A 60177-nucleotide genomic window follows, 5' to 3' on the forward strand; every position below is an offset into this window, starting at 1 on the left:
CATCTTCGACACTGTTGCTTGCTATGAGAATAACATCCACATAAAGCAACAAAATAACAAATGAATTACCAGGTCGAAATCTGAAGTAAACACAGTGGTCGAACTGACTTTTAATGAAACTTATGTGTGTCATGAACTTGTCGAATCTCCTATTCCACTGTCGAGGAGATTGTTTCAGCCCATACAAAGATCTCTTTAACTTGCACACATAATCTTCCTTCCCCTTTTCGACATACCCTTCAGGTTGCCTCATCAGGATCGTTTCATCTAAATCACCATACAAGAACGCAGTCTTCACATCCATCTGTTCCAGTTCAAGGTCGAACTATGCCACCATGGCAAGCAATATTTGAATGGACCTATGCTTCACAACAGGAGAAAAAACATCATTGAAGTCCACACCTTCTTTCTGAGTGAAACCCCTTGCAACTAACCTTGCCTTGTATCTTTTCGACGTCACTCCTTCAATTCCTTCCTTAACTTTGAAAATCCATTTACAGCTGACTAACCTTGCCCCAGCAGGTTTCTTGATCAGTTCCCAAGTATGATTATCATGAAGAGATTTCATCTCATCATCCATGGCCTTCAGCCATTCAGTCTTATTTCGACTCCTCATAACTTCCTTATAGTCTCTAGGTTCTTCGTCTAGAACCTCACTTGCAGAGATTAAGGCATAAGCTATAAGATCTGCATATCCAAGTCTCTGAGGTGGCTTGATGACTCTTCTCGACCTATCTCTCGACAATAGGTAGTCATCGTCAGTTTCCTCAACTTCAGCATCTTCTGCTTCTTCTTCGACTTCATCTGGGATATGTAATTCAGCATTAACATGCTCCACCTCAACAGGAATCTCTACCTGTTCCAACTCTTCGTCAGATGTTTCTGTACTTCGACCAACATCATCAGTTTTCTTAAAAGCCATTTCAGCTTCATTGAAAACTACATCTCGATTGGTGATACACCTCCTGTGACCTGGCTCTAGGCACCATAGCCTATAAGCTTTGACTCCTTCAGGGTATCCCATGAACATGCATTTCAGAGCTCTAGGTTCGACCTTGTCTTGCCTAATGTGAGCATAGGCTACGCAGCCAAATACTCTCAGTTTGTCGAGATCTGGTGGATGTCCCGACCAAACTTCTTCAGGTGTCTTCATATTTAACGCTGTCGAAGGACATCTGTTTATCAGATATGTTGCTGTCAAAACAGCCTCAGCCCAGAACACCTTCTTTAACCCCGCACTAGTCAACATGCATCTGACTCTCTCCAAAATAGTTCGATTAAATCTTTCAGCCAAACCATTTTGCTGTGGAGTACCTGCAGTAGTTTTGTGCCTTGCAATACCAGAGGGAGCACAAAAACTGTCGAATGCCTCATTGCAAAATTCAAGGCCATTGTCGGTAGGGGTGATCGTATCCGAACCAATCCAAAAGGAAAACCGCAAACCGAACCAATCCAAACTGAAAACCGCAAAAACCGCGTTTGGTTTGGATGATTTTTGAGCCAAACCGCACGGTTCGGTTCGGTTTGCGGTTTTCATTTCACAAAACCGAACCAAACCGAACGGAACCGCATATTTAACTAAACTTTTGAATTCCTATAATTAATTTATTATATTTCCAATTCAATTGCAATATTGTACACTCATTTTAGAGAAGCATTTGGTGTATATGTAGTACTGATAATATTTAGTCCTGAAGTTATAATGTTGTATTAATATTTAGAACTGAAGTTATTTGATACTTGTATATGTAGTATGTAGTTTATTAATTAGTATGTAGTTTATCAATATGAAAAACTGTATATAGTATGTAGTATGAATAACTGAAGTTATATTAGTAATTTAGTATGTAGTATATGTAAAATACATAGTATGGTACTGTAAAATACATGATTCACTTAGATGGTAGTAATTTTGGTGTAAAATACATGTATGGAAGAATGAATTATTTTGGTGTAATTAGTATGAAAAACTTCTTTTTAATGGTACATATATGTAATATATGTATGGAAGAATGAATTATTTTCCATTTTTTTATTTCAGTACATTTTTATTTTATGGTGTAAACCGCAGCCCACCGAACCGATTCTAACCGCATTGGTTTGGTTTGGTTTGGTTTGGATGACTTTTTAAAAATTAACCGAACCAAACCAAACCGCATGCATTTTTATCTCGCGGTTAGGATGACTTTTATGCTCAAAACCGAACCAAACCGCACCGCGAACACCCCTAATTGTCGGTTCTCAACCTCTTGACCTTCCTGCCAGTCTGATTTTCAACCAGAGTCTTCCAACTTTTGAAATTCTCAAAAGTTTCATCCTTAGTCTTCTGGATGAATACCCATAATTTTCTGGAATAATCATCTACTATGGATAGAAAATACCTTGCTCATGAATGTGATGCGCACCTTGCAGGCCCCCAAAGATCAGCATGGATGTAATCAAGGGATCCATGTGTTCTTTGTTTGCCTTTGTTGAACTTCACTCTGCAAGATTTTCCAAGTACACAGGGTTCACAAAACTTCAGCTTTTCGACTTTATCTCCACCAAGCAGATTTTGTTTCCCTAATTCGACCAGACCCCTTTCACTGACATGGCCCAATCTCATGGGCCAGATTTCTGTCTTCGACAAAGGTTTCGTGGATACAACATTTGTCGAACCACTTACAACTTCAGCCTCAAGGGTATACAAGCCTTGTTTCTTCACGCCTCTCAAGACTTCCTTCGACCCCTTCATGACTCTTAGGATACTTTTCTCTCCTTGGAAAACATATCCTTTCTTGTCGAATTCACCAAGAGAAAGTAGATTTCTCTTCAAATCAGGAACATACCTGACTTCAGTCAACAACCTTATTGATTCATCATGGAGCTTGAATCTCACAGATCCAACACCTGCAATCTTGCAAGCATTGTTGTTTCCCAGCAATGCTGATCCACCATCTTGATCACATAATTCCTCGAACAAGTCTTTGTTTGGAGTCATGTGCCAAGTGCAACCTGAATCCATAATCCACTCTCTTCTCGAGTCACTGCTTGAAACCACAAGAACATCAGATGATTCGAAATCATCTTGAACAATGGCTGCATTGCCATTATCCTTACCTCCATGATCTTTCAGGCGTTCAGGGCACACCTTTCTTGTGTGACCCTCCTTCTTACAATGATAGCATCAAATTCCAGATGCTTCGCCACTGTAAGACTTCGACTGGCTTTTGCCCTTCTTGTCGAACTTACCATTCTTTCGCAAGAATTTTCCTTTAACGGCCAAACCTTCACCAACAGTCGAAGGTTTATGCTCCTTTCGTTCGTTCAGGACCTTTGAATATAGGGCTGATTGAACTTCTTCAAAGGTCAGGGACTCCCTTCCATACAAGAGAGTTTCTTTGAAGTGAGCATTGTGAATAATGTTTTGTATGATTGCAAATGTGTTTAACTATCTTGTTAATATGTCAAATAATCTCATGCATTTAAAACTAGTTCATGACAACATAATCAATGTTTTAGTTTGATGCATAGTAATTGATCATATCATCATACATTTAGTTTATGTAGCTTTAACAAGTGAAAATATGAATAACACTCAGCATGATTCGAACCATAGAAGACTGGATCGATTCATCTCTCTTCTGTTTCTGAGAAATTGTCAAATAAACAGTATGAATCGATACATATGTTCTATGAGTCGAACCAAAAAGCCATGAGCCGATCCATACGTGTTTTGTATCGACTCATACAACTTCTGCTTCTCTGTTTTTCAATTCAAACTCAGCATGTATCGGACCATAGCCTTTATGCATCAAACCAAAATAACATGAGCCAATTCATACGATACATGGATCGAACCATAATTGTTATGCAATTGTGTTTTGCATCTTTACTCAGTATGAATCGGACCATAGCCTTTATGCATCGAACCATAAGTGTATGGTTCGGACCATACGACGTTTGCATCGACTCATATAAGTTGAGAAGCTACTGGTTTGTGATTTATCACAGTATGTATCGACTCATGAAGTCATGAGCCAACTCATAAAGGCTCATGAATTGACACATAGGCATTAAGTGTCGAATCATAACTGTAATTTTATGTCTAACTAATTTTGTTTCATATATAAGCAACTTTTGACAGATTGGATAGGACGTGTCATTCTACCAACAATTGAGAAAAGCAAATTGAGTATTGTGAGCACCAGAAATCTGAAAGATACTTCATCTTCTTCATCTTCTCAATCTCCTTTGTTCAAGAACATTGCACAACCATCATTGCAAATTGAATCAAAGGTTTTATTGAGATAACGTTCAGTGGTACGATCGTGGATCTAGCTGAGTCGAAGATTCGAAGGGGATTTCGAGGAAAAACCAGAGGTTTGTCCAGCAAGAACGGGGGAGTTCTTGTGGGTTTGTTAGTCACGATTGCACAAGTCAGATTCAGCCGCAGCGTAGGGTTTGGAGATCGGAGCGATTTCGCAAACGAGTCGTGGAAACGGTGAATTGATTGTGGATCTTGCAAGAAGTTTCTTGATCAGCTCAAATCAAGAGAAGGTTTATACAAGTGAAGAAAATCTGTGTGATTCGTTCTTTATCGTTGTATGGAAACCTTGTGAACAATTTTCAGCATATTGATATAGAAATTTCTCAATTCCAATTCGGAAATTGAGAGGGAGACGTACCCACCTGCGAGGACGATAGTGGGGAACTTCCTTACCAAACTGCTCCGCGTATCGTATTCTTTCTTTACTCCTCTTTACGTTTTCGACACGTTTGTGATTCAATTGGTGAAACTAAAGTTACATTCATTGATACAAGGCTGTAAAATCTTTTGACATAAACTTCATAGCCCTCTATCAGTGAATCAAGTATCACCAACTGTTTGACAAAATTACTTGTTCATTTTCTTTCATTGGAAATAGTTGTTTGGTGATAAGTGCATTAAAACTGAATCGTTCATTGTGTTATCTCATCACTTTCATTCACATAAAATCCAGCAACATCTCGCGTGTCCGGTTTTCCAGTAGCCGGTTTAGATGAGACGTTTTTGGATTTAGGACCGTATATAGCTTTCCGCCAATTTTGTGAAAAATTCTCTAAAAACTTTTAAATCCGTGAATTTAAATAAGGTGATCTATTCACCCCCATCTAGCTCACTTGCCACATCGTCTAACAAGTGGTATCAGAGCACCGGTTCGCTGGTGCTTTGTAGCTACTTCAAACGATATGGCATCTAAACCAAAGGGTGCATATACTAGAGCGCCTGTTTTTAACGGTGAAAACTATGGCTATTGGAAAGACTGCATGCGAGTTCATATAACTTCGGTTGATAGGCATGTATGGACTGCCATTCAAAATGGACCATTTCAAATTACCATGGTGAATGCTGCAGGAGCCATTGTGCCTAAACCTGAAAATACTTGGAATGAAGATGATGAGAAAAAGTACGCAAGCGATTGGAAAGGTCGAAATATGTTAATTTCAGCTCTTGGTGTTGATGAATACTATCGTGTTTCTCATTGCACGACTGCTAAATAAATGTGGGATGCTTTAGAGGTTGCCCACGAAGGTACCTCCGAAGTAAAACAGTCCCGTATCAACACACTCAATCAAGAGTTTGAGCTCTTTCGCATGAAACAAGGAGAATCTATCTCTGAAATGCAAAAGAGATTTATTCACCTTACCGGTCGTTTAAATGCTCTTGGAAGACCTGTTTCCAATGAAAATGCTACTAATAAAATTTTGAGATGTCTTAGCAGAGAATGGCAGCCTAAAGTTACAGCCATCAAAGAGGCCAACGATCTCACCATGCTAACCATCACATCGCTGTTTGGTAAGCTCGAAGAACATGAGCAGCAACTGCAAAGTCTAGAAAACTATGAAAACAAGAGTAAAAAGGAAAAGAATAGAGACAAGGAGATGGAGAAGAAGCCATTAGCTCTCAAAGCTTCTAGTTCCAAGTCCTCAAAGATAGAGAAATTTGATGATGACTCAACTAGTGATGAAGAAATGGGGTTGTTCGTTCGGAGATATAATAAATACATACGAAGAAATGGAATCAAACACTCCGACAAAAATCTAGCGAAGTTTCGTAGACAATCCACCGAATTAAAGCAAGAGGAAAGTAAGAAATATAGAGGCAAAGGATCCTGTTTTAATTCTGGAAAATCTGGACACTACAAAACTGAATGTCCCAAAATTAAGAAAGAAAAAGGGCCGGTATCAAAGAAATCCAACAAACAAAGGCGAGCTTACATAGCATGGGAAAGTGATAGTGAATCGTCAACTGATGAAGACTCAAGTGACGATGATGAAAGCGCAAATCTATGTCTCATGGCTCATGACTACAACCAGCCTCACCACAAGAAGAAAAGCGATCAAAAGAAAGTAAGACAAGCCTACTATAATAACTTTAACTCTCTTACTTTTTCTGAACTGAAAATAGCTTTTGAAAAACTGCATAAAGAAGCCGTTGAAGCTTTTAAACGACTATCCTCCGACAAACAAATTTTTTCACACTTGGAGGGTAAAGTTTACAAAGCCGAATGAGATCTAAAAGATCTAAAAGCTAGCATTGCAGAAAATACAAAGAATATTGATGGATGTATAGAAACTAGATATTGTGGAGTATGTTACATTTGGCAGCAAGAGGTAAAAACTCTTAATGCTAAATTGGAAAAGGCTTTACAACCCAAGGTTACTTTTGCTATTGATCCAAAGAATTTTAAAAAGACATTGAATCCTCCTTATGCAAAATATTCATTTGTTGAAAAGATTGCAAAGGATTCAATTAGCAAAAGTAAACAATTCCATCATCATGGTTTATGTCATTATTGTTGTCGAAAAGGTCACACCATTGAGAAATGCAAGTTTAGGAGACTCCTAGTTCCTAAAGGCATTTACCAATGGAAACCCAAAGACAACCATGTTACTACTTACCCTATTGGACCCAATGAAAATTGGGTACCAACCTCTCTCTTTTGATATTGCAGATTGAATGCCTTACACCCGTGGATAGACGATGGTTTATTGACATCGGATGCTCAAGGCATATGACCGGTGACATATCACTCTTCATTGATTTCAAGGAAAAGAAGAAGGGATATGTTACTTATGGAGACAATAACAAAGGAGCAATTCTCGGGAAAGGTAGTGTAGGTAATCCCTCTACCACTACTATTTCAGATGTCCACCTTGTAGAGGGGCTTAAACATAACTTGTTAAGTATTAGTCAATTGTGCGACAAAGGTTACAAAGTGACTTTTTCAAAATCCTGCTGCACATTTGAACATACTGAGCAAAAGATTATGTTTAAGGGAATTAGAGTTAATAACATTTATATGCTTTATCTTTTTGAGATTCCATTAACAAGCGACAAATGTCTTGTCACCTTGAATGATGATTCTTGGCTTTGGCATCGACGTTTAGCGCATGTTAATTTTGACTTGCTAAATAAAGTTGTGTCTAAGGATTTAGTAGTCGGTCTTCCAAAAATAAAGTTTTCAAAAGACCACCTATGCGACGCATGCCAAATGGGAAAGCAAACTAGAGTGTCGTTCAAATCTAAAAACGTAATCTCAACTTCACGACCTCTTGAGCTTCTCCATATGGATCTCTTTGGTCCATCAAGAACTAAGAGCCTAGGTGGAAACTACTATGGATTTGTAATAGTTGACGACTATTCTAGATTCACATGGACTATCTTTCTTCATAGCAAGGATGAAACCTTTTCCGCTTTTAAAAGTTTTGCAAAACTGTCCCAAAACAAGATGGACTCAAAAATAACTACAATACGAAGTGATCATGGAGGTGAGTTTCAAAATCATCTCTTTGATAAGTTTTGTGACAAGCATGGAATTGAGCATAACTTTTCAGCTCCTAGAACTCCACAACAAAACAGAGTCGTAGAACGCAAAAATCGTGTTCTTGAGGAATTGGCAAGAACAATGCTCAATGAAGGTGGATTACCAAAATACTTTTGGGCTGATGCGATTAGCACAGCTTGCTATGTTTTAAATAGAATATTAATCCGCCCTATTTTAAACAAGACTCCTTATGAAATTTTGAAAGGGAGAAAACCAAACTTGTCACATCTTCACGTGTTCGGTTGTAAATGTTTTGTTCTAAATAATGGTAAGGAAAATCTAGGGAAGTTTGATGCAAAAGCGCATGAAGGTATTTTTCTTGGTTACTCTCAATCAAGTAAAGCATATAAAGTGTACAGTAAGCGTTTACTTACTGTTGAAGAGTCAGTTCATGTTTCCTTTGATGAGTCTTACGAAAAATGTCGGAAAAGGTATTTCTTTTGATGGTGCAGGTGTGTCTTCAGAAGACATCATTAAAGAAACTGCCAAGGAGGCCTTGATTGATGAATTTTGGCTAATGGCCATGCAAGAAGAGCTAAATCAATTTAAAAGAAATGACGTTTGGGAACTTGTTCCCCGTCCGCGAGACCATCATATCATTGGCACTAAATGGGTTTTTAGAAACAAACTCGACGAAAGTGGAGTGATTACTCGGAACAAAGCTAGGCTTGTGGCACAAGGCTATAACCAAGAGGAAGGAATTGACTATGAGGAAACTTATGCTCCCGTTGCCCGCCTTGAGGCTATTCGTCTATTGCTCGCTTACACTTGTTCCAAAAATTTCAAGCTATACCAAATGGACGTAAAGAGTGCTTTTCTAATTGGTGTTATAAATGAAGAAGTGTATGTCTCACAACCTCCCGGTTTTGAAAATGATGAATATCCAAATCATGTCTTCAAACTAAAAAGGGCACTATATGGTCTCAAACAAGCCCCTCGGGTTTGGTATGAAAGACTTAGTAAATTTCTACTTGATCATGGATATTCAAGAGGCAAAGTGGACACTACTCTTTTCATCAAACACAAAGGAAAACACATTCTTTTAGTTCAAGTTTATGTGGACGACATTATCTTTGGTTCAACTAATGTACACTTGGTCGAAGAATTTTCTAATGTTATGCAGGGGGAGTTTGAAATGAGCCTCATGGGAGAACTAAATTACTTTCTTGGTCTTCAAATAAAGCAGCTTGATGAAAGTACAGCTGTATGTCAAACAAAATACTGCAAAGAACTGCTCAAGCGCTTTGGAATGAGTGACTCAAAGTCAATAAACACTCCCATGCCTACCAACGGAAACTTAGATAAAGACGAACATGGTAAGAGTGTTGATATCAAAAGGTATAGAGGTATGATTGGTTCTCTCTTGTATCTTACTGCATCTAGGCCTGACATTATGTTTAGTGTTTGTATGTGCGCACAATATCAATCGGATCCTAAGGAATCACATTTGAAAGCCGTTAAACGCATACTTAGATACCTTCATGGAACCTCTAAGTATGGACTTTGGTATTCTAAAGGAAGCGATTGTAGTCTAGTAGGTTATTCCGATTCTGATTTTACAGGATGTAAATCAGATCGAAAAAGCACTAGTGGTACATGTCATCTGTTTTCAAACTCTTTAGTAAGTTGGCATAGCAAAAAGCAAGTTTCTGTTGCATTGTCAACTACTGAGGCTGAATACGTTGCAGCCGGTGGTTGTTGTGCTCAGATTCTATGGCTGAAACAACAACTACTAGATTTTGATATTGAGCTAAAGCGTATTCCTATAAAATGCGACAACACTAGTGCTATCAACCTAACTAAGAATCCTGTTTTGCACTCACGAACTAAACATATAGAAATTAGGCATCACTTTCTTCGCGATCATGTTGAAAAAGGAGACGTTGTATTCGAGCATGTTGACACTAAAAATCAACTTGCCGACATTTTCACAAAACCTCTACCAACTGAATCGTTTTTCAACATTCGTCGTGAGTTAGGAATTTTAGATCTTTCTCATTTGATATCTTAAATTTGTCTGCACTACAATCACATTTTACCAAATCTCACCACTTTATTTGAGATATTTTCTTTAGTTTCTCTTTGTGCACAATCAACTCTCCCATCAAAGGTAATATTGTTCCTATCCTACTTGCCTTTAACTCTTGACTTGTGTGTATGATTAGTTGTTTGACATCAAATATGTCTCATATTAATTGCTTGAACATCTTATTAGAATTGTACTTTAGTCTACATCATTTTCATGCACAATCATTCACTTATTTTGCATATTCAACCTTTTGAGCCAAGTCACATGTCCATGAATCAATTCATAACTGATATGGTCCAATACACGATATTTTGCATCGATTCATAATTCTCTTTTTCATTTTTTACTGATATGAATCGAACAAAAAATCGTATGAATCGATCCATACGATAAAAATTCCCAATTTTAAAAATTTTCCTTCAGTATGGTTCGACCCATAACTCGTATGAGCCGGCTCATATGAACTTGAATCGATTCATGTCATTTTAAGTTGGCCCATTCACTCATACATCAACACATGGCAGCTGTATTTGGCCCATAAGTACAAAATATAGACATAATTTTAGGGTTTTCCTTCTTTCCTCTTTCACTCTCGCAAACGACTGCCTCTCTATTCTACTGTTCATCATCTTCCATTCATTTCAATTCATCTCAATTCATCATGCCTCCCAAAGTGATACTTCCTCAAACAAGATCAAAAGGCAAGAGAAAAATAGGTTCTACATCTCAAGCTGCCACTGAGCTGCCACCATCCAGCATCTCAATTGTTCATCCATCCTGTGTTGACTCATTTGAAGAGAACTTCAGTCACAGATTGGTAATGAAGCCCCATACCTTCGTCAAACGGGATGTCAGAACACTACACATCACAGATGTGTGCGATCTGCTGGATGCACAACCCTTAGACTTGGTACTGAAATCATTCATGCTTGGCACGATGATTCTCAAGATCCCAAATACAAGAGAGATACCTTTCTCCAATCAATTCTTCGATTGGACAGACCCTTGGCACCGGAGGAACTCATTAAAATGGGTATGATCAAACGTGTGCCTAGGTTTCTTCAATGGATAATCTCACACATTTTGCGGCCACGACTTGGAGGACACTCCCGCTTGGATTGGAATGATTTACATCTGTTGTACATACTTCTGAGTAAGATCAAGCTCAACTGGCCTAATTACTGTGTCAAAAGAATGGTTAAAATGTGTGACAGCAAGAAAAATACCGCTCTTGGTTATTCGGCTCAAATCATGAGAATTCTTAAACATTGGGGTGTTCCCATCCCACCTGTTCAGTTTATCTATACCACTCCGGCACAAGAATTCTACATCAAAGATACAAGGAACAATCAACGCATCTATAATTTTGATGATCCGTTTGGACAGACTTATGAGGAAGAAAATGCCCCTACTGATGCTGATATGCCTGATATTGATGTGCCATACCAACAAGGTGATGACAATCCTTGGCCTACTCAATCTCAGTCTGCTGCAAACACAAATTGGGGAAATTGGAAGCCTTACCATTGGTCACCCTCAAATTATCAACCTGACCAATCTGCCTTCTCAAATTCCAATGCAGTTGGTGGATCATCCACTGCCCATGCCTACCTCACTGAGATGTTTGCCAATATGGAAGTAGCAAACAAAGCACGCCATGATGAAGCTCGCACTTGGCACAATCAACAATCTGAGTGGCACAACGAACACCGGGAGTGGCATGCAGACCACAGAAGGATGTATAATAACCAACATGGCTGGCACAATGAATTGATTCAATGGCATCAGACTTTCTCCAATGAGATGTCTAGCTTTATGGAGGACTGCCGTTCAAATCCAAGTATCATGGAGCAGTTTCAAAGCACAGAAGTCCAAAACAGATTTCCACCACCTCCATCTCCACCACCTCAACCAAGTTTTCACAATCCGGATGCAGCACCTGACTCCTGTGGCGAACACACATCACCGTAGTCTCATAAACATTTCATTTTCATGTCATGTCATTTCCGTGCATCTTTTCTTATTTTTGCTTTAGACTATCGTATTTCCTTCATGTTATGGCTGTGTACTCTTTTATAGCATTATGCTTCTCTACTCTTATTCCATGTCACTCTTAGTGAGTGTATTTTGTGATTTCCCTTTGCTGTTTCTCTTAGTGATTAATAGCCCGTTATCTATTTCATCTATGCTTTGCTTAAATCTCTTGTCATCTATGCTATGCTGTCTTTCTTTTCTTTTTAATGTTGTCAAAGGGGGAGAAAAGGCAGAAATGTTAGAAAAGAAACAGGCACCAACTCAGGGGGAGAAAAGGCAGATATACAAGTCAATCATATATGCAAGTCAATCATCATACATTTCGCAAACATTTGCCATCATCAAAAAGGGGGAGTTTGTGAATAATGTTTTGTATGATTGCAAATGTGTTTAACTATCTTGTTAATATGTCAAATAATCTCATGCATTTAAAACTAGTTCATGATCACATAATCAATGTTTTAGTTTGATGCATAGGAATTGATCATATCATCATACATTTAGTTTATGTAGCTTTAACAAGTGAAAATCTGAATAACACTCAGCATGATTCGAACCATAGAAGACTGGATCGATTCATCTCTCTTCTGTTTCTGAGAAATTGTCAAATAAACAGTATGAATCGATACATATGTTCTATGAGTCGAACCAAAAAGCCATGAGCCGATCCATACGTGTTTTGTATCGACTCATACAACTTCTGCTTCTCTGTTTTTCAATTCAAACTCAGCATGTATCGGAACATAGCCTTTATGCATCAAACCAAAATAACATGAGCCAATTCATACGATACATGGATCGAACCATAATTGTTATGCAATTGTGTTTTGCATCTTTACTCAGTATGAATCGGACCATAGCCTTTATGCATCGAACCATAAGTGTATGGTTCGGACCATACGACGTTTGCATCGACTCATATAAGTTGAGAAGCTACTGGTTTGTGATTTATCACAGTATGTATCGACTCATGAAGTCACGAGCCAACTCATAAAGGTTCATGAATTGACACATAGGCATTAAGTGTTGAATCATAATTGTAATTTTATGTCTAACTAATTTTGTTTCATATATAAGCAACTTTTGACATATTGGATAGGACGTGTCATTCTACCAACATTTGAGAAAAGCAAATTGAGTATTGTGAGCACCAGAAATCTGAAAGATACTTCATCTTCTTCATCTTCTCAATCTCCTTTGTTCAAGAACATTGCACAACCATCATTGCAAATTGAATCAAAGGTTTCATTGAGATAACGTTCAGTGGTACGATCGTGGATCTAGCTGAGTCGAAGATTCGAAGGGGACTTCGAGGAAAAACCAGAGGTTTGTCCAGCAAGAACGGGGGAGTTCTTGTGGGTTTGTTAGTCACGATTGCACAAGTCAGATTCAGCCGCAGCGTAGGGTTTGGAGATCGGAGCGATTTCGCAAACGAGTCGTGGAAACGGTGAATTGATTGTGGATCTTGCAAGAAGTTTCTTGATCAGCTCAAATCAAGAGAAGATTTATACAAGTGAAGAAAATCTGTGTGATTCGTTCTTTATCGTTGTATGGAAACCTTGTCAACAATTTTCAGCATATTGATATAGAAATTTCTCAATTCCGATTCGGAAATTGAGAGGGAGACGTACCCACCTGCGAGGACGATAGTGGGGAACTTCCTTACCAAACTGCTCCGCGTATCGTATTCTTTCTTTACTCATCTTTACGTTTTCGACACGTTTGTGATTCAATTGGTGAAACTGAAGTTACATTCATTGATACAAGACTGTAAAATCTTTTGACATAAACTTCATAGCCCTCTATCAGTGAATCAAGTATCACCAACTGTTTGACAAAATTACTTGTTCATTTTCTTTCATTGGAAATAGTTGTTTGGTGATAAGTGCATTAAAACTGAATCGTTCATTGTGTTATCTCATCACTTTCATTCACATAAAATCCAGCAACATCTCGCGTGTCCGGTTTTCCAGTAGCCGGTTTAGATTAGACGTTTTTGGATTCAGGACCGTATATAGCTTTCCGCCAATTTTGTGAAAAATTCTCTGAAAACTTTTAAATCCGTGAATTTAAATAAGGTGATCTATTCACCCCCCCTCTAGCTCACTTGCCACAGCGTCTAACAAGCATGTGATCGAGGCAAAGCGCACAATAGTAACAGCGCTTGATCTTCATCATCAATCTTTACATCGATATTTTCTAGATCAAGAATCAGCTTGTTGAACATATCCAACTGCTCAGCCAACACTTTGTCTTCAACCATCTTGAATGAATACAAAGCCTGCTTCAGGTAGAGTCGATTTACCAGCGATTTGGTCATATACAAACTTTCAAGTTTCGCCCATAACCCTGATGCCGTCGTCTCCTTTGATACCTGTCGTAGAACCTTATCACCAAGGCTCAACAGAATTGTGCTGTGTGCTTTCTTGATCATAGTTGTCTTCTCCGCTGCCGTTAATGCAGCATTCATGGCTGCCTCTCCCTTCAACGCTTCCAAGCAACCCTGCTGAACCAGTAGGGCTTTCATCTTCAAGCGTCACAGACCGAAATCATTCACTCCAGTGAACTTTTCAATCTCATACTTTGTTGAAGGCATCTTCTCCACGCTCACCGCACCAATTTGTTGTGTAAAACGATACCAATAACAAAGTATAATAGGGAATTAGAGAGGAGAAGAACACAAGAATTGGTTATAACTGCTATTCTTTCACTTTCTCTTAAAACAAGATTACAAGTTTACAAGAATAACAAATAACCTCTCTCACCCTAAATTAGGATTTGCAGCTTAGCAATGATGAGAGACTAGTATGCTATTTATAATAAAACCTAACATACTAACTAATGGGCCTTTTCAGCAAGGCTCATTACACAAGCCAACTTAATACACAAGCTAACTTAACAAATTAGGGTTTAAACACTAAAACCTAATTTAACATGCTAACCACCCTAGCATCTTCGACATTTGCATGCTAGACCCATCTTCGACTACAGCATGCACACTTCGACACCAGCATGTGAACAACCTTCGACTTCATGCTTAACTCTGTCGAACTGTCGAACCAACAAGCTACCCTTCGGCTATACTAGAGTTCGATCCAATATCTCACAGAAACCATATATAAGATGTATTTAGACATGCATTTTTCTACACTTTTATTTATTTATCATGTGGCGACCATATATAAGATGTACTTAGATATGCATTTTTAACCATCTTTCTCTTCAATGTCCCTTTTACCAAGAACTTCAAGTGTCTCCCATCTCCATAACGCATTCATGACTTGATGTCAAACTCATATTTTTTTGAAAATCAGATTTCAAGTAAGCAAATGCCATAAGACATGTCAATTATGTTGAGGTGTCACCGAGAACTTTCAACAATAACAATATGTATTTGTTCGCTTGGCATGTATTGTAATATAATAGAAAACATGATATGCAAGTTTATGGAATTCAAGTGTGTCTCAATGCAATATGGTACTTAATAAATTCATTTATAGGTCTTGACTCTTACTTATTTAAACATCCCACGATTGAACGCCAACCAATTTAAGAGCTAGCTCATGGTTGTGATTTCCACACATCACTTTAACCAACCGTCCAATGTCATCCTTCAACGATTCACTCTACGTTTAAACAAACAACCACACTTTTTAGTGGTAGTTGCCGTTGAAATTTCACGTAATTTATGTTTTCCATTTTTTTCACAACCTATATCTTTTTTTCGTCTTTTTTTTACTTCTAACATATTTACATTGAATTCGATAATGATTATAATTATTCTAGTATATATATAACCAATCTATTTATTCCATACCAAAAAAGTTTCTCTTGTATAAAATATCTTATATGTTATAAATATATCAATCAAATCCTCATATATCAATTTTTTTTCTTTCAAATAAGTTATAAAAAATTACAAAAATAAGATGAAATTTTTAAAAAATGAAAGATTTGTTTTGGATATTCAAACTAGATATTTTAAAAACTAAACATTCAACCTTTCAAGTTTTGAAATTTTTGAGTTGAACATTCAACTCAAATCTTTAGTATCATGACGAATTTGTTGTAAATCAACTAATTTTCTTCGACTTCCCTTGATCCTGGATAATATTTGAGTAATCTTTAGAGGTACCTACATTATATTCATCATCATCTTTTTCTTCACCCACTCTAATACACCGAGTAAAGAAAGTATATAATAATGTGAATAGAAGTCTCCTATATTTTAAAAAAAAAAAAAACTTAATATCAACAAAACATACTTTAGTAGTACATAACTTTTAGTTTGTGATGATCTCATTAGGGACTTTAAGGAATTTGTGTTTGTGATTTTTCTTGTAACATTATCTATTTGTTCTGGCCAAACTATGTGATCGAGTTCATTGTTTGAGAATAATGAGTTGTCCGAGTTTCTCTTGTTTTGTTAAGATAAAATTTATTATTGTGGTTAATATGACCATCTTTTAGAGAATTCATAATCTTCATTTGTTTCTCATTTCTCATCCTTCTCGAAACATCATCTCTCGTATATCGAATCCATTAAAAATATAATCACTATATTTATCCAAAAACTAATAATTGAGCATACCTTCTTGCAAATATTAATTACAATAACCAATTTGATTTCATAGAATTTTTATCATTCTCTTTATTCTTTTAACTTTGTTGTCTCATTTTTTTGTAAGATTATTTTTTTTTTGGTTATTTCGTTTCTGTAGTTTTAAATTTTTTCCATTAGTTACATTAGGTATTAGGTATGAATCATGATATTATAACTGTAAACCGTGCCACAACTACTTCACCTATGTTCTATTCACATTAACACATGGCTTCGTTATGGCGCGCTGGGACCAAGTTAACTCTACTAGCATCCGCCCTCGGCGGCGGTGGCGCAGCGGCGCTCATTGCCACCTCCGACGATCCTGCAACGGCGTTCAGTCTCTCCACAACCATCCCTCGTCGACTCTTTGCCGACGCCGTCGCTGCCGCCAACATTGTGTTCGGTACTGTAGATCTCACAGAATCTTCGTAGTTTCCAAATTTCATATAAATTTTAACAATTGAATCATTAGAATGAGTGTTTAAAGCTGATTAGGGGTTTAAGTTAATTGAACTTGTTGAAAATTGATTTTGATTGTGTACAATTAGTTAAGAGTGTTGAATTTGTGCTTGGTTATCACGCTGATTTTGGATTATGAATTATGATGTTTTTATGTGAAAATGAATGTTGGATTGATTGTGCTAGTTTTGATTCTGTATTGTGGTTAGATTATGAATATTCACTATGGGGAGTTCCGGAAGGGAGTACTGAGAGGGAGAAAGTGAAGCATGAAGTTCATCTCCGTTCAGCAGAAAAACTTCGAGACCTGTGTTTTAAGAATGGAGGGATTTATATAAAGCTCGGGCAACATCTCGGGCAATTGGTATATTTTGGTTCAAATCGTGTTGTTTTTTTAAGAGTAAAAATGTACAGAATAATGAGTTTATTAACCTCCATTGTCCAATTGCTTATCGTCAATGACAGGAATACTTAGTTCCTAAAGAATATGTTCAGACCATGAGGGAGTCCATGCTAAATAGATGTCCGGTTTCTTCGTATGAACAAATATGTAGTGTATTCAAGAAAGAGTTTGGAGAGACACCAGATAAAGTATTTATTATCTGCATTGTTGTTCCCTCTTGATAAATTCCTCATTTTTGCGTAACTAGTTGTCATTCATGGTTGTGGTGGGTGAATTTTTCCTTCTAATGTGTAGGTATTTGCCGAGTTCGATCCAGTTCCAATAGCAAGTGCTTCCCTTGCGCAAGTTCACATAGCCCGCACACATGATGGCCAGAAAGTTGCTGTGAAGGTTCCATTTGTTGCTAGATTTTATTCGCTATTTATTATTAAAAGCAATTGAATATGTTTTCATTTCATCTAGTTGATTTGAATATGAGTTTGTGTTCCATACGCAAAAAAATATTGTTTATTTATGTGGTACCTGTCAATGTATAGGTCCAACATTCTCACATGACTGAAACTGCGGCTGCTGATCAAGCCACTGTAGAATTGATTGTGAATACTCTGCATAATTTTTTCCCCAGTTTTGATTACAGGTATTGCTATTGACTGTTAGAAATTTATCAGACCATGACTATGGGAAATTTTGAAGCCATCTATGTCAGCAACATACCAACCAGTGGCAACAGCTGATAAATGTGTATTCATTTGATTATTATAAAATGGAATGGTCTATGATATTCTGTCTACTTCTGTCTGCAGGTGGTTGATTGACGAGATTAAAGAGAGTTTACCTCAGGCAAGTTTCTATTTAACTTCAAAGCAATCAATACATGCCTAAAATTATGTCCATGCTCATTTGAAGTTCTTGCCGACTAGACACGAATGATGGTTTATATGTCTTGATTAATCTTATTGTCATTTGCTTGGCTTTCAAAGCTGATTTCATTTTCAGTGTATACTTTAGTATGATTTTCTGCTTATTTAAATTTTTGAGCAAAAAAGTTGGCATGCAGTGAAAATTGTTTGAGCAAAAGTTGTCAGGAACCTGAATTGCATGTTAAATTAAGTTACATTTTATTCTGAGTCAATGGTTTAAAAGAAACCTAAACTTGGAAAAGTATAAATTTTAAAGGGTGCCTTTTCAACCCACTAAATGATCAAAAGGCTTAAAAGTTGTTTCCCAAGTTGTACCGAGAAACTTTGATCGAACTATTGTGCATTTATGCGATTATCCTCAAACACATTTCAATTTCATTCTATTAAAAAGCAAAAAAATATATTTAATAGACTGTAATGTAAGCACAAAATGTGCAAAGATTAGATCATAAATATTACATAGTCTCTACGATGCATAATTTCATATCTCATATAAATTAACATTTCTCTTATGGTAAGGTTTTCGTGTCAAGATGGTAGTTTATCTTCATTTTCAGTTTCTGTTTGCTTCCATGAACTTTCAATTTGTCTTTGGGACTAGAGGCGGGGATTGGATTAGAATTGTTTGGCTCCATCACATTTTGATTTAAAACCTTGATTTGTTTTTATGTGAGTGTTATTCTAAAGTTTTACGTAATTATTTTATAGGCAAAATCATTTCATTGGTTCTTTATCTTAATTTCAAGTTTCAAGAGAGTTCTTTATCTTTTTTTAATGTTAAAGTTAGTCTTTAATGTTTTACCTAAGAATAAGAAATTGATACTGAATAATTTGAGAGATCAACTCTTAGCTTGATCTTATTTATATTGAATTATAGAACTCCTAATTAAGGGAGAGAAATCAATACACAATCAATTCTAATGAGTAAATATCCAGTTGGATCATATAGATTGTAGGCATCCTTACATATGTAAGTTATTCTAGGTCTTCAAAGGGCTTTTGTGTAAATGTCTGCCAATTGATCATTAGAACCAACAAATGAAGTAGCAATCTCACTAGACAGAATCTTTTCTCAAATAAAATGAGAATTAATCTCAATATGTTTAGTTCGTTCGTGAATGACTGTATTAGAGGCAATATGAAAGGCTACTTGATTATCGCAAATGAGACTCATAGGGCCCACAAATGCACAACTCTTGGAGAAAATATTTGAGCTATATGAGCTCTTGGGTAGTAAGTACCATAGCTCGATATTCAACTTCAACACTAGATCTGCCAAAGACATTTTGCTGTTTACTTTTCTATTAAATTAAATTTCCACCAATAGGAGTGCAATACCTAAATGTGAATATTAGAGGGGCATTCAACCCAATCAACATATGTGTAAGTAATGCTATCCGAGTTAACTTTCGCTGTGTAAACAAGACCTTTTTCGGGAGCTCAGTTAGTGTACCTCAAGACTGGAACCACAACATCCCAATAACTACCATAATGAGAGTTATGAAATTGGCTCACTAAACTAACTTTATATGAGATATCTGACCCCGTCATGGTCAAATAGTTAAACTTCCCAACTAACCTCCTCCACTTTCTTGGATCTAAAAAAGACCCAGGCGTGTCAATTGGCTTACAATCCAACATGTCAGTTTGTTCTATCCAAAGCATATTTTCTTTGAGAGCTAGCAACTCTTTCCTTAGAATGAGCTACCTCAATACCAAGAAAATACTGATATCTTCTTAGATATTTAACCCAAAAATGGTGGACTAGATGTTCTTGAAGTCCCGCAATTTCATCATGATCATCACCTATAATTACAATATCATCAACATACACAACCAAATAAATGCATTTGTGAGAGAAATATTTATAAAACACAGAGTGATTAGGTTTACTCTGAATCATGCCGTATTATTGAACCACACCAATGAATCTCCCAAACCAAGTTCGAGGGAATTATTTGAGACCGTATAATGCTTTGTGAAGATGACAAAACATACCCACGACTCTCCCCTAGCAACAAAACTAGGTTGTTGCTCCAAATAAACTTCTTCAGCAACAAAACTAGCTGGTTGCTCCAAATAAACTTCTTCTTCCAAGTCCCCATGAAGAAATGCATTTGTTATGTCTAACTGATACAAATAGCCAATGGCACATGGCATCCATTAAGTAAGAAGACGAACATAAGCCATTTTGGCCACATGTGAGTAGTTATCATTATAATCAAGACCAAAAATCTGAGTATACCCTTTAGCCATAAGGTGATCTTTCAAACGACCGATTCTTCAGTCTTGACCAACTTTTTACCGTGTAAACCCAACGACATCCCACAATAGATTTTTCGAGAGAAGATGGTGTACAAGTGTCCATGTCTGGTAAGATTCTATGGTTGTAATCTCATCAATCATAGCCTATCGCTAACCTGAATGAGAAAGAGCTTCTTGCGGAGACTTAGGAATAGTAAAGACATAATGTAAAGGTGACAAGCAGTGATAACTGAGGAAATTATAAATGGGATAAGAATTTCAAGTGGAACGTATACCACTTCGTAGTGCAACAGGAGAGTCATATAACATGATTGATGGATTCGAAGTAGAAAAGGAAACTGAGATAAGAGACTAGTTGCCCGGACCTTCTTTATGGGGTGGATCGGTAGGAGGGAGTCATGCACGACATTGATAAGTTTGTAGGGGAGAAGGACTGAAAGGACTAAGAGGTAGATCCATGTACATCTATAATACTCATAAATAAAAGTAAAAACATTTATGTCCTTGCATCTAAATTAACTCAACTAAGCCCTCATACATCAGAATGAACAATATCAAAAAAGAAACATGATTTTGACTAAGTTTTGCTAGGGAAAAAGAAACAAGATTCACAATTTAGAGATTGCAACGGAGACAAGTGAGGAACCATGGATTTGAACTTTTTAAGACTTGGATGACTTAACTAACTATAAAGAAGACTTGGAAACTCTTTAGTAGAAATAGAAGCAAATGTAGAGGAAGTTTGAAAGTAGTAAAGTCCATGTGACTCACAGCCCATACCTCGTACCAGTCATCAGCTTCATACTCCTGTCATGTATTACAAAGTAATCAGGAGTAAAAGTTACAGAACAATTTAGAATTTGGCTCAAATGACTAATAGGAAAAGGGCATAGTCAATAGATAAAGATGAGAGAGTGGCGGCTTAACCAATGCCACTGGCTTTAGCTTTTGATTCGTCTGTAAGGGTAATATGGGGTGTTAGGATGTGATGTTTTTGATAAAAGAGATGGATTATTAGTAACACATGAACAGAAGCTCAGGAGTCCAACACCCAAGGGCCAATCAACGAAGACTTTAAGAGACAAATTTTAAAATTACCAGTATGAGCAATTGTTGCTGATGACGAGACCTGTGAAGCCTTAAATTGCAAGTATGTCGTGTACTCATCATTAAATACCACAATCAACGAAGACTTTAAGAGACAAACTTTAGAATTACTAGTATGAGCAATTGTTGCTGACGACGAAGCCTGTGAAGCCTTAAATTGCAAGTATGTTGTGTACTCATCATTAGATACCACATTTAGATTAGTGTTTCTTGGCTAAAATTCTTTTCCATTATCATTAGACTGAGTTACATTTATTGATTTTTTCGAGAAGCCCATAAGAAAGTAACACTTATCTTCGGTAGGACTGAACCTCTTACAATAAGTGCATCAAGGACGTCCTTTACCCCAACCCTCTCTTACAATAAGGCATGATGCCCTCCGTCATTTGAAGGTTGGCCAAATTATGAATAACATTATATAGGTGTTGAATATCATTAGTAAAGAAATACTACCTCCGTTCCTTTTTATAAGAGAAAATTCACTTTTTAGATTCACTGAATAATCAATGTATCTAGTCTATAAAGAGACTAAATACATTAGTTATTCAATGAACTTAAAAAATGACTTGTCTCTTATAAAAAGGAACGGAGGTAGTATATTTTATATTTTCTTCTATTTGATGAGAATTACATATGCTGTATTTATAGACTGCATAAGGCAGAATTTGAAAGAGAAATCTGACCTAAGAATCAAGGGAATTAATTTCCCATGAATGCTGATTCTAATTACAGAAAAGAACAGGAAATAATAACTAATTAATTACATTAATCCTAATCCTTAATGAGTTGTACAAACAGAATCATTTGATTCTGTATTACTTATTCCACACTCCCCCTCAATCTGGGTGGTAGATGTCTATCATACCCAGATTGGATCTGATATTCTCGTAGATGTTCCTTGGAAGGGCTTTTGTTAGAATGTCTGCAGTTTGCTGGCATGATGGAATATGGTTAACACTTATAACTTCATGATCAATTTTCTCTTTGATGAAGTGTCGGTCTATCTCCACATGCTTTGTTCTATCATGCTGTACCGGGTTCTTAGCAATGCTAATAGTAGCCTTGTTATCACATAATATCTTCATGGGGTGATTGGTAGGAATTTTGATCTCATCTAGCATTCGCTTAAGCCAAATTCCTTCACAAATACCTTGTGACATAGCTCTGAATTTTGCTTCTGCACTACTCCTGGCCACAACAGATTGTTTTGCTTCTCCAAGTTACCATATTACCCCATACAAATGTGCAGTAGCCTGTAGTCGATTTCCTGTCAGATAAACATCCCGCCCAATCAGAATCGCTGTAGACTTCAATACCTCTGTTTGAGTTCTTTTGAAAATAAAGTCCTCGGCCTGGCGTACCTTTCAGGTATTGGAGAATTCTGTTCACATTTCTCATGTCATTTTCAGTTGGATTTGACATATAACGACTAGCCATGCTTACAGCAAAACCAATGTCTGGTCTGGTGTGTGTTAGAAATTAGTTTTCCTACTAGACTTTGATATCTATCTTTATTAGCTGGTACATCCTCGTCTTCACTCCTTTTTACTTGTTCTATGGGAGTATTGGCAGCTTTGCATCCAAGCATACCTGTTTCTTGAAGTAAATCCAAAGTGTACTTCCTTTGAGAAACTGAAATACCATTCTTTGTTCGTGCAATTTACATCCCTATACTTGAGTTGTCCCAAGTCTTTGACTTCAAATTCTTTTGCTAGAATTTTCTTTAACTGGTTGACTTGTGCATCCTAATCTCCCGTAATTACGATATCATCAACATAGACAATAAACAAAGCTATCTTCCTATCCAAAGAGTGCTTGACAAACATAGTATGATCTGTTTGACATTGAACAAAACCATCTTGCTTGACAACACTTTTGTTAGTCTATCAAACCATGCCCATGGTGATTGTTTGAGGCCATATAGAGATTTGCGAAGTCGACACACCATGTTTGAGGTTCCAGGTGATTCAAGTCCCGGAGGAATTTGCATATATACCTCTTCTTCTAACTCTCCATTTAGAAATGCATTCTTTATGTCTAGTTGGTGTAGGGGCCAATCTAGATTTGCTGCCAGAGATAGTAGAACCCGGACAGAATTGAGCTTCGCAACAGGTGCAAAAGTCTCCTCATAATCCACCCCATATGATTGTGTGAATTCCTTAGCAACCAACCGAGCTTTGTACCCATTTATACTCCCATCAGCATTGTGTTTAATTGAAAATATCCACTTGCATCCTACTGCTTTCTTCCCTTCTGGTATAGCAGTGATCTCCCATGTGCCATTTCTTACAAGTGCTTGAACTTCTTCAGTTACAGCTGCTGCCCATTCAGGTTTCTGCAATGCTTCTTGAATATTATTTGGAATTTCTATGTTGTCAACAGCTGCTACAAAGGACCTGTAACTTTGTGATAGTTTTCCATAGGAGATATATTTTTCAATAGGGTGTTTAGTGCAAGTTCTAACCCCTTTTCTCATAGCAATAGGAATATCAATATCAATATCTGCTGTATCAACATGTTCAGAGTTAGGAAGAATATTACCTGTGGGAACTTCATTTTCTAGAGTCTGGTTTGACTCATGGCCGTGCGTTGGAGATATGCTTGACTCTACCTCCTTCCTCCTTCTTTTATAACAAAAACCCTTCCAATTACCTGTTTTTGGATCACAATCCTGTTGAGATGTGGTTGAGATTATAATTGGTCATGTTTCCGTCATAGCTTCATTTGTCCTTTCACTCGGCTGAATGTTAGAGGTTTGTTCTGGTAATTTTCCAGCTGGTTCAGGCATAGGTTCAGCTGATTGAGTGTTGTCGGTTTGGTCTGGTAAGATTTTGTCATGTTCGGTTAGTTCAAGAGGCAAAAGTTGGTATTCTGAATTTACGATATGCTCCCCCTGAATACCATTTTTGGTGTAATAGGGTTGATTTTCAAAGAAGGTTACATCCATAGTGTGGTAAAATTTTTTGGTATGGGGGAGAGTAACACCTATATCCCTTTTAGTGAGGGGAGTAACCAAGAAAAATGCATTTGATGGATTTTGGGTCTAATTTGCTTCGGTGAGGGTTGAGGTTATGGACAAAAGTTGAGCATCCAAATATTTTTAATGGAATAGAGGAAAATAGTTTGCTGGTTGGAAATAGGTTTTGAAGTGTGGAGAGTGGGGTCTTAAAGTTAAGGATACGGGAGGGCATTTGATTTATAAGGTGAGTTGCGGAAAGGACAGCTTCTCCCCAAAAGTGTTGTGGGACATTTGTGGCTAACATGATTGATCTAGTCACTTCCAAAAGGTGTATATTCTTCCTTTCCGCTACTCCATTTTGTTGGGGAGTGTCCACACACGAGCTTTGGTGAATAATTCCAACCTTTTGAAGATAGGAATTTAGAGCAAGGTTGCAATACTCACGACCATTGTCAGTTCTAAGTAATCTGAATATTGCTTTGGAATTGTGTTTGTACCATCTTATGATAAATTTCAAATATTCTCCCTACTTCTGATTTTTCCTTCATTAGAAACACCCAGGTAACACGTGTGTGATCATCAATAAAGGTGACAAACCATCTTGAGCCTGTAATGTTGCGGACTCGTGATGATCCCCATACATCACTATGAATTAATGAAAAAGGTTTGGAGGGTTTATAGGATTGGGGTGGGTAATGGTTTCGGGTATGTTTAGACAATTGGCAAATTTCACACTGAAAATATTCTTTGTTTTTATTGAATAAAGAGGGAAATATTTTTTCCAAGTATATGAAATTTGGGTGGCCTAATCTATAGTGCCACATCATTACAGGATTATCATCACTTGAAACTACAGCTGCAACATGATAATTATTCTTGAGTTTTGCTTCTGATTTTTCCACTTGAAGGAGGTAGAGTCCAGCACACTCTTCAGCATTGCCAATCGTCTTCCCCGACTCCAAATTCTGAAATTCACACAAGTTAGGGAAGAATTTAGTAACACATTTCAAATCTCTTGTAATCTTGCTAATAGACAGCAAGTTACAATCTAGTTTAGGCACATACAAAACAGAGTCAAGTGTAATATTTGGTGAAATGACAATTGACCCTTTACCCATGACCTTAGAATGTGTACCATCAGCTATTCGAACATTATAGTTATAGGGACATGGAGAATAACTACTAAACAAAGTAAAATCACCAGTCATGTGATCTGAAGCCCCTGAGTCAACAATCCATGATTTTGTTTTTTCCTTACTAGTGCTTAGAGCATGTAAGTAATTACCTCTTTGAGCCACTACAGCAGTACCACCTTTTTCTGCAGTTAACATGGTTTGCTGAAGGAGTTTTTGAAGAGCCTGCATTTGTTCTTTGCTAAAAGGAGATAAGTTAGAGTATACCTCAGCTTCTTGATTGTTAAATGTTGTGTTACCTCTGCCCTCCTTGCCTTTGAACAATTTGGTCTCCGAAGGCTTTCCATGTATGATCCAACATGTTTCCTTTGTGTGGCCTGGTCTCTTGCAGCAATCACACCAGGGGCGGGTTTTCTTTTGTGGTGGCCGAGGCTGATTCCCTCTTGCTGCCATTGCAGAGCTCTCGCTGTACGAAACTGAGTTGGGTGTTCCCAACATGATTTTCTTCCTGCTTTCTTCCCTTCTCACTTCTGAAAAGGCTTCTCGAATTTTGAGAAGTGGTTTGGTTCCAAGGATCCTTCCACGAACTTCATCTAGGTCCTTGTTTAGCCCTAATAGGAATTTGTAAATCCTATCTTTTTCCACCAGCTCCTTATACTTCTTTTGATCTTCTGTACAACACCATGTAACCTTTTCATATACGTCGAGTTGCTGCCAGTGTTTGTTAAGTATATTAAAATACTCAGTAACAGAAGATTCTCCCTGTCGAAGGTCATGAAGAATGCTTTTAATCTCAAATATGACAGATGTATTGTCAACATTTGAGTATGTTTCTTTCACTGCATCCCATATCTCTTTTGCAGTGTCATAGAACATGAAATTTTCACCAATTTCATTTGTCATGGTATTGAGCAGCCATGACATTACTTGGCTGTTCTCAAGTTTCCATTTCTGAAAGTTTTTGTCTCCTTTTTTGGGACATTTAGAATCTCCTGTAGTGTAGCCTTCCCTTCCTTTTCCTTCAAGGAAGATCTTGACTGACCTTACCCATTGGGTATAGTTTTGACCATTTAATTTATGGCCTGTGATGAGGTGAGTGAGCCCTTCGTGTGAACTGGTCGGAAATGATCCAGTCTCCACTTTGAGTGATTCACCAGATTTGGGATCCTCCATCGTTTGGCGGCACTAGGTTAGGGATGGTTCAGATCGTGCTCTGATACCATAAAGAAATATATTTTATATTTTCTTCTATTTGATGAGAATTACATATGCTGTATTTATAGACTGCATAAGGCAGAATTTGAAAGAGAAATCTGACCTAAGAATCAAGGGAATTAATTTCCCATGAATGCTGATTCTAATTACAGAAAAGAACAGGAAATAATAACTAATTAATTACATTAATCCTAATCCTTAAGCTGTACAAACAGAATAAACATTTGTCAAATATCATAACATGTTGTATACAAACGATCGTGGACCAACGAATAAGACTCAGTGGATTGCCTCAGAAAAGAGACTAATTAACAATTTACTCGCTCTCATTCATCATGCAACTCTTTAGCGCACGAATAAGACTCAATGGATTGCCTCATAAGAGAGACTAATTAACAACTCTTTAGCATGTCTACTGCTTTCTTAGCGAGATGATTTGAGAGCTCTTGTCCAAGAAACCACATGTTTACAGCATCCGAACAATGTAAATAATTCTCTCTCAATAATGTGAGATTAAATCCGCCCCTTCAAACCCAACACAATGAAGGTGTTGGAGACTCCAATGAAGGCAAGTCAAATGCCGCAATTAAGGCGACTAGGGGCAGACCGCAATTAACGCGGAAATCTCAACACACCCCCTCACGCTTGGGCCTCAATGAGCCCGAAGCGTGGACGATGCGGGAAGCCCACCAATGGATCTAGGATAGGCTTTGATACCATCTCAGAATTTAAGTTAGGCCTAACTCATCCCTACAAAACCGACTTGTATGGGTGAGGATTGTCCCCACTTATAAACATAACACATGCCATATCTCTAGGCAATGTTGAACTAAATTCACCCCTTCAAACCCAACACAACGAAGGTATTGGGGGCTGCAGTGAAGGCAAGTCAAAATGCCGCAATTAAGGTGACTAGGGGTGAACCACAATTAAGGCGAAAATTCCAACATCCCCACAGTTGAGTTTTTCGAAAGTTATAACGGGATGGCCAGAGAAGACGAAGGAAACAAGACTCTTACTGGTAGATCCAGATTTGTTTCCATCTTTTTGTGATAAATCCAATGTTGAACTCATCTTGCAGTACTCTTAACACAATTTCTCTTATATTGATTTTCTAGTGATATATTTTTTAGAAAAACTTTTATTTTTATTGTACCTGTACTTTGATTTTCTTAAATGTTGTATCAATATTGGTATTCGTACTGATATCGTACCCGTGCCTGTACCTATGAATTATAAAAGCTTATTGTTGGTTATCTATACCAGCATTTTTGGGTTCTAATTTGTGGGGCAATAAATATAGTGCATTGTGCCCGTCATACACTTGCATGTTGCATCTCTCGTTTTCGAAGGTCCAAAATAGTTTCTCTTGGAACTAGCATTTAGAACAAGCTTGATGATATTGAACCAAAAAAAAGTAGTAACTTGAATTTAGAAATTAGGAGTTAATATAAAGGATCAATAGAGATAGAGTAATTTTGCCTATTATATATCTGAATGTTCGTGAATCATTTATGATATTTACAATTTGGACTTCCATAAGAATTTTTCATTGAGCATACAGCAGCACCTTCTTTAGTATCGTTACAAGATACTGTATGCAAACAATATTATTATCCGTTTTTTGTCAGGAGTTTTGCTCGATATATGTTGGATTCAGTAGTTTAGTGTTTTTTACTCATCATTCTTGGGTTCTGTTTTATTTTCTCTTCATGCTTCCCCCCTTTTCCAGATGTTTAATGATTTGGTTTGTTAATATTATGAATGCCAGGAATTGGACTTTTTAACGGAGGCAAAAAACAGTGAGAGGTGTTTGGAGAACTTCCGTAAGTTGTCTCCGCATATCGCAAATTATGTATATGCACCAAAAGTATATTGGAATCTGAGTTCGTCAAAGCTGCTTACAATGGAATACATTGATGGTGCTTATGTAAATGATGTGAAGGCCATCAAGAAACTGGGGATCCGTCCACATGAACTTTCAATATTGGTTAGTTCATGCTTATTGCTTCATTATAGATGCTTGTAAATGATGAATGGTGGTGTTGATAGTGTATAGCCTTTTATAACACGTTGCTAGTGTTATGATAGCTCTGATCACATATATCAAAGAAGAGAAGTTGTGCAAGTTAATCAGTGTTTTGATTCCCCCATGCAATTGGTACCCCATATAGTTTATCAAGGAAATAATGGGTAGCTTAGTAACATAAAGCCCCTCGACCCTCACTGTGTGTAGTCCATAGAAGGTCAGAATCAGACCCACTATGTGAGTCAATATTAGACAGTCTAGCCTTATATTTTCAAGAGTTGATTCTACGAATCAAACCTCTAATATGACCTCTTGGTTATGTAATTCTGTAATGTGACCTCTTGGTTATATACAAATACAGGTAACATCCCTTCAACAAAAATAATTTACTAAATGTGATAGTTATTTTGCAGGTTAGTCAAACTTTTGCTGAAATGATGTTCAAGCATGGGTTTGTACACTGTGATCCACATGCTGCAAATTTGTTGGTTCGCCCATTGCCTTCCAGCAAAGCTAGCATCCTGGGTAAGGATTCCGCCGCTTGCTAACTTGAACTCTTTATATAACTCTCACAATCTAGATATAGCCTTCACTTGTGTCTTTTTATTTCTCTTGCACTTTTAGTTTGCTAATTCTGATTTTAAGTAAGATAGGAGGGGGGGTTTCATTGATTTGGGGGTTTAAGAAAGTTGTTTTGGTCTTTTGGACTTTGAAGGGAAAATAGTGGCAGCGGTTACCATTAATAAATTCCATATGTAGCATTTGGAGAATAAGTGTAATGAATGGATACAATCAACTAGTATCGAAAAGAGAAAGAAGGAAAAGATATGGAAATGCACTGAAATATTAGTGATCTTGTTCCTTAAATATGGATTCTGCAGTACTTTGTATGGATTGTGCATAATCTCTCCTTAAATATTAGTGATCTTATTCCATTAAAGAAGTTTTGTGGTCTCCTCCTTCCTTGAATTGGATAAAAGTTAACAGTGATGGGGCATCGGGTGGGATATTCAGAGACAGCAAGGATGATCATTTGGGCAGTTTAGCGTGCAACCTCGGTCATGAAAACGCTCTTTATGCAGAACTTATGGGGGAAATTTTTGCTATGGAGCATGCCATAAGAAAAAACTGGAATAAGCTGTGGCTTGTAACAGACTCCAAGCTTGAAGTGCTCGCTTTCTGTAAACCCATCTGTGGTGTCTTGGAATCTAAGGAATATATGGGACAACTGTATTCAAGCGCTGCGACACTTTAACTTTTTGGCAACATACCTTTAGAGGGAAGGAAATCATTGTGAAGGTAAGCTCGCTAACTTAGGTTTAGTTGTTACTGACTATACATGGTGGAACAGTATACACCCCTTGGTAGCTTTGGATTTCAATAGAAACAAAGTACAAACTAGGTATTCCTAGTTTTAGAGTTTGTTAGGTTTGAGGTATTGGCTTTAGTCCCATCAGTTTTGTACCTATTTTTCTTTAATACCATGGGCTTATGCCCCCCTTTTTGCTTACAAGAAAAGGTTTTGGACTTGTTTGCTCACATGCAGTCTTGTTTTTAGAAAAACTGCAGCATTGATATTCTATGTTTTACATTTCCTTATTTGTTAATTTCCCATATTTATTTATTTTCAAATGAACAGGCTGGAGAAAACCACAGTTGATTCTTTTAGACCACGGACTCTATAAAGAGCTTGACTTCAATACAAGAACTAATTATGCTGCATTATGGAAGGCGTTGATATTTGCTGATGCTAATGCAATCAAGGAATACAGTACAAAGTTGGGTGCTGGGGAGGATTTATATGCACTTTTTGCTGGAGTTCTAACAATGAGACCTTGGAATAGAGTTGTTGACCCATCGATGGATCACTTAGTTATACAGGGTAGTCAGAGTGAACTATCCGAACTTCAGGTACGATTATGGTTTAAGGGAAATCCTTTTTCCTATACATTATCTTCAGTAATAGATTCATGTTCAATTACTATTTGCAACACAGTTCTCTTTTTTCTAAATATAAAGGTCAATATGTTTAAACAAGATATAATGATGCTCTACATTACTGAATTTACTATCCTGGCATGTGGAGCCCCGATGAAACAGAAGTTTGAAATCATTCTCCTATTTGTTTTGCAGATGTATGCTTCTGAATATTTCCATGAAATCTCAGAGCTTCTAAGGAGATTACCACGTGTGATTCTTCTAATGATGAAGACAAATGATTGTTTAAGGGCAGTCAACAATACCCTGGTACATACAAATACCATGTTTTCCATCTACTACCATTGCTAAACTTGTTATTGAATAATTAATTCTCTTCAATCAAAAGTAGCTTGTGTTGCGTATAACTGTAAGAATTAAAATAGCCAGTCTATTACGTGTTAGTAAAATAGTATTTATCATGTCCAAGTTGCTGTTTCTGTTTTTAACGACATTTTTTGGGTGTCATCAGATACAGGGATCACATCTTGAAACATCTCTGAAGACATCTTGTATCATTGGAAGGGTTTCTTCTGAGGCTGTCTCTGCGGCAAAAATGTCACAAAGCAAGTCAGTTCTAACTTGGTTTAGCGTTAAATTGGATAAGATTTTGCTGGAAATACAGATTTGGAAAATACAGATGGCCCTGTGGCTTTTGCAACTGAGAAAGGCGTTGCCTTGGTCTCACAGAGCATCATAAAGAAAGACCTAATCTTCGGAACTTCCTTTTTGCTACATTTTATCTTACTTTTTACGAAATAATCTTATATTCTTTGTCTCGGAGGTCAGAAGTTCCTTCCCAAGTTGTAGCATAGCTTGAGCATAGACTAGCGAATTGATTTTTAGTGCGTGGTTTTTCGTGTTTGGAGCAGTAAAATCGTGTTTGAACAAAAGATACAGGATTTGGAGGCTTTCCAAACCGAAATGAAACATGCACTTTATAGGTTAAATGATACACATGTATTCAAGTGGCACTGAATGTTGTAAATCCCAATTAAATGGGAAAAGTGCAAAACATGTTTAGATAAGATAAATATATGCATTGGTTGCAAGTGTAACAGTTTGATATTTCAGATTCATTCAAATAAAGCTAATGGTCTATTATACATATGCTTGTATATTTTTTTCTTCGTATTTGGTTCTGGTATTTGGTCTCCTGGGTTGAGACTTCCAAAGATATTTAACTTTCTGTACAGGAGCTTTCGCGTTTTTCTATTTTTTGATCATTTTCCATTTCAAAGAGGAAAACTATTATTACTGATAAAAAAAATTTCACAGAAAAATAAGTTACCAAACGAAATCTTTTAACCTAGTGTGAATTTTGTACATTTTTAATACTTGAATGATTATATTAGTCATTGTTTTTCACTTCATTCCTTAGATACTGTTCAAGGAAAATAAAATAAGATGAAGTGCGTTTTTTTACTAATGGCAAACAAAATTACATCAGAATGGCGTGAAAATAAAACTTTGTACCCATTCTTTCTTTCTTTCTTTCTTTCTTTCAGCTACTAAAGAATAAACAATTCCAAGCCTCAAAGGGAATATTTACAATCAATCTCTCTTTCCTTCTTAGGCAAAAGCCAAAACCATACCCCATATCACATCATTACTGATGCTATATGTCCACCTTCACATAAACATCCCCAGATTCACAATCATATATAGGCAGCTGACAAGGATTTTGAGTGGTATTCTCAAAAAGCATCCCTCCAAAACCATATTGTTGTACAACAAGCAATGAAGAACATGAACCGAAATTATTTGCTGCAACCATGTCCCCTATAACACCAAGTTCAGGACAATCAGTCCACTTCAGTAAATCCGACAACACCAATGAATTTCTACCTGTCCCTTGTCCAAGAATGTACAAATCATATCCAAGTTTGTCCAACTCTTCCAACACTAGAGGAATATCTTCGCTAGAATGAACTTCTTTTTCCGAATAAGTTATAGAATCTTTATTGTTCACTGCTTTAAGTCTAAAAGAACTCACATACTCATCATCAAACTCTCTTTGCTTTTCACTATCCATCACTGCAGAAAATAGTTCTTTTGATTCTGCTTGTGGCGATGAATCAACTTGAGCAGCTTCTCCTAACATAATCACTCTCACAACAGATAACTGAATTCCTTCATGCTTTGACATCCTCCATGCTAATGCCAACGCTTCGCGATCATCCGGACCGCCAAAGAAAAGCATAAGTAGACGTAAATTAACTTTGAACAATGAACCGAGACCGCGATCAACGAATATTGCAACAGAACACGGCGCATCTCTCATCACATTTTGGTTTATATCTTTAAACACTTCGTTCATTGTTTCTAGAATACCTTCTATGTTTGATTGTTTGTGAAAAGGAAGGAGAATCAATGTTGCTTGTTTTTCTCGTGCTACATTGAGTATGTCTTCATGAATGGTTGAGTAGGTTGAAACTGCAGCAAATGTATCAACTTTAATATTTTCATTTTGTTCTGCATAGTCTTTGAAAGTGAGAGTTATGTTTTCCAAGTCTTGTTCTGATTCTGTGAGGGCTTGTACTCCGCTCTGTGTGTTGATGTGTGCTGCTAAAAGGGACGCCGTGTTTCCCGTTATTTCGACTAAATGAAGAGCAAATATGCGTAACGGAGATTGTTTTATGGCATTGGAAGCTTCGAGAATGTTGATCATTCCCGTGGCTTGACGAGGGTTGTGGACGCAAGCTAAAATTTTAACTTCTGCTTCAACCTTTAGATTCTGTATTGTTCTTAGCTTGTTTTGCTTGTATAGCTTTCTTGGTTTGTATATAGCATTGATTATAACAGGTACCAATAGCGTCATTAGAAGAACAGACATGATAATAATCGAGTACGACTCCACACTCAATATCTGAAATTCAGCGAGAAAAAACAAACTATTTATCGATCATAATTCGAGGGTAACAAAGAATATATAAATGAATCTTTCAAGAAATATATACCTCTTTGTCCCAAGCAATAATGAGCATTATTAGAGGTAAGACTCCTTTGGAGTTCATAAGCAATCCAATCGCCACACCATCATGAACAGGCATACCAAATAACTGAGTTGCTATCACAGTGCTCAAAACCTTAGGGATACAAGACAGGACCAAAACTATCACCACAACGGCGAAACCTTGAGTTTCGATGACGCTAAATATTCGAAGTCTCACACCACAGCTTGCAAAGAAGAGTGGAGCAAGATAAACAGAAGCGAAATCTTCCGTCTTCTCGATCAACAGATTGGTAAATTTACCGCGCGGCAACATCATTCCATATACTAATGCCCCGACAGCCGGGTGTGTCCCAAGAAAGTCAGTAACAAATGCGAAAAAATAAGCTCCCATCACAACATAAAACAGCTGACAATTGTCCCATTCGTTCTGATTTGTTTTCTGGACGACATACTGAACGAGATGAGGCTGAATCACCATGAAACAAAGAATCACAAACGATCCCGTACTTATTACCGAGTAGATCGCAACCTTTTCGTTAAGTGCAAACGGAAGCAACAAAGCAAACAGAACCCAATTATAGAAATCAATAATCATTGCCACTGTTAAAGCAACTTTACCAAGACCTGTATAGAGAAGTTTCAAATCTGCAAGGATTTGAGTCACAATAGGAAAACCTGTGACACTATAGATCAATGTCCAAAACATATAAGCTTTTTGTGTGTTGTAATGTAACAAATACTCAGGAGGTCCTATGTACATGCTTTGAAGTATAGTATACATTGCACCTCCCATTACCATTGGAACTACAGTAGCTGCAATCGCAATTGTCGTAGCTTTCTTTCTCGCATTCGTGATCGTTTCCAAGTTCATGTCCAAACCAGCAAGAAAAACATAGTAAACAAGTCCAATGTAGGCTATTGTTTCATTTGTTACCACTAACTTTATAGGAGCCAAAAGTTTGAAAAATTCTGTTTTCCCAAATACTTCTGGACTCAACATGAAACCTACCTGTTAACATAAAAAAAAAATTAGAATAATAACCTAAATGATAATCGATACATGCATGCATGCGCATGCCGCATGCATGCATGAACGATTGAAATTTGACATGTAATAATTAACGTAGTTAGTTACCAAAATCTCGACAACAATACGAGGTTGATTGAAGGGTCGAAAGAGGTAGTATAAACAACGATTAGTGAACAACATGAAAGCAAGTTGAGCTGCGAAAGTCGGAAGATAAAACGTTAAAACGCTGTCACTTTGCCATATATCGTTGCCATTAGACACACTTGTATTGTAACATCCATAAACTTTTGAGCGTGAGATCCCGTTATCTTCCATTTCCATTATTCACTTTCTCTTTGATTGCTACAAAGGAAAAAAAAAAAAACCTTTGTAACAAACAAAGAGGAAAGTAGAATAATGTGAAGATGGAGAACAACAATCTTATGTGTTTATGATGTCATGTTTCTTGGAATGAATCGTTTGTCTTATATTACAACAAATTGCAAACAATAATAACTACTAATTTCTTCTGTGTCTGTCATTGGTTGTAATAATAACGAACTTGCTTTGGCATTTTATTTTACAAATAGTATTCATTAGTCATGCTTCTCTGATTTATTAGATATAATTAGTTAATTACTGTTACTAGATTGGGGATTGCAGCTAATATGGCTGGCAATATATTACCAACTTTGGCTGTATTTGCCCATGCTTTTCTTAGTTTTGATTAAAAGCTATATTAAAATTAAAGGTAAAAATGATAAAATAATATTAAAGTTATTCTTAAATTACAACTGTTATTTTGCATTAAAAATTAACTATTATTAAGCTAAATTTTGTTTGATAAATTTCTATATATATTTTTAAAAAATATTTTTTCATTAAAATTCACTATGAAGTAATTATATATTTTATTAAAGCAATTGTTTAAGAAAAACTAAATAAAAACAAACTTCTTTTTGAGATAGGTAGTTCAACGCTAGTTAAGTTATGAATGAGAATCCAATTTCTAACTTCAATATTTATGTAGGGGATATTTTAATACACTCATATGTCTTTTTAGAGACTTCTGATGAAAATATTAAGATACTCCTAACTTCGGATGTGCACATCCGAACATATTTTTTATTGAAAAAAAATGTGATTTCGCATGTGCACTTTCGAAGACACATTTTTTTCAAGAAAATATGCTTTCGCATGTGCACTTTCGAAGACATTTTTTTTTCATTAAAATGTGACTTTGGATGTGCATATCCGAAAACATGTCTGGGATAGCAGAAACAAAATCCTCAAAACCAAAGCAACAAAACATAGATTCATCATAAATAATCGAAATTACATAGATAGTTCAACAAAAATTTAACGTTACATATTGTTATAAACGAGTAGTTGAGGACGTCGCAACATTTTGATAACATCTTCTTTCGATCTTTGAAGCTTCGCATCCAACTCGATCGAACCCTTTGAAGAATAATGTTGAAAAGTTGTCCACATAACCTCTAAATCGTCGTCGTTATAAAGCTCAAATGGAGTGAACTTTACTTTTCCTTCAGTGTCAAGTGAAGGTGAACGATATTCAAAATTGACCACCTTCCGATTTTCTAGTTATTGCAAGAGAGAGTTTAGTATCGGAATCAGCTCGGCAAACGGGGTGCGTGCGAGAACCTAAATTGAAGCGGCATCGTGTAACCACTACTGAAGTAGACAAAAGCAAGGTGAGCAAAGGTTTGAGTCATTTTTTATTATGACTTCTGATGTTGATGAAAAGCTTTAGAGACCATATTTATAGACTTTTTGGAGTAATATGGACCCAAGAAATCTTATATTGCTATTAAGGTATATTTCGGATATGCACTTCTAAAATAAGCACTGGCTTTTTTTTTAATTATTGAAGGTTCCTTCGGATGTGCATATCCAAATTATGCAGAACCACAAGAACATTCTGTTTTGGCAGAATCAGCAGCAAATCAACATAGAAAAAATAAAACCGATAAGGATAAACATTTATTACAAGAAATATAGACATATTATATATGTATTGAATCGTATTTATTTTACATTCTTCACGAAAATACATTCAAAAAATGATATTTGAAACACTTTGTGGGCTTTTTCGTTTCAAATCGGAAAGTATATTTCTCGACGCAACTTTGATTATTGATAATTCTGAAATAGATTCTCTCTCTCTCCCGGCTTAAGCCGACACACAATTGGATGCCTTGTAACATGGTGTCCAATGCATGATTATGAATATCGCAAATGACACTAAAACGCCACAAACCATCAACCTTACAAGATACGCTCAATTTAAATGGACACGCACATTTTCCCGATCCCGTGTCGTCATGTTTTAGCGTCCGAACTTTTGGAACATATTTCCCACCTCTCTCGCATGTCATTACAACAAATCTTTGTCTTATACTAATGTCATTTTCGGACCTTGCTATCACAACGCCAAACTCAAGTTTGCTAGCTTCAATTTGAATTCATTCAAGAAAATATCGACGAGAGGTGAAAGTCATTTCATTTGTGAATTGTTGTCAAACATCTATCGCGACGATAATCGTTTTAACATCTTCATTCACCTCATTCGGCTTAGATCTTCATTGACCTTCTCCGTAACCTTTACACCATCTTTGGGAATGTTGTCGGAGTGCACCATACCTAACACGTGCAAAAAACATGAATTCTGTTAGAACATATTTCTCAGTTCTGTACCATAATTTTTCAGAAATGCACATCCGAAATAAGTTTGGTGGATTTCGGAAGTGCATATCCGAATTGACACAATTTTCTTCTTCCACAAATCAACACCAGTGCAAGGAAATGAGAGATGAAATGAGGAGACTTTACCTCAAATTGAAGTTTTTTATGCTCTCTTTGCTATGATCAATTACTTGAAACTTGGTTTGAAGACGAAAAATGGATTGAAAATGGTTGAAGTTTTTGACAGGGTTTTGGTTATGGAGTGAAAGAAAATGAATGAAATAGTGATAGTGGTAACAATGTATAGCAAGGGTATTTTCAGATATGCATATTCAAAAATACTTCTCACATTTTAAACCCAACGTTTAAATAAAAAAACTTTTGAAAAAGGTGATTTCGGATGTGCATATCCGAAACATCTTGAAAATGTGAAAAAATGTGCATTCGGATATGCACTTTCGAAGGGTATTTTGGGGTTTTCAAATGTGTTTTTCACCATATACGGTGGCTTAAGAGATTCCCATTTATGTATCAATGTAAATAAATTGTTGATATTTATGAATAAATAATTAAAAAAATTTAGAAAATTTATTTATTTTAGTTTTTTAATCCGACCTATCTATCGTAGATGCATTAGGTTTAGGAATGACAATATACATCGAAACTATGCGAATCCATTTGATATCTCGACTTTGAAGAGAAAATTATACTTTGATTGGGTGTAAATTTGGGTTTAGATTTTTCCAAACTATCACCACAAATACCACAAGAAGGAGAACAGTGGATACCTTTATCAAGTAAGGGCTGCCTGAGCGACACACAATTCCTACAAAGTCGCCAGAGAAAATTCTTAACCCTCAGAGGTGCTCTGATTTTCCACAGAAGATCCCACTTTTCAATGATCCTAAGATGTGAAGTGTAAATAGCCTCTCTAGTACAATAACGATAAGCACTGCGTACAAAAAATCTCCCGATTTTTCAAACTTACACGCACACTTATCATCGTGAACAGCTTCGAACATAGGAGTCTTGAAAACTAGGGGTGGCAAAATAGACCCGGCCCGTTAGGCATGTCTGTTTTGCTCGCACTTTTCCACCAGGCGGACCAAGTGGTTAAGCTCACAACATCTAATATGTCCGCCCCGCCCCCGCCCTATTTTTTTGTGGGCATGGGCATTTACAATTTTTTTTTTACATTTTTAGGCCTAAACAGTGCAAAGTTCGCGGGCATTCTTGACCCCACCCTCATTTTTTGTGGGGAGGGTGAAGATTTTATGCCCACACCCTTAACTATGTTTGCCCCGTCCGCCCCGTTTTTTTGTGGGGTTTTGTGGGACGGGCCTAAACGGGGCGGGCATGCCCGTTTTTTGTGGGGTTTTGTGGGACGGGCCTAAACGGGGTTTTGTGGGACGGACCTTAGACGTCATGATATTAATAAAATTAGTGTTCCTCTCTTTAGTATCTTTGTTCAATATCTCTGAGACTTTGAGATAGTCAATAATCGAGTTAGGTGGCCAAGGATTATTCAACTAAGATTGATCAAATAACGAATTTTAACCTTAGAATGGAATATTCTCTCCCGAACCAATACTCCATTTATACCCATTCTGAACCACAAACTTAGAACTCCAAATGCTCCTCCATGCATAACTAGGATTATGACCAATGACTGATTCAAGAAAATCACACTTAGGAAAATACCTAACCTTGAAGATGAATGTGCGAGAAACACAAGAAAGGGGGATTCCAATTGTGTTGCACCAATTATAATCTTTTCGCAACTCAAAACACAATGTTAACAAGTGAATAAAAATAAATGACACAATTATTTTTATCCTGGTTAATTTTTAACTAAGTTACTCTAGTCCACCTGTAACACCCTAATTTTACCCGAATATATTTTAAATAAAAATCAGAGTAAATTAAAAATTTCACCCAATTAGGATGTCACATTCATACAAACACAAACCTGCTCATTTTATAGTAACATGTAACACATACATCTTTTAAAATAATGACTATGTTTATTGTAGCAGGAAACATCAGCAAATTATTGTTTTAATCATTCCAAACACAATTATAACAAATGTAGTTATGAAAACAATAATCCCTAAGTATCAAATATGAAAACCATCCAATAACTGAGGTATACATATAGTTTCCTCCTAACATAAACAAAAAAAGTGTCAACCCCCAGTGTTACATATCAGAGCAGACACTGACACCGACGAAAGCAATAAAGAAGAGTATTCTCTTCAAATTCATCCACACCTTCGCCGCAGATCTCCTGCGCGTTATCTACGTGGAGGCAACGTTCAAACAGAAGGAATGAGATATCTCAATAATCTAAAGGACCGCATAATAATAAGTAGATAATAGATTATTACAGCTTAGTCACCCAATTCACACACAAACCACAACACCAATAACACCCAAATTACACATCAACTATGTAAGATTACCTTCATATCATAATCACGAATTATGCAACAACAACAATAATAACCATTTTTGTGAGCACTCAGGTTCACCATATCTATCCATCACCATAGGCACGGAGCACACTATAACAACCTGTTCTAAAAATTAAAATTTAGAGTCGCCACCTATTCTACCAGGGCGAATAGGAAACCCTACGAAGTTTAGAGAATTCTGGGTAAGTTATTATAATCAGGTTAAGGGAAGGTGTTAGGCACCCTTAACCCTTTCCTAAGGTTTGCATTTAAGGTTTGTAAGAGTATTATGGCAAGGTTTGTGGTTTATGGCTAATGACAGAAAGTGAATAGGGTCAAAAGTGAGATTTAAACCTAATTGAGGTTTTGGGGAATGGGACTCGCCTTTGTTATCCAAGTGCCTACGTACCTCCTTAGGGAGGATCAGAGTCTACGTAGTTCGGGGCAAGGCTGTACGCCTTAGAATTAATATGAGGATGTGTGAAGGTATTTTGAATTACCTTATCGCAGTTTTGAAATTCGTAGTTTGTAAGGTATTTTGAATTACCTTATCGCAGTTTTGAAATTCGTAGTTTGTAAGGTATTTTGAATTACCTTATCGCAGTTTTGAAATCGAAGTTTTGAAATTCGCAGTTTTGAAGAAATTAATGAATTATGGTGTACAACCCTGATTATTATATGTTCCATTAATCGCGATGATCAATAGGTTTGATCACCATAATTAACAAATTAAATAAAGAATTGCTAATTATTCTAATCGATTGATTCGATTATCACCGTTAGCAAATTGATGTGTGAAATTACTCATCGTTAATCATCGTAATCAATAGGTTTGATTAAAACTAATTAGTTTTAAGTCCGTGAAGTAAGGGAGTTGAACCTAACAAGATAAACCTAACGAGTTGAATCGAGATGTTCATGAACTTCTAACAAATCGTGTTTGATCTGAAAAAAAGTTCGTGATGAACTCGAACTTGGCCAATTCTTAACGAGTCGAGTTTGAGCTGGAAAAAAAACTCGTCTTAAACTCGGACTCGAACTCGGCCATTTCTTAATGAGTCGAGCTGAGCTGAGGCGAGTTCAACTCGATTCGACTCATTTACAGCCCTAATTACCTTTAAGTTTAATTTATGCTAAGTAATTTTATCAGATATTTTATAAATTTATATTTTTTTAATAGATTATAAAAATTTATATTCAGTTAGTAAACTTTAAAAATTTATATTCAGTTAGTAAATTTATATTTTTAATTTCATAAAATTAAGAATTATATACTAAATTATTTAAAAAAAATTAAGTTTTAATTTTAACTAAAAAAATAGTTAACACTCTGCGAAACTTTCTTTGTCATGGAGTCTCAAGGGAATTTGAAGTTTTAGAAAATATTTTTTATTTTCAATTTTTTTATCAATTTTTTCAAAATTATCATACTATTTATTAAAATATAAATTGAAGAATTACATTAAATTTAAAAAACTAGTTTTTATTAAATTTAAAAGAATTACTATTATTTTTAGAAAACATATAAATGTATTAAATTTTTTGTAAAAAAAAAATATTTTACATTAATTTTTAATTCAAAAACTAATTAAATTTAATAAAAAAAATCGCAGCAAAATCCACAGAAACGTTTTCTGCGGATTATGTAATATAATTTTGTTTTTGTTTAAAATAGAAATTTCGTAGCAAATTCTGCATAAACGTTTCCTGCGAAATTACCTCTGGATTCTATAATGTAGATTGATTTTTTTAAATATATATTCTACAGCAAAATCCGCAGGTATTTCTGCAGGATTTTCTACAAAATCTTGATCCGCAAAAAAATTTATTTTATTTAAATATTTTCCAGGAACATTCGCATGTATACCTGCGGAATATTTTCTGCAAGAAATTCCGCATGTAAATCGTATATTTTAATTAATAACTAATGATATTTTTCCTATTATATCCTTAAATATTTGTTATTCTCTCTCCTTTCAATGTTGTAAATTTATTTTCCAGATATTATTAATAAAGGACAATTTTGTAAAAATATTCATAATTTTTCTTTTTCATATTACAATTATTATATTTTTAATATGTGTTAAAAGTTTAAAATGACTTATAATAAAAAAAATGGAAGTAGTATTCGTTTTGAAGACTTTAATATTAGTCAATAATAACACCAAAAATTATAAATTTATCTATTTTTATTTTAATTATTCTTCTAATAAATTTAGAATATATATTATATTCAAATTTTCAATGAATATATTGTTATTCTTGTAACCTGCAGTTATATCTCAACTACCAAGAATCAACTTGGCCACCGATCGGGCAAGTCAACTCTCAAAAACTCATTTTCTTTTGATCCATCACAACCATTACGACGAGTCTAGTTCTTTTGGGATTAAATATGTTAAAAATGTATTCATAAATCATAAATGTATGTAAGCTATGTTTGGTGAAATCCTTGTTTCATTATGGCAGTGATAAATTGGATAACCTACTCATATCTGTTCCATCATTTTATTGATACTGTTTCTTCATTTATTTCTCTCCTCACACCTACTCATCATTTCTTTGAAAAGTCTCATTCATTTATCTATTCATTTCATTTTTCCTATGACTATTCATTTCTCTCCATAAAATAAGGTTGTTCATCGATACTATTGCGTTTATGATGTTTCTTAATATATATATTTTCATTTTCTTCTGGCTATGATGTTTCTCAATATCCGCATTCCGCAACTTGTCCTATATATGTTTTTGGCCTTATTGCATAATGTGACTAATTATGTTTTTTTTTTTCCCGTTTTTTTTCACTTTTCTCGATTTGATTATTTATGACATCATAGCAACGATATAAAAATATTTTTTAAAATTATAATATGGTTATATGTTAGGTTGAGAAGTGTACTTTGTTTATAAGGTTTATTTGTAGGGTAAAAATTATTCTATTTATATTATTCACAACGTCTGTGTATCTCTATTATATTGTATATAAGATGGTGTTTTTCGATCTATTGCAGATAAAGTTATTCACAAGTTGATCTCTTGAAAAAGTTCGTTGTTGTCTTTCGTCGGTAGAGTGGAATTTGTGAAATTGGTTATTTAAAGTATGTTAATTCATAGTATGACTATCTATGTGTGGCCTTTATCCCTTATTAGAGACATTGAGCGTGCAATGAAACGTTTTATTTGGAATGGAGATTCTTTTAAAAGTAAAGTCATAATGGTTTCTTGGATGAAGATGTGCACTCCTTTAGCCGAAGGCGGTCTAGGTCTCAGATCTCTTGTTAAGCTTAATGAAGCTTTCAATTTGAAGCTTGTGTGGGAGCTTATGAACTCTACGGATTCTTGGGTTGTTTGTTAAGGCATCAAACTTTTAGAAATGGTAAATTCATCAATCACCACGTATTTTCTTCTATTTGGTCTAGTCTTAAAACAAAATTGAGCATTGTGATGGAGCATTCGATTTGGTGCTTGGTTAATGGTAAACTATAAGCCTTTGGTTCGACAGTTGGTGCGGGGATCCTTTACATCTTAAGGTTGGAGACATGAATGATTTGGTCGATCATAAGGTGAGTAATATTATTGTGAATGGTGATTGGGATTTTTCTCTTTCTTCTTCTCCCATTCCTCTTCTGCTTCAGCAGCGTATTCGTAAGGCCCATATTCCTCATGATCTTAGGGCAGATACTAGAGTTTGGATTCACTCTTCAAATGGTGAGCTTACTCCTAAAATGTGCTACGATTTCAAGCGGCCTAGAGGAATTCTTATGGATTGGTGGTGGTGGATTTGGTCGAAATCAATTCCTTCTTCAAAATCTTGCATGATTTGGAAACTGTTACACAAGAAGAGGTTTTGCTTTTCCGTCTCAGTGTGATCTTTGTAATGAAAACGAGGAAACCTCCAATCACTTGTTCTTTCATTGCAAGTTTGCTTCTAGGCTTTGGGCTTGGGTTGGTTCTATGCTTCGGTTTAACGATTCTATTCATTGTTAGGAAGATGTGAAGAAGATTTCCAGTCGGGACAATGTAGAGCCTTACATTGTGCTACGATAATCTAAGTTTTTAACGCCATTTGGCAGGCTAAAAACAAGGTTAGATTCCAGAATATTGGCTTTAGTGTTTCTTACTCCATATCTTGCATTTTGGATGTTGTCTCCATAGGTGGGAACAATTCGGCTGAATCGTATTTAGATATGCAGGATTTTATGATCCTTAAGAGTTTCCGCGTTTCTATTCGTCCTCCCAGAGCTCTGTGGATTGTTCAAGTTATTTGGAAACCTCCTCCTAGGAGCTGGGTTAAAATTAATTGTGACGGGGCTTCTGTTTCTCCTTCTAGAAACTCTACTTGTGGTGGTATTGTGCGTAATAGTGAGCGCGGGTTCCTTGGTGCATTTGCCATTTGGTTGGGTATTTATACTTCGCTCATTGTCGAACTCTCCGGTGCAATATTTGCAATTAAGTTCGCCCATGAGAATAATCAGAATTATCTTTGGTTGGAAACAGATTCTATGGCGGTCGTCAAGGCGCTCAAGTCTCCTTTTTTGATTCAGTGGCATATTAGGAACCGTTGGGTTAATTGTATAAATATAGTTTCTTCTTGAAATTTTGTAGTCTCTCATATCTATAGGGAAGGCTATAGTTGTGTTGATGCATTTGCTAACCTATATTTTAATTTAATTTATCCTACTTACTATTCTTCCATTCTTGCGAATATTCGTCCATTCTTGCGAATATTCGTGCAGATTTTATAAAGAATGAGTTTGGTTTGCCATTCTTTAGATTTGTTTCTTCTTGATAGGGTTTAGGTGTATATTCCCCAAACATTTTTTTAACAATCTTCTTTGTTTCAATATAGCTTCATTTAAAGAAAAAAAGTATAATATATAATTAAAAATCTAATAACATGTGATTCAACTTAAATTAAATTTGAATACAATATTAAAAATTATAATTGGAGTAACTCAATTTAGAATATAATTTATCTCGTTTAAAAATGTATGTTCTGATCATATATATTATCAATTGCGTGCTCATACAAAATTAGTATATTTGTACAATATAATATTATTTTGTCGAGTCTTAAGATTTTCTTTTTATTAAGATTTTACCTAAAATTTAATATTAAAATAAATATATAATATATACCCATAACTATACTTATGTACACAATGAATGATTTACTTATAAATGTATTTTGTTCCTAAATAAATCATCTAAAAAGATCAATTAAATATTAATTAGTTTTATCAAATTGCATATTTTAATTAATATTATTTAAATTTAGTTAATATTTTCTACCTTAATGTTTATAAAAATAATAAATATACAAGATTTAATAAAAATAATTTAATAAACATATTATTGTGATCTTGTCTGTCTTTCCTTGTATTGTGGTATGGAGTGAATTACTCACAACTAGACGTCGGGGATGGTTACTACTTCTCCAAATTCAAATTCAAATATTCAAACAATCATCATTTCTCGCCCTTAACCCGAACACGAATGGAGAATTAAAACCCAAATTCGACCCAAACGAATTCGGGTTAGGTTCGGGGGTCCACCCCGCACTACAACAATTAATAACATTTTTTATAATGAAACTTTCATCTCGAACATGCTAAAAATCAAGAGTATATGTCTTGGGAGCGCCTCATTTGATTTTGTAATAAAATAAACAACATTTTACCTCGATATTATAAAAAATCGAGGTAACAAAGCTATAAGTGAGCGCCATTTTGTATACATAAAAATAATGATAAACCTATTCTCTCGTTTTTTTTGGGGAACCGAGGTGATATAGCTATAAGGTATCTCGCTTGGAATCCCCTTTACCGCATTTAAATATTTTTTCCAATGATTTATCACTCGACTTCTTTTCCAAATTCCATGTTTTTCTTTGTTACAGTCATTAATAATTCTCAAAATCTTTGTTATCAATAAACAAGAATGAGCATTAATATAAAAATGAAATATTCCCTTGATAATAAAAAACAAGACAATAGTGAAAACTATTTCACATATTTAAATTTCTCAGTCCATTCAACTTCAACATCATTCCTAATTGTACATCGGCACCAGAGATGGAAGGTAGACACAAGATAAGATGGATAAGAGATAGGACTAATCTTAAGAAACTATTAGCTCAACCAGGCATAGACCTTCTACTCAACATGGGCCTTCTACCCAGTTAAGGCCCCCAGCCCGGTTGAGACAGATTCTCAAAGCCGATGGACATTATCATAAGTAGGGTCGGAACTGACCACCTTAGTCGCCCATAACCGTCGTCCACACACGAAAGGACTCCACCGTTAAGGGAGTTACAATCCTTTAATGGTCAGGCGACGGAGGTTACTGTAGTTGCTCAGTATGGAGGGAATCCAAGGTTCCTCTATTTATAATGGTGATTGCTGCTCCAACAACTATAAATAGGGCTCCCGGCCGAGGAATAAGCAAGACACTTAAAATCTTGAGCTTGCATCATTTACACTGCTCAAATCCCTAAAGCTATCACTTACAAACTCATGTGTGACCTCACCAGAATCTTCTTTCGGGAGGTAATCAAAAGTGTTCTGCAGGAACACTAACTATTCCTATCTTAGAGAAAAGTTCATAAAGAACTCTTCCTTATGGTATAAGGAAAGTCATTTCCTCTCAAGAAATGCTTATCGATTCCTTCAAGAAGTTGAAAATTGTAAGAGAAATATTAACTCTGACGTTGTAGTTGAGGAAGTACAGGAGATGCTTGTCATACTAAGTAAGCGTTTCTAGTTGTTTCTCTCTTGGGTGGAGATTTGCCACTAGAAGTTGAAACCAAAATCTGGCAATAGGCCGTAGAGAAGCAGGACTGGTGGAGTTATCTTGGTTGGCATAAATCCAGTGAAGGTCGGTTGAGTAGACATGTTAAATTGATAATGTTCAACATAACTACTTGTCTCTTGACAGTTGATTGTGATAGCAATCGGTGATGGAGTAACAAAGAAATGAGAGCCATTGATATAAGACTGGATGACTTCATCATGACCAGTTGGCACAACGGAGACATTCAACCAAAACTCTTAAATGAGATTAGTGTATATGGGGTTATGTACAATGTGAAAGTAACCATTCAACCTTTGTTTGTTAACAACTTTCCTTAGTTCAAAATGATTGAATTCATTGAAATCAACAAACTTTTCATTGATAACAAACAAAAGATTTGCATCAATTTTTGAATAAAAAAAAGACTTATCATTCTTTGGGCTAAATGCTTATTATTTCCTTTAAAAATCCTGAAAAAAAACTTTATAATGAATTTCAAGTGCAGAAAAATATTTTCTAATGATTAGAACCAAGGTCAGCCCTGGGCCAGGGCAAGCAGACCCACAACCCATGGCCTCATAATTTTTGGGGCCTCAAATAAAAATTGAACTATAAATAAATAAATAATAAATTATATCATCATTTGCATTATTTATCATTTATATTAGTTATGAACATAACTGCTATTGGACTATTACTATTGGGCCAACACAATTTTGCTTTACAATTTAGGTATATGATTAGATTACACTACATAGTTATAATCAAATCTTCCTCTTTAATATTAACAACAATCGATGTGGGACTACAGAGATATTTATACTAACATAATTATTATTGCTATTGGACCCTTTACTGCATACTTCAAAAAATAGAGCCTATTAGTTAGCTTGTATAATTAGTGCTCCTACTGTTTATATATTTAAGATATAAATTTTCTTAAAATGAACTTAATTAAAAAAAATTCTAGATTCAGTCTTATTTGTAAAAACGTTAAAATTTTAAAATTATTATCTTATGGTAATAAAATTTGGATGAACTTTAAATTAAAATAATAACAAGACTTATTTCTTACAAATTTTAATTTTGATGTTCCAGTCAAAATTATAAATACAAAAAATATATGTAAATCAGTCAATTGATAAGTAGAAATATATTGTCTTTTTATTTCTTGTAAGTTTAATTTAGAATTTATAAAGGACTTTAAAATAGTTTGAGACAGTTCAACCGTTAATAATAGACTCAACAAAGCAAAAATATCCCAATAAAAAACATTCACACCTCATTCCTCAATATATTTTTCGTATCTATCTTTCTTTTAACTTTTCACCATCGAACCTTTGTTTTCACGTGTTTATCTCCCTTTTACCTCTTACATGGATAAATAACTATTTTTGATGTTGTTGATGCTATATATAATTTAAATAAATGATGTTCTTTAAAAATATATTTTTTTTATTAGGAGTACATTTTTATTATTTGTCCCGGGCCTCCAAAAAGCTGGGACTGACCCTGACTGGAACAAATATCTCCTTTAGAAATTGGATGTATTCTATCCATATAAAAAATTTCAATGTTTGGAATAGATAACTCCTAAGTGTTAAGAAGTTAGATTTGTTGCAATATTATTTTTTTAATATTCTGTGTAAACAATGAAACTTCAAAAGAAAAAAGATTTTGCACCTCGGTTTTCCTAGAAATGATTGGGATGATTGAATGTTAAAATTAAGGATATTTATCAGCGTTCTTAATCAAATCCTCGTCGTCCATTTCATGACTATCAACACTCAAGGCACTACCATTAGTGATCTGCGTGAAACATAAATAACTTCCATTATAAAGCAATTTGAATAACAAAAATTGATAATGAAACATCATGAAGTGCTTGAAGGTTTACAAGAGTGCTTGTCATAAAGAGATATCTGTTATGGATTGCAAGAGCAGAAAAATATTGTGAGTTTAAGGTTTGTGTTCTTAAATATTTATTTAAGCATAAAATCATTTATTTATGGGTTAATAGTCGTTTACCCCCTGCCATATAGGCGAGTTTTGATTTACCCCCTTTAAAAAAAGTTTTGGATTATCCCCTATAATTTTTGGGCACCCCCTAAGCGTGTAAAAACCAGGGGGATAAATCAAAAAAATATATTTTACAGGGGGATAATTTTTCCTCTTAGGGGGCAAAAGACTTAGAATTTTAAAATTATAGAGGGGTAATCCAAAACTTATTTTAAAGGGGGATAAATCAAAATTCTCCTATATGACAGGGGGTAAATGACTATTAACCCTTTATTTATCTAACCCTCTTTTGTTCATATCAGAAGCAAATGCAAGAAAAATCCAAAGAGAATACTATGCACCCATCATTTGATCTTCCCCAAAATTATATGATTTGAAGATCTAAAATCTATATTTTGGGGAGACTAATTTTTTATCGGTGTAAACAATGTAATATTCTGGGTAAACAATTTTGTTTGTAAACAAATTATTTTATTAATTGTCTGTGTAAACAATGTAACAAGTTTTATTTTAAAAAATAATAATTTACCCCTTGGTTTTATTGATAAACTAAGATAAATGAGGCGCTAGTATTGTAAAAAGTAAAAGTGCATATGATGGGGTTCGAACCCATGCGCAAATAATTTTACCCCTCGGTGTTTTAAAAACCGAGGTGTTAAGTTGTTACTTTTTATGACGCCCTTTGTTACCTCGATTCTATAGCTGAGGTAAAATGCATTTCGTGTCTGAGGTTAAAAGCATTTTTGTAAAAGTGCCGCCACCATCCATTTAGTAATTTTTTTTTTATAGAAATACTTTTTTTTCCAAATTACATTACAAATAATAAAATAAAACAATTTCAAAAAATTCCATACATCAATTTCAAATATTTTAAATAATAAATACAAATGAAAATATCAAAACATTTTTCACATGTTTAATATTCTAAATTATCAAAAATAAATAATAATGTACATAGTGAAATAAATGTGGCGGATTCAAGGCGAGTTCAGGGTGGGTACTAGTGTCCTTATTACCCGACCCTTTCTCATATTTTGTAATCGGGAAAAATTCAAACTCAAACTCAAACCCAGTCAAAGCGGGTTTTTCCCGTCAACTTTGGAACAAATTCATATGGATACTTACGAGTACGAATTTTGTTTCCATGCCTACTCACAAGGAAGAGATATAAATAACTTCATTTATAAGGATAAGGCGTGGCTTAGACATGGGTGCTAGATCCCAAAAATATTGATCTCTTGTTCATAAATTTTCTTTATATTATTATTTTTTGATTAATTTATTTATCGAAGAAATAATATTGTTGGAAGAAAAATAATATTTGGGTAAGAATGTGAATTTTTTATGCAAATAACCAAGATTTTCAAAATAATTCCTCAAATAACCAACTTCTCAACTATTTTCCAAAGTAATTCAATTTCAAACAAAAAAAAAATAAGAATGCGGTGCACATATCAGATGAATTGGCAACACATTTTAAAAAAGAAGAACTGGCGCCAGGGGTGAGAATAAGCTGGACCGAGTTAGGTTTTGCTAAGCCTGGTTTTAGCCTGCTAAAAAATACAAAGCTTAAGTATGACATGTGGTCTGTCATATTGATAAGTGCAAAATTGTGGTTATTTTTGTATATAGTTTGTGGCACTTATCGACTTTTTTTCCTTAACTTGTGTGTGAATTACACCTTTTAGTTAGAATTGTACATATTGTGTGTAATTTATGTTTTCGATTCATTTATGTACTGTTTGATCATTTTTCATTCATTTTATAGGTATTGGTACATGTTTGGAGCCTTGAGCAATAAAGTGTCAAAGGAACGACTTCAAAAATGCGAGTTTTGGAAGAAAATAAGTGTTGCAGACGGGGCTAAGTGCGGTTTGTGCGTGTTTAACACGCCTTAGAGCTGAGTAACTAGTTTTGGGAGAGATTTTCACGTGTGAGGGCGCTTAGCGCGCTCTAGGTCGGTTTGATAAATAAATGAGAGCGCGCTTAGCACGCAAACGCAGGCTTAGTAGCGCTGTCTATGATTTTCAGCTTTATATAAATAGATTCATTCAGATTTTTAGGTTATGGTTTTGGGATTTTTTTGCTCCAAACTCCATCCATTTCATTCTTTGGTAGATTAGCTTAGAAAACAACATTGGGTCTTGCATTTGGATGATCAGAGGTGGATTCTTCATCAATCGGAGCTGACAACCCGCGAGATGTTCGATTTATCTCTCTTCCTTTTTGTGTATTTCTCTTGTGTTGGGTTTGTTTGTATATTTTTCTCTAAACATATGTATCTTTATCGCTCATGACGTTATATACAACTTTCTTTACAAATCGTTATTGTTGTATTCGTTGTTCTTTTTGCATTTATGTTTGAATTTGTGTTTCTATAGAGATATACCTTACAGATTCTGATTAAGGATGAACTTCTGTTAGTTTCTAGATTTTAGAGTTGACGATCACTTGTGTATCAAAGCTTAATTCTTTCGTATTCGAGTTGCGCGCGAGAGATTGCCAACGCGAGAATACAGATGTTCTCATAACTTCGCGTTAGTGATAACCTTGGTTGTGACATGTCTTGGAGGTGTTTCAGAAATGAACACTGATGTGAGAGATACGTGATGATTGTAACACCCCAAATCTACCCTGCAATTATAAACGAAAATCAGAGTGCATTTAAAAATATTCATCAAACGATAGGATGTCACAATTCGACTTAACCAAACAAACATACTTATATTGCATTTAATAAAGATACATAGCATTCGGAACAACACTTATTTCACCACTTACAACTTAAACTTATAAACACCTTTCAATTCAATTTAACACAAATGTCATCATAGTATACAATAATCAAATAATAAAGACTAATCCCCCGAGTGCTACGTATCAGAGCAATGGACACCAACTCGACTTGCTATAAAGCAACATAAAGACTTCACATAAATAACCTCGGACCTCCACGACTAATCTTGAGTACCTGCCCATTTTCCATGGTAGGGGAAATATCAAAAAAGGGGTGAGATATCTTACAATATAAAGGAATGCATGATAAATAATATATGAGATATAGATCATACATAATTTCACCACTTCGCATTACATAACATCTTACAAGAAGTTTCACCATAAAACAACTTATCAATATAATACAACTTTCAAAACGGAAACGATGTCATTAATCACATATTCAAATATACAAGTATGATATCAAATACATCACAACAAACATATCATTATCACGTCACAACAAACACCTCGTCATCTCAACAATCCAAACACAATTCAAATGCAATTCAAATGCGACTCGAATGTGACTCAAACTTATGCATATGCATGTGGTACCATTGGAGTAAAACTCCCGTCTCAAACAGTTTGCCATTGGGCCGTCTCAAACATTTGCCACTAGGGCCGTCTCAAACATTTGCCACAAGGGCCGTCTCAAACAATTGCCACAAGGGCCGTCTCAAACAATGCAATGGATGTGACTCAAATGATGCACATCCACAAACACAACTTAAACCACTTAATCAACTTAAACGACATAATCAACTTGAACAACATAATCAACTTAAACAACATAATCAACTTAAACAACATAACCACATCAACTAAACAACATCAACTCAATGCCAAGGTTCTATGGCAATAACCGTATCATAGTAATTTACCACATCTCAATCACATCATCACATCATATCGACATACAACATCTATTCAACTTAATTCTTATCAACATAATACAACTTATCAATAGTGACCATAGGGTCTACAACAACAACGACAAATTCATCATGTCATAGCAACAATAACAATTCAACATATTGCACAACAACAACAAACACCAACATATTACAACAATAACAACAATTCATCATGTTATAACAATAACAATTCGTTATATTGCACAACAACAACAACACATCCATCATATTCCTTAATTCAAGTAATCATCATAATACGTTATATTCAATTTCATATATATTGTTAAGTCATCGCATGGCATCTTCGTCGACTCATACATATCAAATACGCACAATTAGTCGCATATAGCATACAACATCTTTGTTAATCATGCATATCATCACATACATCATTATCTCATTCATCATAAGGAAGTTACTTATCATCATCTCAATAACATTGTATCATCATAAGAAAACATACGTCAAGTTATACTACAACACAATTATGTCAATTCATCGCAAAGAGCATACTTCATTTGTTAACACAACATAGTTCATCATTTAATCCTAATAAACATAATAGGAAACTATATCATATGGATCATTTTATTGTATCATGGTATAGTTCATTGCTTTAGCTTTCTAACGCTTCGAACGGCGCATAAAACGGAGTTACGGATCAAAAGTTACATCATTTCAAAGTTTAGAAAAAGTTCTGCAAAACAGGGTTCGCGGCGCCAACAAAGTTCGCGGCGCGAACTGAGTGAATCCAATTTTTCCTGAGTTTCTACCAGGCAGATCGCGGCGCGAACTGGCGATTTCAGAAAATCCCAAATCACAGAAAACAGCATACGAAACCCATCCAAAAACCCCCAAACTCAACCCAATCAAACTGAAAACACCAACCATCATGAACAACAATGGAATACATGTTATAAACACAAATACAACACATATTATGGATCATCTAACATCATAACAATCATCAAACATCAATTAAAACACATTTCAAATCATGAATTTACACATTTGTTCATAAACCCTAACATCTCTACACACAACTTCCATGGAGAATAACATACAATCTAACCCACCATATACATCATCATGCCAACCCTTAGAGAGTAAGAACCCCACCCTTACCTTAGCAAAATCCTCACTTCCTTCAATGGAGATCTTCCTCTTCATGCCATAGCTTTCTTCTCTTCCTCTCTTCTTTCTCTTCTTTCTCTTCTTTCTCTTCTTTTTCCATAAAATGAGTTATGAGGTTTAATCTCTAAAACCCTAACTCTTACTATCCTTCTTTTCTTTATTGGGCTTAACCCACAATCCAATCTCATATTCTATATAGGCCCAATTCATAATATTACTCTAATTACTTAATTAAGTCAAATAACACACATAATTGAATAATCACATATCATAACGGATATTATTCCCAATAATATTCCCCAACTATAATTGCTCCTTAACTTAATTAATACCAACTCGCAATTGTACTTCTCTGACTAATCCGACTAATAAATCCGACCACAACTTAACTGCACAAAATAACATATTAATCCAATTTACGCCTTTAGAATAATACCGATAAACCTCGACTTCAACTAATTCCAATGAATAAATCCTCGATCAATTTAATTAAATAATTAATTAAATTCGGGGCGTTACAACGATAATGACGAGTAATGTAGGTTGAGTGCAATTGATCAATAGGTTTAAGTTTGTGACGAGTAAGTGTATATTCATGCCTGATAGGCTATTTTCTCCGAAGAATGTATTTATTTTTCTGTTTATAGGTTTTATTTTTATTTCATTTTAACCCAAGCTCAAAAACGCGGAGATTATTGAACGACATTTTTTCCCTCGCACCGATCCCTGTGGATACGATAAAATCAGGAATACTTCCAAATCTTTTGCTTGTCGCTTTACTGTGTCAACATATATGCATATTTTTCAGCATGATCCTGATCTTTTCGAATGCCTGATTAACCTATTATCCTGCTTAAAAAGCCTATATCATTTGAACATATGCAAATAAGCAATTCAACTAATGTTTAAATATACTAGAAAATCAAAAGTACCATGAGACTAAACGTTTCTTTATATTTACTTATTTGAGCTTACATGGTTGCATAAGTTTTAGAAGATTATTTATTTGGGAGAACTTATGAAAATAACTTATGACATTATTCATAAGGTTTTTTCAACTTATTTTTCACAAGTTCTTTAAGATAACTAAACTTTACTTTTGTATTTTAATATAAAGTACATAATACAATATAAAAAATAATAAATTTATTCATATTTATTAGAACAGGTCGGCCACATAGGCTAAAAAGACTTTTTTTATGGCTTGTGGACTAACATATTTAACTAAATAGGCTTATGAAAAAGCCTAGGCCTTTTCTACTTAAGAAAATTATGCCATGGCCTTGGCCTGTGTAGCTAGGTTGTAGGCCCCTGTTAGTTGGTCTCTCCTATTTTCACCCCTAGGTGGCGCCAATTAAATTGGTGCCTTATGTAGGCCTAGCTAATCCAATTGGTGTTTATGTTTAAAGGTTAAGAGGAGCCGACAAATCATATGGCGCGTGTGTAGAAGAACTAAGTGCAGGCGCCAATTAATGTGGCTTTTATGTGTTGGATGTTTTTTTAAATATAAATAGAGGTGTCTTCTACCATTTACTCCACACCTCTTCTCATTTTCTTCTTATCATTTTCTTTAATAGGTCTATCAGGAATGTTAAAAGAAATGAGCATGTTTGTTTTTTGTTGTTGCGGTAAGTAGCAAGCAAAATAAAGTATTTTATTGTTATCATCTTCACAAGGATTAGTGCGACGGAAAGAATGTTATTTAACAATCTCCACGTTTCAGAGCTTATGGTGCAAAAGTTGTTTACAAGTATAGAGTACAAAATATAAAGGGTTAAATACGTTTTTAGTCCCTATAAATATACGACCCTGTATTTTTAGTCCCTATAAAATTTTCTTTCAATAAATGGTCCTTCTAAAAATCTTATGGATGCATTTTCAGTCTCTGTTATTTTCTAAAATTTTAAAAATTGCTTAATTACCCTTTAATTTTTAAATTTTTGAATATTTTTTTTATATATGTTTAGAATACTATAAAATATTTATTTACCAAGTTTTAGAATTTTTTTAAAACGAGAAGTATTAAATATGAATTTTTCAAATTTCAAAAAATAATGATAAAAGTAATGAAAATCTCAATTTAGAAATTAAATTTTGAGTTTCTTTTGTTTCAAGGAACTTTTTAAAACATTATGAACATGTCTGCAAAATAATCATTCTAAAATACATATTGGTTTGACAATAAGGACTAAAACTAGGTGCATAATAATTTTATAAGGACTATTCATTGAAGAAAAATTTTATAGGGACTAAAAACGCAGGGTCGCATATTTATAGGGACTAAAAATGTATTTAACCCAAATATAATAACAAAAAAGTAAAGTATAAGAGAGAAGATAGCTTTTCGGGATTGAATTTCATTCGCCCATAGAATACACATTCTATCAATCAGTCAAACACAATCTAAAAATTCATTAATATAATCACATATCGCTCACAACCGAGTACCTGTCTAATGCAAAGTTGAGATATCAACCACATTGTCTAATCGACGATCTCTCAGCATATCAAATAATAGATAAGCATTAAGAATCGATACTCCATGTGAATGTTAAACCTAAAGTTATGTCTAGCATTTAGAATCTAACAGAGGGATATCCTCAATATTAAATTAGATAAAGATTACAAATAACATCATGAACAATAAAAACCCTATAACAATATGAAATCTCTTAATATTAGCATGTGAACAAAGTTAATTATCTCTATAATCACATATCACTCGTCAACACAGTCCATGTCTAGAGCAGCGTTGCGGGATTATATCAGTTGATTAATAGAAGACGTCTCAACATATTAAACAACACACAAACATTAAGATCTTATGTAGAGTGAATATCAACTCCCAGATATATGTCTAGAGTTTGGTTATTGATAGATGACAAATCTTAAATCTTCAATATTCAACATCCCTTGTTGAATTCTAAGCATCTAACACTCCAAAATTGGTGTTTCACCCTAAAATATGGTGGAAACCTTAAAAATGGTGAATCCCCTATCTCAAAATTGGGTCACACATTTTGATGTGAAAATGGTATTTATAGTGTTTCAAAGTTGCAGACCTCGCTTAGCCCACTCCTTGGGCGCTTAGCCCACTCTCTAGGCGCTTAGCGCACTCTATGTTGTCTTGAGAAAAAAATCAGCTCTTATTTTTGCCATAACTTGAGAACCGTAACTCTGATTTACGCGCGGTCAGAAGCATTGGAAAGCTTATTCAATTCTCTATATTACAATGACTATATATCATTGCTTGAATACCCATGTTGCACCAAAAAATTTGTCCTCCTATCTTTTTCTAACTTGCTTTGGTTTCACATTAGATCATATGCATACATACACATCATTGGTTCTCTGATCACTGGATCAAGGTTCCATCTCTCAAAAGCTATAGTAGAAGTGACTGTTCTGTTAGTCGATACAGTGAGCAAGAATCTAGGTTTCTTGAAGTTCAGATACGGTTTGCGGTTTTTCTCAAGCTCTCTCAACAGGGACCAATCAAATCCCTTTCCCACTCTGGTGTTTTTTGAATCACTAAAGAAATCAAGAGTTCCCACTGTTTCGGGATATTTCATAGCAAAAGTCAGTTTTACGGTGCAAGTGCAAAATTTGTAACTTCTGACTGGAAGTTCGTATGGGCTTGGTTATCGCTGGGCTCATATGGCATTCTCTAAGTCTTTTGTGTTCGGGCCGGAAGCCAATTCTTTGAGGAAGATGCCCATAAGTGTAAATTGTCTGAGATTTGGGTTTACTGTTCAATTGTCTTTCGGAGGTTTGAAAATTTGTAACTTCTGCCCACTAAGCCAGTTTGAAGCGATCCATATGCCAAAAGAACCGTCTTGAGGTCTACTATATTTCATGTGTTCGGGTCGAGAATATTTTATTTGAAGAAGATCTCCGAATTTTCAATTTACCTAAGGATAAACATTGAAAAAGTGTGTTGAACCGCTGTCTCCTGGATGATAAAAAAATCATAACTCTTGTACCTTTTATTGTATCTGGCTGAAATTTTAACATAAATTCCATCTCGATGTCCCCGACATTTCATATGTTGGAGCCGAAGGCTAATTCTACACCACAAATTCCAGAATATTGCAAAAGCGTCGAGATTTAATTGCCGAATGGAATTTCGGGCACTGTGCGACAAGATTCAAAATTTCATATCTCCCTCAATTTTTATCGGATTGAGCCCATTCTAGTGGAATTCTTTCAAAAAATTTGTCGGCTACGATTTCTCATCGGACAGAGAGTTCAGATTTTAATCGAGAGATCGAGTTTTGTCACATTTTTTAGAGGGTTGCACGAAAATTCCGCACAGTTGATTTTTCGCCTCAGATGACCAGATGATTTTCGCCGTTCAAACGCGCATAACTTCTTCACCATTTATCAGACTGAGTCCGTTCCGACGATAATGGTTAACATATTTCGTCATCTTCGATTTTGACGTTGGTTTCAATTCCAAATTTCGCATCGAAACACGTTTCCTCGAAAACGGAGCCCGAAAAGCCGTTTTGGCGCACTTTTTGAAATTCAAATTTCAAGCCACTGTATATATCATTTCCCACACTTTTCTCTCACAATTTAAATTTTCCCAGAGACACTCAAATTTTTCTCTCCCTCTTTCTCTTGAATCAAACACTCTTCTTCTCTTAAATTTCATAACAACGTCTTCCAAGAACACGAAGAACAAATTTCCGGAAAATCTTCAAATCTCAATATCTCCTTCGGTTTTCACTCGCATCTACCACCACCTCTCTCTAGAAGACCTCCCTCCGCTCCGATCTCTACTTCAACCACCGCGACGCACACCTCCGGCGACCGCGTGTTGTGCATCTCCGCCACTTCCGCTGGCAATCTCTCCTCCTATGTCTTGCGACTTCCGCAGTCTCCCTTCCTCCGTATTTGCACTTTGTTTTGTTCTTCGATTTTGGTCATTACTTGAACCTTTAATTGTTGTTAATTGATGATGATAATTAATTGTTATTCATGAGAATTAATTTTTGTTCTTGATTGTTCATAATTGTTGCAAATTGATGATGATTCACAATTATTGAACTTAATTGTTGTGGATTCTTGAAAATTAATTGTTGTTGTTGACGATTAATTTAGAAATCGATGATGAAATCGTTGTTGTGATATTCGTTAATAATGAATATTGTTAATGATGATGTTGCATTTTTGTTGCTAATTGTTGTTGTTTATGAACATGCTTGTAGCATGTTGTTGATGATTCATATGTTGATGTTGATAATTGTTGATTATGGATAAAATCCGGATTTGGTTCGAACGTTGATAATCTTGCACCCCCGTTGCTAATTGTTGTGTTGAGCATTTATTTCATTGATAATTTTGCATTCCAGTTGCTAATTGATGTTGAAGAGAAATTCTGGAATTGTGTTAATTGTGCTTGAAACGATACTTTTCATGAGAAATTTTGGTTTGGGATATGCTTGCAGTTTGATGTTGATTTAACTTGAGCCGATATATGATTTTGTGCACCGATTTATCCATTTTAATTTCGATTCCGGTTGATTTTAATATATGATGTCGTTGCTGCTCGGAATTGAAAATGTGTCGTATTTTGCTTTCGGAAACTTGTTTGATGCTTGCTTGTGTTCACTAGTGCACTTAGTGATGAAGCGTGTTGTTAAATTTTGCTTCCGGTGCGATTTTGCACGTGTTTCCGTATATTGCGTTGTTACTGTCCCGTTTTCAAAATGCATTTAATTGATGATTTAATTCATGATAATTGGTTGCTTACCCTTGTTGACATGTCTCTTCGGAATTAGCACCACGTTAGCTCGTTTTTACGATACTTTTTCACGCGCGTCTTTGTATTGCGTCATTGTTGCCCCGTGCTTGATTTCATAGTTCCGATGCATGTTCGCTACTTATTTCCTCATGATCCACTTTGGATTCGACATGCAATTCGATTGTGCAACTTCGGTTCTATTTCCTTGTTATTTCTAACGAGTTTGCTAGCTTGTGCAAGAACTTTTCTAAGGTAATTTTCGATGGATGCATTTGCTTCGTGTTCTGCTTTATTAGCGGGACACAATATTATTTTCGATTGTGACTTGTCTTGTCTCACTCTTTGAGACTTGTATACATACATTATTTGTTGTTTTGTCTGGATTGCGACTTTTCTTGCAAGTGTATTGTTCGGATTATGTTCGACACATATTTCGACTCGTGATTTATTTTCACGCTGTTGATGCTCGATGCTTATACCTTCTATCATATTTTTGACTTTGTTTGTTGCTTGATGCTAGCTTACGCAAAGTGCTCTGGGTTTCTTTGCTCGTTTGCTTGCTTCCTACGGATTGTTATGTGTTCGATAGTTTCTTATCCTTTTTACCTATTCCACATTTTTCTTTTGATGCCATGAGAAGTAGGATTGGGCGTCCTTACCACTTGGCGGACATACTGGAAG

General features: G+C 35.4%; 2 protein-coding genes across 2 annotated transcripts; one reads left to right on the plus strand and one right to left on the minus strand.

Annotated features, from left to right (window-relative positions):
- The first annotated feature begins 16637 nt into the window (after nt 1-16637).
- LOC131661948 (putative ABC1 protein At2g40090) lies at nt 16638-32091 on the plus strand. The gene is made up of 11 exons (XM_058931610.1): nt 16638-16919; nt 17185-17339; nt 17441-17566; nt 17673-17768; nt 17915-18015; nt 18182-18218; nt 28749-28967; nt 29420-29531; nt 30646-30917; nt 31140-31253; nt 31456-32091. The coding sequence occupies exons 1-11, from the start codon at nt 16742-16744 to the stop codon at nt 31681-31683; spliced, it is 1638 nt and encodes a 545-aa protein (XP_058787593.1). The 5' UTR covers nt 16638-16741; the 3' UTR covers nt 31684-32091.
- A 295-nt stretch (nt 32092-32386) lies between these two features.
- LOC131661947 (cation/H(+) antiporter 15-like) lies at nt 32387-35453 on the minus strand. Its single transcript, XM_058931609.1, has 3 exons — nt 35075-35453; nt 33944-34948; nt 32387-33852 (listed from the first exon to the last, which is right to left on the minus strand). Exons 1-3 carry the CDS (start codon nt 35288-35290, stop codon nt 32602-32604), a joined length of 2472 nt encoding a protein of 823 aa, XP_058787592.1. The 5' UTR covers nt 35291-35453; the 3' UTR covers nt 32387-32601.
- Between the last annotated feature and the right edge of the window lie 24724 nt (nt 35454-60177).

This window comes from Vicia villosa, linkage group LG3, assembly GCF_029867415.1.
Source record: "Vicia villosa cultivar HV-30 ecotype Madison, WI linkage group LG3, Vvil1.0, whole genome shotgun sequence".
In the NCBI taxonomy this organism is placed as follows: Eukaryota; Viridiplantae; Streptophyta; class Magnoliopsida; order Fabales; family Fabaceae; genus Vicia; species Vicia villosa.

Coding starts and splice junctions, on each gene's coding strand:
- LOC131661948 (XM_058931610.1), top strand. CDS start 16,742: ATGGCTTCGTTATGGCGCGCTGGGACCAAGTTAACTCTACTAGCATCC. Junction 16,920..17,184: donor TGCCGCCAACATTGTGTTCG/GTACTGTAGATC, acceptor TATTGTGGTTAG/ATTATGAATATTCACTATGG. Junction 17,567..17,672: donor TTGGAGAGACACCAGATAAA/GTATTTATTATC, acceptor TCTAATGTGTAG/GTATTTGCCGAGTTCGATCC.
- LOC131661947 (XM_058931609.1), bottom strand. CDS start 35,290: ATGGAAATGGAAGATAACGGGATCTCACGCTCAAAAGTTTATGGATGT. Junction 34,949..35,074: donor GTATTGTTGTCGAGATTTTG/GTAACTAACTAC, acceptor TTATGTTAACAG/GTAGGTTTCATGTTGAGTCC. Junction 33,853..33,943: donor TTATTGCTTGGGACAAAGAG/GTATATATTTCT, acceptor GCTGAATTTCAG/ATATTGAGTGTGGAGTCGTA.